General features: G+C 52.7%; 2 protein-coding genes and 1 long non-coding RNA gene across 3 annotated transcripts in view; 1 reads left to right on the top strand and 2 right to left on the bottom strand.

The window, feature by feature from the left end:
* Positions 1–2,145: 2,145 nt before the first annotated feature.
* Positions 2,146–40,405, top strand: LOC139597923 (uncharacterized). Its single transcript, XR_011681777.1, has 3 exons — positions 2,146–2,502; positions 6,542–6,721; positions 40,088–40,405. It is a non-coding gene; the product is annotated as an uncharacterized lncRNA (long non-coding RNA).
* Positions 14,026–26,315, bottom strand: HRH2 (histamine receptor H2). Its single transcript, XM_071443480.1, has 4 exons — positions 25,959–26,315; positions 19,295–20,807; positions 16,081–16,246; positions 14,026–14,345 (listed from the first exon to the last, which is right to left on the bottom strand). Exons 2-3 carry the CDS (start codon positions 20,413–20,415, stop codon positions 16,228–16,230), a joined length of 1,140 nt encoding a protein of 379 aa, XP_071299581.1. The 5' UTR covers positions 20,416–20,807; positions 25,959–26,315; the 3' UTR covers positions 14,026–14,345; positions 16,081–16,227.
* Positions 40,406–57,169: 16,764 nt separating the features above from the next.
* Positions 57,170–60,948, bottom strand: part of LOC139597537 (pancreatic secretory trypsin inhibitor-like) — a 4,880-nt gene continuing 1,101 nt past the window's right edge. The window contains exons 2-4 of the mRNA XM_071442965.1: positions 60,521–60,561; positions 59,844–59,956; positions 57,170–57,292 (exon numbers count right to left, since the gene is read on the bottom strand). Coding sequence (XP_071299066.1) covers positions 57,223–57,292; positions 59,844–59,956; positions 60,521–60,561 — 224 coding nt within the window. The 3' untranslated portion in view covers positions 57,170–57,222. The remainder of the gene's footprint in view (positions 57,293–59,843; positions 59,957–60,520; positions 60,562–60,948) is intronic.

Genomic DNA, 60,948 nt, shown 5'->3' with positions numbered 1-60,948 from the left:
GCTCCCTGCAGGGACACATTTCACCCCTCATGGCAGCCAGCAGTGCTGCACAGGTGCAGTGCAGGAGGAGATGCTCAGCTCCACAGCTCTGCCTGTGCCACTGCAGGTGCCTGGGAGGATGTTCCCACCGTGTGTGGGTGGAACAGGGAAGCCCATGGTGCCAGGGGCCAGGCTGCAGTGCCAGGGGACACGGGCCCATTCTGCCTGGTGGCAGGGCTGCTGATGGTGGCACCATGGGGGTTTTTCCTGTGCTGGCAGCAGAGGGGGGACTCATGAGAGGCATAATAATAATAATCCCCACGTGAAGTATAAGAAAAGAAGCTATTTCAGTATTGCCTCCTCCGCCTGGTGAGCCCACAGCCAGGCCTCTGTCAGCAAAGGGAATGCAGATAAATCAGCCATTCTCCTTAGGAAGATGAGCTTATACCCCTCATGTGGCACCAGACCTTGGTGGGAAAAGGTGCTGGTTTTCCTGGTGAATGCTGGGGTACAGCTCATCACAGACACAGATACAGCCTGCACACAGCCCCAGACGCTGGGCAGGGAGTGCCTGGCATCAACTGAGCTGCCTGGATCCCTGTGATGAATTTCCCAGAGAGAGCAGCAATTCCTGGAAATGTTCTTCTCTGTGTCTGTGCATGCAGTATCTGGGAGCTGAACTTCCTCAGTGGAGAAGGGGGAAAAAAAAAAAAACAAAAGGAAATTGAAGAGATTGGGGTTTTGATGCCTTTTGCTTTGAACACAGGGGCTTGCAGAGCTGGGTGGTGATGGGTGAGGGGCTGTAGGGTGGAGCATGCACATTTTACACCACGCACATTTGGGAAAGCCAAGCCAGCCTGCATGTGCCCTGTGTCCTGTTTTGGAGGGCAGGAGCTGCCCTTCATGGCAGGCTGCAGAAGATTGATGTGTTTTTGAAGGCAAACCGGAGTTTTTGCCCTGAATCGGTGTGGACGCCTGCTCCGAATGCTAAGCAGCTCCTTGGAAAGCAGTTTCAAAGAACAAAGGGGAGCAGGATGGGGGAGCAGAGCAGTCAGCCCCCTCCTGTGGCCCCTGGAGACTGCACTGTCTCTTCCCAAAAGTCACAACAGATAATCAAACTCATAAGAAAACCCCCCCCAAGAAGTCTGGCCCGTGGTTCTGGGGGTCTGGCTGGTGGAATCCCCCCTCAAGAGGTCACAGCCTGTTTTGTGGTGGCCAAGATCCACTCCTGGAGGGTCATTTTGAGGGGGCTGTGGATTTATTTTGCTGCCACTGGTGGCACAGTGCTGGTGGGGCAGGACCTGTCCCAGGGGTGTCACCAGTTGGAGTTGTCCCTCATGGCTGCTCCCCCCAGCCACCCCAAAACTCCCACAGCGTCAGGGCCATCCCAAGTGCCCTTATTGGGGTGGCACAAGAGCAAATCCTGTGCCCCCGAACTGCCACCCCATGCCCGGGGGGCTGTCAGGGCAGAGGGTTGGGATCTGCACACTCAGCCCCGAAGTGCTCTCTCCACAGATCCTCCCACCTGCCTCTGCCAACTAATGGAGGTGATTTTCACCTCCTTTCATCTGGAAAACCGCCGGTAAAACTCATCTAACAACTTCCCTGGCAGCAGGAGCGTGGAGAGGTTTCTCTCTCGCATTCACAGCAGGTGATTCTCCTCCGTGCTGCTCGGAGATCGCTCTGGCTCGGGATGCAGAGCAGCTCAGGGAACCCCTGTGACCCCGGCCCACACTCAGCGGGGCTCTGGGATGTGCAGAGGGGCAGACATCACCCACCCTGGGCACTGCTTCTCCTCCATCCTCCCCTGTGCCTGCCCTGTGAGAGGTGAGGGGTGATGCAAACATAGCCGGCATCATTGCCAGACAGCAAACATCCCAGGGATGATGTGAAGAAGGGCAAAGAGTTCAGGATAGGGGATCCCCATGGATGCCCCTGTACCGTGCCTGAGCACGACCTCTCCTGGTGGTGGAGATGCCTGTGAGCATCCACTGATGGAGACACCTCTGTCTGGGGGTGGGAGCATCATCACAGTGAGGTGGATGCTGATATGGGATCCTCAGGAGCTGCTGTAATCTCATTCCAGGAGCAAATCACATTCCCAGCAGCCAAGGACATGTTAGGTCTTAATAAAAATGGTAATTCCCAGCAGATTGAGTTGGAAACAGGGAAGGTGGCTGTTGCTTCCCCTTTCAAGCCTTCTCCAGTGCCCATGGGGAGAGTGGTGGTGCTGGAGGAGGCAGAGGGCTGTACTAAGGATGAAGGATTTGGAAAGTAGGTTTCTGCAAAACCCCAACTCCTCACATCCTCTGAGATCCGGCCTCGGGTCCTTGTCTGCCTAATCCCTGCCCTGACGCTCACCCGAGCTGCCCAGCCATGAAAGCCAGAACTGTTTGTTTGCAGTTTCCTAGGAGAGAAATCACGTTAAAAAAAATTAATTACACACCTGAAAACAAAATCTGGCTGCTCAAGTGCACATCAGGGATAAATGGTGTGCTCCAAATGAGACAATTTACAGCTTGGGTAAGTAATGAAGGAACCCAGCCAGGCGTGAAAGCAGAGTGGGAGAGTAACCCTGGGGGAATATGGGGTTCTTTTCTCCCTGCTCCCCTTGTGCCCCATCCCCTTCATCCCTCTGACCCCCTTTTCATTGCTGCTTGCTGAGAAACCCCCATTTACCCAACTCTGCTGGCTGGAGCAGGTCCTTGTGGCCCCAACCTCGGGAGTTCAGCAGGGATTTTGAGCCCTTTTAGAGCTTGGAGACGGGAACAGCCCCCGAGAATGGGGCAGAGAATGGAGCAGAAAGATGTTCTGTGCATCCCAGGGAGCCTGGGGCCGGGTGGGACATTTCCCCCGGTGCCATCCCACTGAGCAGAGGCGTCCAGCATGGGGGGGGGTCCCTGGCTGTCCCCCGACCCCCCTGGCACCCCCCAGCCCCCGCTGGCCTTTGCAGTGCTCGCTGTGCCGTGCGTGGGCGGGCTGGCAGCGCAGCCGAGGAACGGGCAGCAATCCAGCCTTGCTGGCGAGAAGAAAATCATTTCTTTGCCTTATTTTTCCCTTTACAGTGTCCCAGCCCAGCCTGTGAGTGTGGGGATTTAAAGGGGCTGTGTCCCAGGGCCATCACACCGTGTTGGGGGCAGTGGGGATGGTTGGTGTGGCTGGATCCGAGGTGGAGCTGAGCTCCGTGAGTGGGCTGGTGGCTGTGGGTGCTTCCTGGCTTGCCTGCAGCAAGGAACAACCTATGGGGACTTTTGCTGCCCCGGGGCAAAGTTGAAGCGTGGGCAGCACCCGTGATGGGTGAGGAGATGCCCACTGCCTCTCCCACTGCCCAGGGGGAAGCCTGGAGCACAGCAGCATCCCAGGAACCACAGGAATCGACCCCCTCTCCACCCACGCCCCTCTCTGTCCCCTGTGTGCTGCCCACCAGCTCCAGCAAGGGCAGGATCCTCCCAAGCTCCCCAGCCTGCCGACAGGTGCGTGGGGATGGGAGCAGCCTCCCTTCTCCCCTCTCTGCTCCACTCCCACCTCTGCTCGGAAACCAGCCAGCTAATGATGTGAGCTGCGGAGCAGATGGGGGACCTGACGCTCCCCTCCCCGGCAGGCAGCGGATTAGGCATGCAAATGGATGTACGGAGACGGAGCCTCCTGGCCTGCATCCTCTCCACCCCCACCGCACGAATGGCGTTTCCATCCGCAGCCCCCAGGCCCCCACTCACAGCACCCCCGGCCTGGCCTGGAGCCACGTGCGGAGGGCAAACATGGCCGGACAGACGGACACGGGGTTGTGTAGGGTCCGTGCAGCCCTGCGGGGTGGCCCCTGCTTGACCTGTGAATGCCGCCTGTCCCCGTGTGATAGCGGCGGTGCAAGAGCTGCATCAGCTGCATCGCTGCCTCCGCGCCTCCTTGCGCTCCTCTCGCAGCCCCAGCGGCGCTGCCGTGCCCCGTTTGGGGCGAGATGCTGGGCAGGGAGCTGGGAGCAGCGCTGGGACAGTGCCCCAGCTGTGCTGACTTCGGGGATGAAGTCCCAGCCACAGGGATGCTCTGGGATGCTCTGGGATGCCGGCAAAGCTGCTCTTGCCCCGGGCAGCACCAAGAGGCATCAGTTTAGCTCCTGCAATGCCCGTGACCACTTCTCAGCCTAAAAAATGCTGTGAAATGTGAGCTGGCAGAAGCAGGACAGTCTGGCTCCGTCCTACTTCACCTTCAAAACCTGTGCAGAGCTGGAAAGCGCAGGAAGGTTTGGGGCTTCGTGATGCCCAACACAACCACGTGCCCTGGGGGGACTGAAGCAGCTCCAGTGGAGACCAGTTCAGCCGGGAGTGGGAGCAGAAAGGACAGCCCTGTTCAGCCCAGCCCTGCAGCTGTAAAACCAGCTCCAAGAGGACACAAAAACTGCCCTTCCCAACATGGGGATGAGACTGTCTGCACCTGCAGCATCACTGCCTCAGACCCTCTGTGCTACTGCAGCAATGCTGTTATCTCTAATGCCTGGGAGCGGGAAGGAGATTAATATTCATCACAAGGGAGTGGAGCATATGGAATATGAATAATGCTAATTGTGTCTGTATAGATTTAGTGTAAGAAGCTTCCATGCATTAAGGAGGGAGGGAATTAGTTCTCTGAACCGTTTCAGACTCGTTTCTGGCAAAGGAGTGCCTGCCTGCCTGCCTGCAGGTTGGGAGACAGGGGTGAGGATAAAACTTGAGTCCTGTGCCTGAGTGTGGGAGAGGCTCGGGGTGCAGGGGAGCCTGTGCCTCCCAAACACCAGAGTGATGGGGCAAACTCAGTCACTGCAGATGCCAAGGAGGAAAATGTACCCCTGTGAGCCCCACAGCCCCATAGCCATGGGCTGCTGCAGCCAGAGGCACCTCCAGGTGCCAGTGCTGGAGGTGACTCTAAGCCTGCTGTGCCTGGGCTGCTTTTCCATGAGTGTGGCCCCACTGGGCTTGGGTCCCTGGGCCAAGAGTAGTGCAGGGCTGGCACTACTCCTGCCCCAGGTGAGTTTATCTGCCCCCAGGTGCATGGCAGGCAGGGAGCTGGCAGAAGGCAGTGCCCTGTGCACTGGGAGTTGGACTGGGAACGAGTGCTGGGGGCCAGAAAACTTCATGCCTTAAACATTCACCCCATTTGCCTTCTGGGGACGAGGGCTGGTGCCCCGATTTAATCGAATCAGCTCATGGCTTTAATGAGGTGAGGAGGAGAAGGCTCATTTGCTCAGCCAGGCAGGGAGAGCAGGCTGGGCACTGCAGGTCCAGGGCTTTGCAGAGCGCCCCCAGGCTCTGGTGGGTGTGTTCCCTCCTCATGTGGCATGGGCTGACTCGTGGCAGCGTCACCTTGGCCATGGGGGACTGGTAGGAACAGCAGCATTGGGCTCCCCTCCCTGCAGCTGAGCTTCCCCTGTGCCCCAGCACTGCAGAGGGGTTCAGGCTGGACACCCCTCCTCTGCTGTGCTCCCCAGAGATGCTCCTGTGGCAGCAGAGAGCTCAGGAAGGGTTGGGGTTGTCCCTTTCCTGCAGACTGGAGCTGGTCAGGGAGATTTGGCAGCCTCAGTAGAGGATGGAAAACACCTGGGGTCCAGCTGCTCCCTGAGATCCCTTCTGGCATCCCTGCAGCTGCCGTGGGAGGATGCTCCAGGCCTTTCCCCACACTCTGCAGGGCCAGCAGCTGCAATTGTCTCAGGCTTGACCATTGCCCTCTTCCTCCCCTCTCCTCCCATCCCCGAGAACGTGATTCCTCTTCCTGCACTTTGATCTCTCCAATTTTTAGCTCGTTCTGGCTGCTTTATAGGCACTAATCCCTCTGCAGGCACTGGGGAGAATCCACCTACACTCCATGCAGTCTTAAGTCTTATTGTGTAAACAAAATCTCAAACACGAAATCCCTAATCCTTAATGGTTGGAGCCTCGGATACCTGTTCCCCCGTGTCCTGCCCGATGGAGAATGGAAGAGGGGGAAGGTCTCTGCCATGTTTGCTCCCATCCTCACCCTCAGCACAGATTAAACATCTGTACATGCTTTTAACCTTGTTTTTTATTTCCTTTCTTCCTCCCTGTTCACACTGGTGAGCCACCCTGGCCCCCTCCCTGCTCCACTGCATTTGCTCAGCTTAGGGGATCAAACTGGGTGACATTTGGAGTTGGGATATTTAAAATGCAAATTTCCCCTGCACAGATGAGTGGAATTTGCTCCCTCTTATGAAGGGAATGTCTGGGGAGAGCCGAGCACTCTGGCCAGCCTGCTCTGAATGAGAAATGCAGCCAGGGGAATCCCTGCCTCCCCCCAGCCTGGCACTTGTGTGCAAGCACTGGTGCAATACCCACCCTCATGGCCACATAGAGAGAGAGAGAGATTTCCCCCAAACACAGTGAGAGGTAGGAGCTGCAGGGCCAGCAGAGAAACCTGTGGTGTTTCTGGATTACAGCCAGGGAGGGGGAGATCTCGGTGGCCGCTGGTGTAATCCCAGAATTGATGTTTTTTCCCTCTGCACCCGGGGTGCTGCTGATGTATTTGTCTCTCCCTCCCAGCTCGGAAATTAAAGCTTTCACCACTTTTCTTGCTGCAGAGGAACAAATGTGCGTCTGAGAGGGAGATTTACACTTTGCTTTCCTTTCTGGAAATGGAGCGTGATTTTCCAGTGACTGCAGATGCTGGGCCTGTCCTGACGCCTTGAGAGGAGCTGCTGGGTGGGGAGAAGGAGCCCCCAGCCATCCACCCTCCCTGCCTGCCTGCTGCAGCAAACCAGGTGGGTTTACACCCCAGAGGGTCTGGATGAGAGGGCTGCAGTCCTGTGTTTCCCCCTGTGCACCCACAGAACTCCCTGTGCCCCCCTCTTTCCTCCCCCTTCCCGGTGCAGCTCCAGGCTGGGCTGATTCACCTCCTGGCATGGCTGCACTCAGAACCTGCTCAACCCCCACGGAGGGAGAAGCGCAGCATCTCTAGGGAACAACACTCCATTTGCTGCCAACCCCATCCAGGATGAGACTGCAGGCACCAGACTGCACACGGGGGGCACGGGGCTGTGGAAATTACAGCAGGAGAGGAGCAACCCCGGGTTGGGAAGCCCTGGGAGGGCTGGGGGGAGCTCACCTGGAGCCATTCATGTGCATCAGCTTCATCCCTGCCTGCCCACAGTCCCCCACTCACGCAGCAACAACTTAAAGCAAAGGGAAAAACCATAAAGCAGGAGAAGTTCAGGCAGCTCTTTGGGCTGGTCCTGGGCTCCTGCAGTGACTGGGGGCTCCCTACAAACCGTGATGCACCGAGGAATATCTGGAATGTCATAAATATACCCTGGGAATGAAGGAAAAAGGATTTGAATTTCAACTTTGATGCATAATGTGCTTTCTCTAAAAAAAAACCAAACAAAAACCAGCCTTCTTGGCAGGGACCAGACAACTTCACACTAAATCTCCTGCAGGAGCATGTTGCCAGTTGCAGAGATAAAACCTCAATGAAACACAATTAGTTTCCACTTGGATTAGCCGAACCCTGGTCTCTCCTCCCACCCAGACACCCCGGCAGCGGGATGGGCTCGGTGGCAGCCCCTGTGTCCCCAGCCCTGCCGGGAGCGGGACGGCTCTGCCCCCGGGGGAGGATAACTCTCTTTTCAGGGCTAAGGGGAGCTGACAAGTCATGAATACACGAGAGCCGAGCGCTGCGGGGCAGCTCCTGTGTCTCACCGAGGACAGCGGCTCATCACGGCTGGTTTGCTGCGGTTCTCTGAGGTTTGCTGCGGAGCCCGGGGCAGGGTCTCCATTTTATCCCCTGTGGTCCGGCCAGCTTGGGGCTGGGGCATGGCACAGCTGCCTCCTTACCCAGCTCGGTCCCGAAGGAGGGAGGAGCACACAGAGGGGACATGCTGGTGGCAAAGGTTGCTGAGGGATTTTTTTTCTTTAGGCAGGAATGTCTCGAATAGTGTATTTATTTTTTTCCTTAAGGTCTATAAGCTGGGAGGTTCTCTAGTCTTGGAGCTTTAGGTTTAAGCATCACTCATGGTGGCAGTGTCTCACCCCTGTTTGCTCCTGACTCCTCGGTGTCACTCTGAGCTCAGACATGTGTCAGGCTCACTTGTGCTGCAGGCACATTTTTGGAGCAGGCTCACGCCTTCAGGCTGGGTCACAGCGCCCCAGTGCCAGGCTGGCAGGAACAGATCATGGGGGAGGAAGGAAAAACAGCCTGGAGCCATCCCTGGGATGGGAGCACTCCCCAGGCCCTGCAGGTTCTGCCCGGAGCCATTCCTGGGATGGGAGCACTCCCCAGGCCCTGCAGGTTCTGCCTGGAGCCATCCCTGGGATGGGAGCACTCCCCAGGCCCTGCAGGTTCTGTCTGGAGCCATTCCTGGGATGGGAGCACTCCCCAGGCCCTGCAGGTTTTGCCTGGAGCCATCCCTGGGATGGGAGCACTCCCCAGGCCCTGCAGGTTCTGCCCGGAGCCATTCCTGGGACGGTCCCCAGGCCCTGCAGGTTTTGCCCTGCTGGAGGCAGCTGACAGAGGCACCAAGAGTTGCTGGCAGGGCTCTGAGGGGAAATCAGCCTGTTAATTAAGAGCTTAATTACCCAATAACGAACGGTGGTGGCCTTAGCTCAGCCTCGAAGCAGGCCAAGCGAGTGAAGTGCCCTCAGGGAGGGTCAGAGGAGGTGAGGCGAGGGCAGGCTTTGCCTTCTGCAAAATTTGGGAATATTTGCAAGATCTGTGCATGGAGAGAACAGAATCCTGCAGCCCCCTCAGTATCTCTGTCCCTGCCATCTCCAAGGTGCCATGGGAGGACAGGGGTGGGGGTCACTTGTCCCTCCAGCAGTACAAAGTACCCCAGGCAAGGGGGGCACTGCGGGGTGGCCATTCCTGCTGGAGGAGGAGGAGGAGGAGGGAGGGGAGCTTGTGAGCTGCAAAGGGAGAAGAATTTCCTTGGCTTGGTGTGTTTTGCTGCAGAAAGGCGGTTTCAGCTCCAAGGGTAAGGGAAATGAAACAGAAAAATGCTTCCTATTAAGCAAAAGGGATGGAGAGCCGTGCATAGCAGAGCTGTCTGCAGGGGCTGCTCGCTCCCACAGGGGGCTGGGCTGGGCAGAGGGACACGGGGACAGCCACGTCCACCCCCGAGGGTGGCAGGCAGTGCCTGGGAGAGGGCAGCTGGGTGCTCCCCACACAGATCCCTGTGGTTCCCTGGGCAGGTCCCGTGGGAGATGGGGATGCCCCAGCCCAAGGTGTGGGCTGAGATGGGTCTAAGGAGCTGCTGGAGGGTGTCTGGCTGATGCCTGCAGCCTGTCCTGAAGGTCTCCTGACTGCTGGGACATGGGCAGTGCCAGCACATCCTCCTGCCCTGCCTGCAGCCTCGTGGATCCAGAGAACAGCCCCAGCAGAGATTCCAAACCCAGCAGTCCCCCTTGCCCAGGGCACACCTGCAGTTCTTCATCAGGGGATGTTCTTCCCCATTGCTTTTAGATTTTTTAAAAAAGCTGAACAGACCTAGCAGTTTTGTAGCAGGAAGAACAACATTCATTCTGGAGCTTTCCCAAGTAATTCATCCTCTAAGAAATTAATTATCAGCACTGGGGCTGTGTTTAATCACCATCAGTCCCTGTGTGCCCGGGGTCGGAGGGCGCTGCTGCCTCTGCCTGCAGCAGCTCCAGGCTCCTGCCGGCAGGGAGGGGATCAGTGCTGCCCGTGGGATGGGAACGGTGAGCAAGGAGAGCAGACCCATCCCTGACAGCTGTGCAAACACCCCCGGGGTGGCAGCACCTGCCAGCTACGCCCAGGCTGGGTGGAGGGACGGGGCAGCCCAGGTGCTGAGAGCGGCTCCGACACCCACACAGAAGTCCCAGGGTGCTCATGGGGTGGGGAGCAGGAATACAGCTCTGGGAACAGGGCTCTGTGACCCCCATCCTGCACTGAGGACAGCTAACCCTGGAAACAGGGCTCTGTGACCCCCATCCTGCTCTAAGGACAGCTGACCTTGGGAACAGGGCTCTGTGATCCCATCCTGCTCTAAGGACAGCTTACCTTGGGAACAGGGCTCTGTGACTCTCATCCTGCACCAAAGACAGCTAACCCTGGAAACAGGGCTCTGTGAGCTCTGGGAACAGGGCTCTGTGACCCCCATCCTGCACTAAGGACAGCTTACCTTGGGAACAGGGCTCTGTGATCCCATCCTGCTCTAAGGACAGCTAACCCTGGAAACAGGGCTCTGTGACCCCCATCCTGCACTGAGGACAGCTAACCTTGGGAACAGGGCTCTGTGAGCTCTGGAAACAGGGCTCTGTGACCCCCACCCTGCACTAAGGACAGCTAACCTTGGAAACAGGGCTCTGTGACCCCCATCCTGTACTGAGGACAGCTAACCCACACAGGCAGTGCACACACACGTGGGTGAAGCTGTGTGGCACACGGGAAGGAGGATGTGACAATGTCTGTCTGCTGGGAGACACGGGGGCACCTGATCCAGCAGAGCAGCCTCTGCAGCTGTTTCCCTGACAAAAGTGTTTGGTTTGGTGGGAGAGTCTCAGTGACAGTGGTGGTGGCTGCAGGAGTAGGGAGGGGAGCGCTTGCCTGAAGGAGGCTCTGGGGAGGAAGGAGAAGGAAAGGACAGAAGGACAGAAGGACGTTGGACACATCCCTTGGCGATGACCAGACGGCTCCTTGCAGGACCCACAGCTCGCTGCCTGGCCAGGGGCACCCAGATCTCCAGGGCCAGCTGTGCCTGGTGGGGTCCTGGGCCTCCAGGAGAAGGTTTGTTCCTGCTGGGGGAGAGCTGGGGGTGATGAGGGGTTTTGGGGACCTCTGGGACTGTTGAGCCGCAGAAGCTGGAGGTCCCCCGATGTGTTTCTGTCATACTTGTGCCCTCTAGTGGCTCTGTCCTCTCTCTCTGGTCCCTTGGCCACCATCCCAGTGACACCACCATGCTCCTGGTCTCGGGGCCACCACCCTGGGGGTGTCGGGGTCTGCCTGTGCCTCTGGCACTGCCAGCCTTGGCGTTCTTGCTGGTGGGGAAATGCTGGGCAGGAAGGGTTTAGCTGAGGCCAGGGAGGCACCTGATGCTGCCTTCCCCATGGACATCTCCTTCGTGCTGGAAGGGAGTGCTTGTCCTTGCTTTCTGGATGCTTCATCATGGAAATGTGATTTTTAGATTAGTGGGGAAGAAATGGGTTCCATAACCTTTCCAGAGGCATGATTCTCCAGCCAAAACTGTTGGGTGAGTGACCCCAAAATGTATTTTATTCCAGAAAATCCAATCTTGAGATTTCTAACACAAAGTTTCTCATTTTCCACTGCTCGGGGCTGTTCTCTACCTTTCTGTTCCCTCTGTGTTTAATCACATGACAGCCTGAAAAAAACAGCCCCAACACAGTTTTTTTCTCATTCTACTGATGTTTCTCTTTTATCTAAAAGAAATAAAATGCTCCTTTGCCTCTGGCCTGTGGCAACCACCACATCTCAGCTGTGCTCCTGGGGGACAGGATGCCTGGATGCCCTGCAGCTGCTCCTGCCTCCCCTGTGCTTCTCTCCTTCCCTGTGTCTCCTCTTTGCAGGTTTTTGGACCCTCCCCAGAGCTGTGCCAAGGACAGGAAGGGTGGTTTGGTGGAAGGAGCCCAGCCAGGCTCTGTGGGTCCCTGGGGTGGCTGCTGGAGCCGGGTGAGGATTTGGTGGCACATTTGGGGCAGTGGAGCTCCTGTGTCCCCTGCAGGGACAGGGGGATGGGGATGTCCCCGTGCACTTGGCAGCCAGCCCTGCCTCTGCTCCCTCCACTAGCAGGGGATATTTCCTATCTGTGAGAGCAGATGTTGGTTTGGAGCTTCCTAAGCAGTTTCTCTTCCCTCTCAGAATTGCTGCTTGGCGAGAGAATTAAATTCCCTTTTGTTGTCAGTTTAGAGGAGAACAAAACCAAATGTCACCTGGAGAAATTCTTGCCGCTGCACCCCCAGGGGATGGAACGGTTGCCTCAGGACCAGGATTAGCCCATCACTGGGAAAGCCGATGGTCCCTGAGGGGATTAGACAGATGATCGATGCTGGGATTAGTTCGTGTGGTGGCTGCGGTGACAGCAGCGACCCAGAGCAGCAGCTCCACCCTGCCTGGGCTTGCACCGAGCCAACCCCACCCCAGCCCATTCCCGGGGTCTCTGGGATGGTCCCTGAGCAGTGTCAGCCCTGCTGCAGCCAGCCCTGCCACAGATGTTCTGCATTTTGGCTTTCTCCCCCTTCCAGCCTCGTTAGTATTGAAATTAAAAGCAAGTGTTTGTGAATTGGTAGCTGTTCTCCAAGACCCTAATTAGCAAATCTCTTCATCCCCTGGGGCTGCAATCTAATAATCAAAAAAAGAAAACCGAAAAAAAACCCAAAAAGCCCAGCACCCAAACAAGCCCCAAACCTTGTTTGATAGATCGGGAGTGCTACTGGAACAGTAGGAAACGGCTCTTCCTGCTTAGTATGGTAATTAAACACTTCAATTGCAATTATTTTTGCAATTAGATAAGCCTCTAATTGTTATCATAGGTGGCAGGGGTTTGGGTGTGTGTTTGCCAGTTCCTCCCGGAGCTGGAGCAGAAGCGTGGATGCTCCTGGCCTGCTCCTGCCGGGTTTGTTTGGGGAGGAAAAGGGAAAAGCTCCCCCTGTGCAGGGACCCAGCTCCTGCTGCTCTCCAAAGCTGCTGATGAGGCAATTTCTCCATCTGCTCTGGGGGCTCAGCCCAGGAGTTTCATCGCTCCTCACCCCAAGGCCGCAGGAGGGGACCTTGCCAGCCAGGGCATCACCGTGCTGGGGAGGTTTCCTTGCCTGCTGATGTTTGGTGGGATCTGGCTGTGCTGGGGGCACTGGGGCTGCAATGCTCCCCCCTCTCAGCTTTCCTTGCTCTTTGGGAGCCAACTGCTCTCTGTAACCCCTAATCAGTGGTGGAAAGGGGAAACCCACGGAGGTGCTGGTGGCAGGTGGTGACACCCAGCGCTGGGGTGGCTCAGGAGGTGTTGGGGAGTTGGGGGGAGTGATTGCGTGTCACCCTGATTTTTTAAGATTTTCTAAGCCTTCTGATGTTTACATTCTTGTAGCAAACTTTCTCACACACCTTCTGTAAATAACTTATTGGTTTGCATCCTTTTATGGAGGAGGAGGAATTTGACGGGCTGTTGGTTTGCCCGGTGTCATTGGAGAGGTGGCACTTTCACCCTCTAATCCACTGTCACTTTTGGAAAACTATAAATGTAGGACTCAGAAAATAAACTTTCCCTTTTCTTCCCCTTGAGAGCAGCGGTGTGAGCTTGTGTTGTCCCATGTCCTGCAGTGACGATTGGGGTGCGCTGTGCCGGGTCGGGGAGCCCGGCCCCGCCGTGGGTGGTGGCAGTGGGTGATGCCCTGGGTGTGGCCGGAGCTCGGGGCCGCTCCGAGCCCGCCCCTGGGGGACGGCAAAGTGTCCCCTGCTCCATCAGCTCAGGGACCAGGAGGGATCACCAAGATGTGCTCCGGGGGGTGCCAGCCTTGCCCAGGGTAGCTGTGCCTCTGTTTTGGGTGTTTGTGCTGTGTGTCCAGGTTCTGTCCCAGCAGAGGGATGGGGATGGGACAGCAGGATGGAGCAGGGCAGGGAGGCTCTTCCCAGGACAAAGCACACCCACAGAAATCAAATATCTCATTTTCCTTCTGTCTTAAATAGATTTTTTTTTATATACCACTGATTGTTTCTGCCCCAAACCCGTGCAGAAATCTTCTCTTTTGGGAGCCTTCATGTTGAGCTTCTCAGGAGGGCAGAGCCTTGGGCAAGCCCTGGCTGCTCAGTGCCTCCCCAGCAGGCTCCAGGGGCTTCTCTTTGCCTGGCACTAGGGCTGGGACAGGGGATGTGGTGTAGGGACAGCCCCAGGGATGGGAAGCAGCCTTGCCCCAGTGTGGATGCTGAGGGCCTGGGATGTCCTGTGCACAGATATTCAGCACTCGTGGCTGCCAACATCCACCACGCTGAGCCCTCTTGCCATGTCACCCCATCTTCCAGGGCCCCTCTGAGGGGTGGGTACTTCCCTAGGACACCAGGGAAGGTGGTGCCTGTGTTGTCTTTCTCCACCCTAGGCTGGTCTGCCTGGCACCACGACCTCAACAGCAGCTCCTTCCCCCTGCAGCCTGAGCCACTGCCAGGGCTCTGGAGAGGGCACTCCCAGCCCTGCCCTGCCCTGCCAAGGCTTGCACTGCTTCCTGACCCAGCTCCCCAGGCCTCTCTTGTGCTGCTGTGGGGCTTGATGCTGAAAGTGCCACTCCCCACAGGATGGGGAGATGTTCTTCTGCAGCTCCTCTGAGGGCTCTTCTAACCCAGCACCTCCCTGGGAAGAAGCCTGGGCAGCAGAGGCCTCTCCAGCAGAGTTTGGGGATGGAGTGATGCCATCTGCCAGAGCAGGGATCCTGCAGGGGAACAGAGAGGGTGATCAGTGACTTTGCAAGATGCAGATGGGTCCATTTCCCCCCTCTCCTGCTCTCCAGCGTAAGGGGTGCTGCCCTCAGCACCCAGGGCAGGACTGTGATGTGATGCTGTGAGGATGCTCTTGGCATCCTCGACTAAATGCTGAGTGCTGGCAATTGGGCAGAGCTGAGCAGGCTTGCATCACCCCAAGACCTGTCACCCAACGCCCCTCTGAGCAATATCACTCTGCTTTGTGGCTTTCTCTGCCTGCTCTTCCTGTCCCTCAGGCCAGCTAGCAGCAGCAGGGCTGAGCTGTCAGAGTTGTAGCCTGGCAAAAGTTGATGTCCTGGAGCTGGCAGTGCTCTGCTCCTGGGTGCTGCCTCTCCCATGGCCCCTCTCCCTGCTGTGGGTCAGGGAATTTTTTGGTCAGGAGCTCTTTGGTTGGGTGTCCTGTATGAGGTGGTATTTCCTGTCCCCACCCCCATGGTGCAGAGAGGAAATCTGTGGTCACACCAAGACCTCAGATCTCCTGCAAACCTCTCCCCCAGACCTCTGCTTCATTCTGCTGATTAGATCAGCATCCTCTCAGGGGATGGCTGGCATTTTGCTTTTACCTCACAGAAACTACATGTGTCTTAGAACATATGCACAGGGACAGAAAGCATGAAGCAGAAGAGCTGGAATTGGTGTCCCCTCTGCCCCTGCTGCTGGGCAGTGACAGCAGCAGAGATGACTCTGCCTTGTGTCTGCACTGTGCCTGCCCTGGGGACCTTCACTTTGTGCTTTGTGGTTTCCAGACTGGAAGGTTCACTCTGTTCCTGCTGCAGGGCAGCAGTGATGCCTTCTCCCCAAAGAACAGCACCTGCAGCCTCCAGTCCTCTGCTTCTCCTTCTGCTGATGGGCAATGGCATTTCCAGGGTGATTCACAGGGGGTACCTCTGAGCAGGGCAGGTTTATGGTGCACCCCTGGGTACAGGCCCCCGCACCCCAGCTCTGTGTGTGGGCACACAGCACCAGCTCCTGTAATTGCTGTGACCTTGGCTGAGGCTGGAAGTGCTCAGGGTGCAGCAGGGACAAAGTGTGCCCAGCTTCCAGCACGTGGGTGACTCTATTTCCCCCCAGGGCTCAGTCAATATGGAGAGCCCAGGTTATCAGCAGGCAGCATTGGAGGGGAGAGCATGTGGAGGTCAGGGTGACCTTGCCTGACTTCTCCTGAGAAGGGCTGCACAAAGTGGCTCTCTGGAGCTGAGAGGCATCCCCATGCATGGCAGTCGTGGCCTCCAGCCCAGCACCACTTGGAGAGAGCAGCAATGCCTGGTGCAGCATCAGCTCTTCACCTCGGGAGCCCTGCCAGCATCTCCGCCAAAGCTGCTGGCAATTTCTGGGGATGTAGGCTTGCATGAAAATGAAGTGTGCTGGAAATTCATGGTCTGAATGCAGCTGCCTCTGCAGTGCATGAGGAGCAGGCAGGATGCAGCATCTTTCAGGCTGATTCTATAATCCCAAAACTCCAGGGCAGCCGCAGAGGGGGGCCCAGCTCTGTGCACCTCCCCTGGGCTTGGGACTTGCTTGGAAAGCAACCAGTGATGGATAAAAGGGTGAGGATTCCTCTCTGATGGTATCACCCTTTGCACCAGGCACCACCAGGAAGGGATACCTGCACCAGGAAAACTGCAGTGGATGCCACAGCAGGGAGAGCTCCCTCATTTTCACCAGGGACCCTGGCCTTGTACTCACCCTGCAGCTCTTGCCTCTGCTGTCGAGTTTTGCGCTGAGGAAAGCTGAGCGTTGTCTTTTCAACCTCACAGACAAGATTTTGGAAGAGGGCAGCCAGGAGTTGAAGGCTGGGAGATGTGGGTCCTAGGGCAGTGGGCTGGCTGAGACTCACAGGAAGGCTCCAGTGCTGGAAAGGTAAAATTGCACATGAAGAGAGAGAAAGAACAGTCCAGTCTGTCAGGGCCAGCCTGCTTGAGCCTGGCTTTGCTCTGTGGAGCACCTGGAAGTGTCTGCCTGAGGCTGGCAGCTGGGGCAGGCGTGTTGTGACCAGGACAGGGACCCTTTCCAGTGGGAACTGGCTTCTTCTCTGCCCATATATTGTGGCCATGTCCTGTCCCATGCTGCTCTAAGCACAGATGGCATGCAAGAATGGATCCACAGCCACTCATTCAGCTCCAGAGTTTTCTTCCCCAGCACATCCAGTTAGTGCTGAATGCTCCCTCTAATGGAATTTTAATCTCTCTGAACATCAGGGTCTGGTCTCAGAGCCTACAGAGCAAGCCAAGCACCAATTCTCTTCAGAGCCCTGTCCCACTGCACTGAAACAGGTTCCTGAGGTCCTCTGGTTTTCTTTACTGGTTTTGTGCGAGTTGCCTTCCTCTCTGATGTCTGATGTGGAAATGGGAGCAGCTGTCTTCCCCTTGCATCTCTGCTTGGTCCTGTACTCTCAGCCCTACCTGGTCCTCACTGATGGAAGTGCCCTCCAGCCCCCAGCTGCTGTGGAGGTCCTGTGGCTTTTGATTCCCTGCCCTGCTCATGACTGAGGCTCTGAGTGACCCTTGAGACTGGCTGCAGTGCTCCAGTATTTCCACTCTTGTTTGTTAGTCTTTTCCCTATGCCTCATAACTGAAAAGAACATTGTTATTAAGGGCAACAGTTCAAAATTCTGTTTTCCCTTGAATGATCCCACGGAGCTTTTCTGAGCAGAGCTCTTCTGAGCTCTGGGTGTTCCTGTCTGGGGGGTTATGAGTTTTTGGAATGATTTATGTTGGTCTTTTCCTGTTAACATGTTCAGGGCAGATGACTCTGAAGACTCTGCAGAGAGGAACCAGCTTGGTTTGTGCTGTGGGTGAAATTGGCTGCCACGTTTTTGGTGAACAGGTAAATCCTGTGCTCACCTGTCTTGTGTGGCATTAGTTGATCATCTGCCAACAGCAGATCTTGGTGCATCTGACTGTGGAAAAAAGGACTGGAAGGGGCCACATATGATCATTGGTGCATGATTGCTGTGAGGTGAGAGGGCTACGAAGAGAAGGAGAGAAAGTAAAAGCAGGTGCTCGAGCAACTCTTATCTGATTGTGAGTGGAAACCACAGTGGTGATACTGTGGAGGATGGGGTGGAGCTCGCTGGATTTAGAAAGGTCAGGAAACATCCCCTTACTTGAGTGTTTCCTGTGGGGAACCAGGGAAAGAATCTTTTCTACCCGGAAAAGCTGTGAGGGTAAAAGCCAGGAAATCAGTGACCCTGCCCTCTGCCTGAGGAACAGAAACCCATTTTTCTTCCCCTTTAATCTCCCTCCAAGTCATTATTGTCCCTTTGTGGTAAGTCAGCATTTTGAGAGGACACTGACATTATATTCTGTTCTCTCTTGGCTGTGCAGGGAAGTCCCAACAGCCTGTTCCCCCTGAGCTCTCCTGGTTCAGCTGCAGAGCCTCAGCACAGAGCTCCTGCTTTGCCCAGGGGCTGCACTTCTGTGTGAGTAAACAGGAGAGCTCCCTTTGTCTCTGTATGTTTGCAGAAACACCCCCACCACCTTAGACACATTTTCCATATGTTTTTATACACAACACAATTTGCCAAACGCTGTAACTTTGGGCTCCTCATTAATTCCTTGGAAATGGAAAAAGGCAGCCCCAGGAGCTGCATTCTTGTATTTGTTCCTGTTAATCCATCCCTCTGTATCTCCTTTTCTGCACCCCTCCCTTGGGTACAGTCACATTGGTGCCCTGGGGGAGGCACGATGCTGGATCAGCCTTTTGGATGGCTCTGAACTTTGGTTCACCTCCCTGAGTTCTCCTTTCGGTGGCTTAAGACTCTTTCTGGGGCAGGATCAAGGGCACGTGCCGGGAGAGCGCGCGAGCCGAGCGCGGCTCCTCTGCCGGCACGCTGGGAACAGGGAATCAAAGGACTCCTTATCTATGGATGGAAAGTTTCTGGGCTGCTTATCAGGCACTGCTTAGAGGTTAGATTATCTCAGGAGCAGCAGATTGACAGCCTGCCTCTCCGCTCTCCTTGTGCTTGGCTGGGCGAACACCTTGGAGTGAGGCAGTGAGAGGGTGGCACAGCCCTGTGAGGATGTGGGTGCCCAGGGAAGGGGCTGGGGAGGCAGCCTGGCATAGAACTTGCCCACTTTGCTCCCATCCTGCTCCCTCACCACACCCTTTGCTGGGGCTGTCCCTCGTAACACGCTTGGGGTGGCACTGAGGGATTTTTTTGCTCTAACTTTACATGGGCATTTGTATTTCTAAAAATATCTGCCAGCCTAATTTGGGCTACTCCTGCCCCTTTCCAGAGATGGGAATGGAACTTGCTGTTGGCTGAATTCACTGCTGATGGAAACTGGTGGCTGAAATGCTGAGGGTGTGTGGCTCAGACGGGGAGGGAAGTGGCTGAGCTGCTCTGCAGGGAGCTGGGAACCCAGACCTTGGCTCCTGCAGGGACTCCCAGCCTGGCTGCAGGTGCTCTGACTGTGCCCCAGGACTAATTCCCATCTTCCCTTCTGCCGCCTTTCCTGGCCCCTGAAGCTCTGCTCTGTGCCCAGAATTTGGTGTCCGTTCCTCACAGGGACACAGCTGATTTTGGGGGGCAGCCCCAGCTAAAAGCTTCACCCCATTCTGTAAGGCAAATTCTGGTGGCAACTGTCCCCATTACCCAGAAAAGCCAGGGGACATTTTGTGCTCCCTGTGAGCGGTGGCAATTCCAGGGGAGGCCCAGCCATGTGGGAAGCTGGAGTCCCTGGAGCTGTGCTGCCAGCATGGAGGGGATGCAAGCTGGGTTCTTATGGGTGGTGAGGAATTTCTGAGTGGCTGAACTTAGGAGTTGCCTGGGCAAGGATCTCCAGCTGGGGCATCAGTTTTTTGCTTAAAGTCCATGGACAATGTGGGCTCCCCACCTCTGCCTTCCTCTCTGGGGCCAGACCTACCATCAAAGTCCCGAGTGTAAGAAGGCTCTTACCTCTTGAGGGCTCCATCAGTGAGCAGAGTCCCCTTCTCGTTCCTCACCTCCAGCTTCAAGGGTTTGCCCTCCTGCCTGCCCTGGCCCTGCCTGCCCCTGGGCTGGGCCTTCTGCAGGGGAGGCAGGTGGGAGTTCCTGGGGTGTCCCGTCCTGCAGCAGTGCAGCAAGTTCTGGTAGGCCACTCGGAAATCCTTGTTGAGTGTCCCATAGAGGATGGGGTTCAGGGCTGAGTTGGCATAGCCCAGCCAGAGCACAATGGACATGGGTGTGCCTTTGACCTGGCTGTCCCCCCACACGCCCCGGTAGGTGAAGAGGGTGAAGTAGGGGAACCAGCAGATGATGAAGGCTCCCAGCACCACTGCCAGTGTCACGGTGGCTTTGTGCTCCTTCACCATGGGGGGCACGGGCGCGTTGCCCCACGTGTGGTTTATCCTCTTGGCTTGCTCCCTGGCTATCCTGAGTATCCGGTAGTAGGTGATGCACATGATGACCAGAGGGATGTAGAAGGTGAGCAAGCTGTCCACCAACCCGTACACAAGGTTCACTGCCAGCGTGCACTCCTTGCTGCAGGTGGGGCCTGTGTTTTCCACTGCTGTCCCCTTGGTGTTCCAGCCCAGGTGGATGGGTAGGAAGGAGACCATCAGTGAAACGGTCCAGATGACAGCTAAGCCCACGGCCACCCGGGAGGGAGTGACCACCTGGCCGTAGCGGAGCGGGGTGGTGATGGCAAAGTAGCGGTCCAGGCTGATCATGAGGAGGTTGAGGATGGAGGCCGTGCACAGCATGACGTCCAGGCTGGTGTAGATGTTGCACAAAACGCTGCCAAAGGGCCACTCCTTGGTGAGCTCATAGAAAGCAGAGAAGGGCAGCACCAGCAGCCCCAGCAGCAGGTCTGTGATGGCCAGGGAGACGATGATGCGGTTTGTCACGCTCCGCAGCCGCCGGTCCAGGGTGACGGCCAGGCAGACAATGATGTTACCACAGAGAGTGATCACGATGAGGATGCCCAGAAAGAACCCGACCAGCAGCTGCAGGGGGGGGTCCATGCTTTTTTGAGAGCTTGTGTGGTTGTAACATGGATCCATGGTGTCACTGCAAGGATGGAGCAGTCCTGCTCTCATCAGCTCCAAAGCTGCTTGGAGTGAGCCTGGACCAGGCAGGCCTAGAGCTCTTCCCAAAGTGATCCTTGTTCTACAGGGACCTTGGAGAACATTGCAGAGTCACTTTACACGTTCAGCCTTGTGTGCTGGGAATGACATGGTCTGGGAAAGATGTGGCACTGCAACTCATTTGTGCCTGTTGGCCCTCTCTGGGAGCTCAGTGCTGGAGCCGATGCCCTGTGGCAGCTGCTGGTGGATCTCAACTGCTTCTTTTCCTTTCTTGCCTTCTCTTTTCCTCTGAGTGACCATTGGGTCAGGTCCTGTGGGCTCTCATGCCCTCTGCATGTTTGGTTGGTGACAGTGGTCAGCAGTGCTCCAGCAGGGACAGAGCTTTGCCACCTCCCAAGGACAACCTGCAAAAGAAAGTGTCTGGTGAGGTCCTGGCACAGATTGCCCAGAGAAGCTGTGGCTGCCCCATCCCTGGAAATGTTCAACTCCAGGCTGGATAAGGCTCTGAGCAGCCTGGTGTTGCAGAAGATGTCCCTGTCCTTGGCAGAGAGGTGGAATGAAATCTGTAAGATGCCTTCCAAACCATTTTGTGATTCTATAAAAGCATCAAGTCAGAGCTGCAGTGGGCAAAGACCCTCTGAGCTTCCCCTCAAACCCTTCCAGAAGCAGGGTGTCTGATCCTCTCTGGCTGCTCCAGCCCATTTAAACCCAAACTGAAAGTCCTTTGGCAGCCAGGCACCCCTGTACCTGCCAGCTGGGCTCTCCCAGCCCTAGGGGTGCCCATGTCATGGAGGGATGTTGAGAGAAGAGCAGGGATTTTAAAATTGTCATCTTCCTATAGGCTTACAATAAACATGAGAACGAGGAGGATATGAGGAAACAATTTTCCTGAGATAGCAGTTCTTATGCAGTTCAGCAAAATTAGTCACAACTACGTAATTTCTGAATCTTGGCTGCGGCTGCCGATCTCATTAAACTTTGTCCTTGTGTCTGTGCTTTGCAGCAGCCATCCTGCCATATCACAAATCACAGCAGCTCCTGTAACCTGTATGGGAAATCCACACTCTGCTCTGGGTCCTGGGAAGGGAAGAAGAATTTCCCTTGCAGGCTGATTTTTCCTGGCTGTTTTCTGTCTGGATACAAATAACAAAACGCCACATGTTGCCAGGGAAGAAACAACAGAGCAAACCACTCTAACTTAAAATGAGCTGCTGGTTTTGGTGATCTCAAGACCCTGCCACTACTAGACTCAAAGGTTCCTTGGGTCCTTGATTGGAAGCAATATCCCTGTTGGGAAGATACCTAAAGGGGAATTGAGGCAGTGCAGGGACAAGAAAGAGGGCTGGGAACGGCTGAGGAGCTGGACTGACTTGCTGACCCTCATGGATCTGCCTGTGTCCAAGCTGTGGTCTCCCAGATGATCTGAAGGGTCTCCCCATCCTCCTCAATGTGCTGGTCCCTGTGGGTGGTGCAGGACCCAGCTCTGCAGGCTCCCTGCACCCCGTGGAGCAGCAGGGAAGCCTCCCTGGTGGTGCCCAGGATTGTGCAGGAAGGCAGAGCTGCAACAGGCTGCAGAGATGGAGCGATCAGAAGAAACTCCAGGAAAGGAAAAGATCCAGCATTGTCAGAGGACAAAGGTGAGATTTTTAAACTTCCCCTGCATCAACAAGATAACAATGTGGTGCAGGTTGAAATATTCTTCAGATGATTTATGTCTTTGATTGAAGTCTAAAGGCATGGGGGCCACATGAGGGAGTATTCCAGGGAGACTGCATGAGTAAACAATCCCTGATTGCCAGGAGCCATGCAGGGGAGAGATTGGGACTGGACCACTGAGATTAGAGGCGACTCTCACAGCCCTGCTGCTTCTAAAGGCATGGAAAGCAAACAACAAGCCACAACCCAGCCCATGGGAAGCCTTTTGCTGAGCAGAGCAAACTCCTTGGCAGACAGGAAGCCCTCTGAGTTTGGGTGCTGGGATTGAGGCTGCTGGGAGAGGGATGTGAAGCTTTCAGACACGGCAGCAGCAGCGTGTGGAGCAGTTCCTCACCTCCAGCTGCAGCACAGGCTCTTGCCATGGAAAGCTCTTTGTTCACTCACAAAAGGAGTGTGGAACAAGCTGAGCGCTGCCTGCCCACTGACGGCAGCGAGGAGAACAGGTTGTTCCCACAGAAGGGTATTTCCAAGTGAAAGGGATGTGCTTTCATTGCTCCCAACATATGGAAATGGCAGATTAAATTATAGGGGGAGTAGCACACTTAGAAAATGCTGTGGGTGGATGGCAGCCTCCTACGTGGCTGCTTCACCACACACCAACAACCTGCTCCCGCCTCTGGCTCTCCCAGCTCACATGGGCTCTGCTGGTGGGACCCAGCTCTGGGCACTTCAGCTCCTGCCAGGCTGCCAGGGCAGCTCCTGGTGCAGCCCTGCCATGAAGATGTGCCCAGAAGGAGTTTTGCTCCTTATTTCTTTTTCAGATTAGCTCAGGGCAAGGAATGGCCACTTGCAAGGGGACAGAGGTGTCCCCGTCCCTGCAGAGGAGCTCAGGTAGTGCTGGGGACTCTGCAGGGCTCAGCTGCCTGCAAACCCTTGGGATGTTCCTCCATGCAATGGGGCAGGATCTGCCTCCTGTCAGCTGGGATGTGTGATGCTGCAACCCTGACTGTGGTGGAGGTGTGGGACACCTTCCCATATCCCCCAGCCAAATCATCTCATGGAAACGCTCCCCCAGGAGAGCACAGCCTCTGGACATGGCTTTGCAGGAAGAGCAGGCTGGAGGGCTGGTACAGCTGGGGGGCTGTCAGCTCACTGCCAGCAGGACACAGACCATGCATCCAGCTCAGAGCTCTCTCCTGGAGCATCGGCTCTCTGTGACTCCACATGTGCTCCTGGCTTTGTGCCCAGGTCACTCACAGCCACCTTCACTACCTGTGTCCTCTGCTCCTGTTGTGTTTTGGCAGAGTGAGTTGATTTCCTCCTCGATGTACGAGTGGAGCAGCTGTTTCCCATGGCAGTCTTTCCAGCAACAGCCGGAATAAATGACACCTTTCCTGCCCTGTCTCACCAGGCAGCTTTTACATTTACCTGCTTATCCTCATTATCACAGCCTGGACCTGTTTGTGGTTCAAAATCACCCTCCTGACATTGAAGGAACCAGAGCAGGGCACAGCTTCTGGGTCATCTTTCTCATGCCTTTTCCATGGCACTGGTGTTCTGATTGACACTATCTCTGCTGTGAAGACTTTTCAGGTTGTATTTGTTGTTGCACTCATCCTGGGGTTTTCCAAAAGCCAGATATTTTTCCTATGGTGTTTTCAGCTGCTTAGAGCAGCAATTTTTGCTTTTTGCTAAGCCTGTGAGCTTGTGCCAGCCCGATGTGTTTCTATTTATCTACAGATCCTCTGATTCTTCTCCTCTAGTACTTAGTCCCTTGTCCAGTGCAGAACTTTTCCCAAGTTTCTCACCAGTACATTTCTCTTAAAGAAGCCCTAGTTTTCTGAGTCAAGATCACTAATGAAAACCATTAAATAAAATTTACCTCTAGGCTGATCTTTAAGAAACTCTGTTAATAGCCTTCTCTGGTGCATTAATGATCTTTCCGCTGTAATATCCTATCGTCTCCCCATTATCCTCTTTACAATTCTCATAATAATTTCTGCTTTCTCTTGCCTGAACAGATATTTTCTTCGCTGTTGCAGTCCATGTTGCATTTGATCCACCGTTTTCCTCTTTAAAATGGCATTTATCTCCTCTGGGGAGTGGGTTGTGATTTATTAATGGGAAATTTCTGTTGCGTTTTACCCTTTTATTCCCCCTCCCCATCTCTCAGCATCCTTTCCTCCAACATCATTAATTCCAGCACTTGGTGCACTTTTGCAGTAAGATTAATGGGATGCAGTGCTGGCTCTGGTAGGGAATGCATTGGCTGCTCTCCCTTCCTGTGCTTCTACTCCTGGCATAACAGGTTTGTTTTGAACCTGTTAAAAGCCCGGGTACATTGGCACCATGAGCAGACACGACTCGAGAGGAGCACTCAGGAGGTGCCTGAATGTGGCAGCCTCTCTTTGGGAAGTATTTCCCACTTCTGGAAAGGACAGAGGTGGCTGGGGGCTCAGGAGAAGCACCACATGAAGCCTTTTAGCTCTGTCCTAGGGACAGGAGGGCTGTGCCCTTGCAGACCTGAAATGTTCCCCTGCCTCTCATGATAGCTTCTTTCCGAGAAAAGAGCAGGCAGAAAAAGCTCTTTGCACTTGGGAGCAAAGTGCATTCCCTTGGTCATGCAGAGCTCGCAGCAGAGCATCATGGCTTTTTCTAGAATTATATTCAACTCCTTCCTGAGATGACACATCTGGGCATGCTGGGAGAGGTATTTCAGCCAAGAGATGGGAAGGAGTGTGGGGGATTCTTCTGGTCTGAGACAGGATGCCTGAGGTCTGATGGTGGGAATTGCAAAACTCCCAAGCTGGGAATGGGTTTCTTGATCTCCTGCCAGGCTCATAAGCCTGATTCACAATGGGACAACAGCAAATTTGTCACAGGTAGGACTTGAAGGCAATGTGGGAGAGGACAAACTCAAGGGGACACTGCTGTCTTGCCTGGCTGCATCCCCAGACACTTCTGTCCCTGTTCTTTGGGCTTCTCCAGAACTTGGTGCTCTCTCTGCCCTATCCCAGTGTGGTGTCTGGTACCAAAGCAGCAATTATTGCCTCTGGCATGAGCAGAAGGGCTGGGGGAGCCAGGACAAAATTCCCATCACTGCCACCAGCTCTCTGTCATGCTTCCCCAGGAGGAAAGGGAAGAAGCTCTGTGGGTGAGAAGCTGTTCAGGACTCCTGAAATCAGGAAATGTGAAGACCAATGTGGAAATGCACAGATCAGTCAGCATTTCGAAAGTTTGCTCGGCAGACAGTGTCCAGAAAAGGTGAAACTGAAAACAGAGGAGTTGGGCTCATGGGTGTGCTTGGAGCTGCCTGAGTTTCTGGGATTCAGGCTCCTGCTGAAGCTGATTCTGGACAGGGACAGGGAGCACGGGGCACCCCTGGCACTGCCCAGCCCTCCTGTGCTGCAGCCCAGCCCGGGGGTGTCCTGCCCACAGATCTGGCCATGCCCTGGGATGGGCAGATTCCCAGCAGATTCCCCCACTGCCAGGGCGTGCAGGGCTGGATGGAAGGGCTGGAGTGCCCAGGGAAAAGGCTCGGGCAGGTCGGTGTGAGAAGTCAGCAGCAGCCCCTGTGGGGAGGCTGCTTGGGCAGAGAGGCTGCACACCACAGACGTGCAGGGCTCTGCCTGGGCACGCTGCACCCGTGTCCTTCCTCTGATGTTCTCGGATCCAGCTGTCCCCACCAGCAACAGCCAAAAAAGTCCCCAAACCGGCCTGCACTCAGCCACCACAGGATGCTGATGGCACCAGCACCAGACAAGTGACACCCTCTCGCCCGACCCAGCTGTCCCAATGCAGGATCCCACTCAGCAGGGACCCACCAACCCTCCTGAATCTCACCTAAAAAGTATTTTAGCAGCGTAACAACTCAGCAAGAAGTAAGGCAAAAGCATTACCTGGGAAAGGTGCTGCTTTCTCAGAGCCCCTGGGCGTGTGGGAGGCTTCAGTGGCTGCAGCGACTCCAACTTTGCCCCGGTGCTGTGGCTGGGGCAGCGAGCGCTGCGAGCGGCGCTGCCTCGCTCCGCTCCTCTGCTCTGCTCTCCTCCTCCTCCTCCTCGCTCGCTCCCTCCTCTCGAACCAGCCTCTCTCCGTTCTCTCGTATCAATACCCGGGCAGCGGTGACTGCAACATGAGTCAGACCTGAAGTGGGTGGGATCAGAGGGCGAGCTCAGACACCGAGGTTATCATCCGGCAAATTTGAAATGCTCAAAGCGAGCCCGGCTCCGAGCGCACGGCGTGCCGGGCTCCGCCGAGCCGTGCCGGGCTCCGCCGAGCCGTGCCTGGCACGCAGGGGGGGTGGGATGCCTGCTGCCTCCCGCTGCTGCTTTCTTGAGTGTTACCCTCACCTTCCTCACGCACCTGAAGTTTCAGGGCCCTTGCTGCTGCTTTGCCATGTGCCAAGGTTCCTTCCCTCCCTCCCGGCTCTCTTCTGCAGGCACACACTTGCCTGTTTTAGGGAGCTCTGATGCTGTCACTCATTCCCAATTTTTGGCTTTGCAATTCATGTGAGCCCCCTGAGAGCAAGCACAGCTGAGCCTGGAGGATATCAGGGAGGCTCAGGGAGGATGGTGACTTTTGTGTTGAACTGGGGACAGATAAGGACAAAGGTTGGGTGACTGTTAAATGGGTGGAGGGAGCTGGAGCCCAGCCAGCTCTGGGGTGCAGATGTGCTCCTTGTGCAAGGGGACATGGCAGGAAAAGCCTTCACTGTTTCATCTTTCCCTCAAGCTGCTCTCTCCTCTCCTGAAGGGTGTCTCCTTTGCGTGCGATAGCAGGGAGGAACCACGAAATGACAAACAGGCAGTGACAGCCTTTCGTGTCTCTCAAATCTTTCATCTGCGGGTCTCAAAGCACTATGCAAATATCAGCTGCTGGGCCAGCTGTGCAAGGAGCTGTTTTCCCTTTTAGCTGTTCCTCCTGAGCAGGGCAGATCCCGGGCTGGCAGCAGAACTCCAGCAAAGCTTGGCCACCCCCTGGCTCTGCGGGGCTGGGGAGAGCAGCCTGGGGAGTCCTGTGAGGGAGGTGCTTCCAAGTTCCCCATGCAAACAGCCAAGAATGGGCTTATTACAGCCTGGATGTGGCCCTGGGCACACTCCCTGCTGCTCCCCCAGCCGGGCTGAGCTCCCCCAATGCCCTGTACTGGGAATGGAGAGCACATCCCAGCCTCCCTCTCTGCCAAACGGGGACGCAGTGGCACTGGCACACAGACCAAAATGCCTTTGATCTGTTTATCTCTGCAGACCAAAGCACAAATCTATCTTTAATAAGCTTATGATCTGCTGGAACCAGAGAGTTTTCCTGCTGATCAGCAGCCCTGTGATGTGTCTGGGGTAGCTGAGCCGTGGACTGGCTGCCAGATGCTTCTCTAGTGTCTGGAGTGTGCAGAGCATGGATGTGGAGGGATCCCTCCTCACAAACAAGATTTAAATCTGCTCAGGAATGTCTGCGTCAGCCGAAGTCTCTGAGGGGTTGATTTATTACAGGGCCCCTCGCTTGGCTCTGCTCTGTGAGGGATCTTTCATCAGGAAGTCTCAGGGTGGGAAGGGCCATGGATGGACAAAGTTCTCTGGTTTTTGGGGCAGGATTCCCTCTCCAGCCCCCTTGCACTAATCCCTCTCAACAAAAGGCCCCTGCTGTCCATGGGGCAGGCTCTGAGTTCAGCATGTTCCATTTTTCCAAAGCCTCTGCAGAAATTTGAGGGTGCATTTTGGGATGCAGTGGTGGAGCATCGTCAGATTTGCAGGGGCCTCTGGGTCATAGGGAAACTCACCACTTCTGCAAAGCCTTGAGCACAGGAGAGCCTCAAACCCTGACCCTGTGCAATGGCTGTGGAGCCTCTGTGGGGCTGTATGGGGTAACACCCTCCATGTGAGTTGTCTGGAAAGGGTGCAGCCTGTGTGGATTGCGCAAGGAGTGTGGGAAAGCAGCTGGACTTGAGCTGAAAGAGTGCAGGGGCATTCCTGGTGGCATGGACTGCTGTGCTCTGTGCCTCTGTGCCCTGGGAAGTGGCTGATGTGATACCTGCAGAGCCTGTGGCTGGCAAACATCATTGTTGGCACGCTCTGAAGAGGAAGGAGGCACTGGAAACTCTTCAGACCTGATGGCTGACCTGCCACAGGGCCACCTCGACCAGGCTCACAGGGCTGCACGGGTCAGGCAGCAACCAGGGACACTCAGAAACTCCAAAATTCCCTAAGTGGGCTGTGCAGAGCCAAGGAGTGAGTAATGAGTCAGGAAATGGCAAGAGGTCTCTGACATTCTGTGTGTACATGGGGGTAAGCAGCAGTTATTAAAGGCTGCAGTGCTGGGAGATGGGAAAGTGCAAGAGAAGTCAGGGAAAGTTTGGAACTCCAGGAACGTGAGATTTGGCAAAGACAAGAGCTCCTGGAAAGCCTCAGATGGTGAAGCTTTTCCTGGAAGGTAGCAGCCAGCTTGGGAAATCACAGGAGGCAGCTCAGCTCCGAGAAGGGCTCAGAGGTGCAGCTCTGTGCTGCTCTCCCCAGCAGGAGCTGAGTTGGGAAAAGCCAAAGGAGGAGGGGTAAGGGGGTAGAAAATTTGTAGAAAACAAAGCATCTGGATGCAGAGCAGCTCTTTAGGCAGTGCAGGCTGAGAGGAGCTGGTGATGTGTCCCCTTGGGTTTTAGAAACATTTGTGTGGACTCTGGTAGAAGATTGTGGATTAGGAAATAGACTTGTGCTGAGTTGTTTCCTCTGGAAAAAATCAAAAGTAAGAAGCCATGGAAAGGTACTGACCCCACCACAGGCTGCTGAACTTCCTGGCTGGCAGGCAGAGGCCAGTAACTTACTCCAATCATCTGAATATTTTGATTTACAGTAAATTATATACACAAGACAAATAAAGCACAGAGACCTCCTCGATGTGCCAATAAATTTTCCTCCTTTTTAAACAAATAATTTCCAGTTAAATCCTATCCTGGACAAAAGGACAATTAATGACAGAAATCTCTGATATTCCCTGGCAGGGACTGTGTAAGCCACTGTGGGAAATGAATATTACAGGGAAAGGACATGTCAAACATCTGGGGGTGTGCAAGGAATTTCTTCTGCCTGCAGACTGGGCAGCTCCCCAGGGTGGTGGGAGACCCTTGCTGAGGTGGCTGAGCTCCAGTGCAACATCCTGCTTGTGTTTATATTTCTGGCATTTTGTGTTTATATCCTGGCTATTCCAGGAACATCTCTGTCCAAAGGCACCTTTCCTGTATGAGATGTGTGTAATGGAAAAGAAAGAGGGTGCTGGGGCCTTTCCCACCCTTTTGTTTTCTGCAGTGCTGATCCCAAGGATGCTTAGCAGGATCCCATCTGCTGTGATATAGTGTCAGACTATAGGCACAGGCTGTGACATATATATTAAGCTTCTCTGTGTGCAGGATGAGGATGTTAGAGGTTTATTTCCAGGTTGTCAGTCTGTTTGTGTTATACAAAGCTCTCCAAGCTCTAATGAGTACTAGAGTGTGTGCTGCTGGCTCCACACTACTATAGAGTTCCTTCAGAGAGCTAAAGGCTCACGCTTTCTGGTGTGTCCAGGGTCAAAGAGGGTCCTCTTCTCACAGAGGAGAAACAGAACTGTTCCTAGATTGAACCATGCCAGGGAGGAGCAACTTGTGGACACCAGCACAGGGGTTTTCATCTCTCTGGTGCACTATAAAGAGAAAAAGATCAGCTGAGGTCCGTGGGAGGAGGTGACAGCCGTTCCCTCCAAGCCACAAGGCAGGAGGGGAGCAGGAGCCTTGGCAGGAGGTGACTCACCCTGGGTGCACGGGGCTTTCCTTGGAAGGGAGCAGCTGGCTCTGGCTCCCATGAGTGGATCTTTGTGGGCTTTATCACTAATTGTGCAGAATTCAATTGTGTACATCCTTGTCTTCCAGATAAATGTTTCATCCTCCTCCAAACACCACTGAGGCTGTGGCCTGGGGTAACTTGTGGTTAATTTTCTGGGGTAGTGCAGATCTGTTGCTCTGTGTGTGTGGAGGAGGCTGAGCTGTGGTCCAGGAGCAGGGTGGGACAATGGAATACTTTACACTTTACCCTTCTCAGACCCCTCCCAGCATTCCTGGCCCTCTGTCAGGAAGATCAGCCAGTTTCTGAGGGACTGAACTGTTTGGTTCCAGCGTGGGGAGAATTAAATCTGCTCTGTGTACATAAGGGCCTGTTCTGAGGCTGTTTAGGTGGTTTAGGAGCCATCAGGGCTGGAAGGTGGCTCCTGCCCTGACCACTTCACAGGGAAGGATTCCTTGCTGGAGCCCCAGGTGCTTCCAAAGCCTTTCCCTGCAGAGCTGGCAGGAGGCTGTGCTGCTGGGCACGGGGCAGGGATGGAAGGATTAGCAAAACGCTCTCCTGCAGCGGGAGCGCCGTGGGGCTGGCAAGGAGCACAGGGCATGGGCAGGGAGCTGGCTGCAGGCAGTGCCCAGGCAGGCTGCTGGCCACCAGCTGCCACCCTGGCAGGGACCCTGCCATGCCCCTGCTGAGCTGCCAGCACCAGCAGACAGGGCACAGGGGAGCCCTGCAGGGACCGCGGCTGCTGAGGGACTGGGAAGCCACAGCAGGGCTGAGGTGCCCCAGGTGAGATGGGGAGCTGGACACTGGTGTGGCTGAGCAGGGCTGAGGTGCCCCAGGTGAGATGAGGAGATGGACACTGGTGTGGCTGAGGTGCCCCAGGTGCGATGGGGAGCTGGACTCTGGTGTGGCTGAGCAGGGCTGAGGTGCTGCAGGTGAGATGGGGAGATGGACTTGTGTGGCTGCACGGCACCAGCAAGGTGTTTGTCTGTGCCACCTCCATCTCCTGTCCCACTGCTGGTAACTTTGTCAAAACTGGGGCTGTGCTGTGGGATGCTGCAGCTGCAAGTCAGGTAGGACAGGGTTAAAGCAGGAGAAGATCTCTCTGCCCTGAACCACTGTGGGAATATCCTCTGCTGCAGGTGGGAGCTCTCACAGCCCCAGGCTGGATTCTACCTGGCACCAGCCTTCCCTCCTGTCTCCCTGGAGCATCCACCAGGGTGAGCAAAGCCAACAATGCCCATCCTCTTGATGGAGGCTGAAAACTCTGAGGGTGAGCAGCACACGTGTGGAGGCCTGCAGAACAGGTCCTCTGAGAAAAGACCGATGGAATTTTGACAGAGCAGATGGCATAACCTGCTGATATTTCCAGTTTCACCACAGGGAAAGTGAGTAGGAGCTCTGTACCCCTGGGAGAAGCAGCAGCCAGGGGCTTAGAGTGCAAAATCTAAGATTAATTTAGACTTACTCATCATAAGGAATTTCCTAAGGAAGTGTAGGTTGGACAAAGTCCTGAAGTCATCAGGGGTTGGAGCCTGGCAAGAGGCATGGCTAGCAGCAGCCAGCCCCATGTCCTTGCACTGCTTTCACATCTCCCATCTCCACAACCCCCTGTACCATGAGCTTCAAGGAACCATCAATGTGGGAGTGGTTGTAGCTGCCCAGAGTAAAAGATCTGCTGTCTAATAATGATCACCTATCAAAAAAAAAAAAAAAAAAAAAAAAAAAAAAAAAAAAAAATTAAAGCAGGCAGTGAAATGTGCCTGGAGCTTTCCCCTGCAAACCACATAATGAGGCTTGTGACAGGCACTTGGTGACAGCCATGCTGTGCCCAGGATGGACTCACCTCTGGACTGGTCCTGCCTTGTGCAGGAAGTGTGAGAGCCAGCATTGTGAGGCAAAAAACACCAAACTCTTTTTTTTTTTTTTTCACCCCTTACACAGCCTGGAATGAGGCCAAAAGCGTAGGGCAGGAATCTCTCTCCAGATAATTAATTATTACAAAGAGACAATTTGTTAAGCAAGAGAGGCTTTTAATTTGTAAGAGCTCATCTATTCTTATTGTATCTTTTAAACTGCAAGAAGTAGCATTGATCAAAATAGTCTGGAAATAGAAGATTTTAATTTAGAGGCTGTGTTCAATGTGCTGACAAAAATAGGAAACAGCTCTCTCAGAAGAGCACACTCCCCCTAAAACCTGGCTGGAGTGTGCAGGGTGTGCTCTAGAACTGCTCAAACCATTACAAATATGCTCAGAAATGTTTTAGTGGGATTTAGCTGGACTTGCTGAGGAAAGGCAGGAATGTCTCCACCACTGATTTCTGCCCAGGGGCCAATTCCCTGCCCAGGACTCCCACGAGTGCAGTGTGGGATTTCCGAGGGCAGGCAGAGAATGGGGTTTGAGGGAACCCAAAGGGACCTTTGCAGCCTTGCAGGAGGGTGGGAAGACCCACTTAGTTTAGGTTATAGAGGGGATGGGACAAGGGACAGGGTAATTTCAAGGGCTCCTGGCCAGGTGGTCAAGCCAAGTCCTACATCCTGGAGAATCCTGCACTGCCCTTGTCCCAAGCTGTGTGTACCCAAACTGCAAGGCAGGTAGTGAAGAAAATGGAAGAGAGCCACGATGGGCCTGAGAAAGGCTGTCAGGCTGTCCTCCCACAGCCAGAGACCTCCCAGCTCTGTGCTGGGATGGGATCACCCTGGGTGGGTGAGCTGGGGCTGCTGCAGCACAGCAGCCTGCCCAGGGAACAGAGAATATTTTCCATTTAGCATCTTTCCATCAGAAAACATGAATTCTTCAAAGCTGCCAGTCTGTGCCAAGGAGGATACGTTTTGACCAGTCTCCTTATTGCACTTGTTCTTTTGAAGTATCTATGTTTAGAAATCTTTGTGAAGTCTTGCATTGACACTTCTCAAAGGAGAATGGTTCAGTTTTTGCTTTGAAACAACTTATTTAGACATAAGTGCTCATCTGCAGCATAACAAGTAGGTAGGGCTGTAAAAAAAGCAGGAAATGGGAAATGACCCTTTCTACCACTGCTCTGAACACCTTGTCTGCAAAATACATTGAGATTTCCAACTTCTTACCCCAATTCAAGCTGGAAATTACTATCTTTTAAGTTTGTACATGGATGTCGTTTCTTATCCAGTGGAAAAGCTGCATGAAACAGCCAGTAACAACTGGAAATTAAATGCTGTTTTCCTTAAAAGATGAAGGACTCTCCCCAAATGAGGCATTGCTCCCTGAAGGCTGCCGGTCCGTTGAGAAGGAACTTGCTATGAGCAGGATGGAGGAGAGGAGCCAGCCTGTGGGCAATTCAGTTGGAAGCAGAATTTACTCTGCCTCAGTTTAGAAAATAATAATCTATAATGAAGTGAAGGCAAAGCAGAAAATGGGTAGAAATTGAGTTAGAGCCGTGGTGGTTGCAGCACTCCCCTGCGGCCCTCCTGGATCCAGCCCGCTTCCATCCATCTCCAAAGCCTGCAGAGGCACCGGGAGGTGCAGGGGGGCAATTCCTGCTGGAGGATGCCAACTTCTTGGAAAGAGGGTGATAAATCCAAAGGTAAATCGCTGCAAATAAACAAAGCAGGGCTGCTGGGCTCTGCAGCAGGAGGCTGGGAGCTGCCTTGTGCAGGCTCTGCGTGGCAGCAGTAGATTAGCATAGCTGATTAGGCACGGCGCAGGCTCCGCTCTCTGCTCACAGAGCTGCATGTTTTCCTAGAAATGTCTGGAAATCAGATGGCAACTTCAGTCATGGGCAGGAAAATTAGTCCTTACATGTGTGCCACAGGCAGGCAAGAGATGAAGGGAATGAGATGCTCCTGAAGTTTTTTGGCTGGCATTGAAACTGGTCACAAGTCGTGAAGCCACAGTGATGCTCCAAGACTTCTGCTTCTGGATCTCCATTTACCTGGGACATTTTAGACCCGTGAGTGCTGGGATCCCACTCCTGGTCTGGGGCAAGATCATCCATAAGAATCTGTCCCAAGCTTGGCCCAGAGGCTGCCATGGCCCTGGCAGCCCAGGAGCTGAGCTGAGCTGCCACCAAGCCCATGGACACGTCCCCGTTCCCCTGCGCTGTCGGGACCAAGTCCCAAGGTGCTCCAGCAAACACTCTGCTGCAGGTGAGGTAGATTAGATCTCCACTCCTCTCATTTATGGAGGAATATATCTATATCTTATCACTTGTATCTTATCAGGCTGGCTGGCACCCTTGAAGCAGTGGAAAACAGTCTGGTAGCTCCAAATCCTTCTTCCCTTGGACTTTGCTCTGTGCCTGGCATGTGGCATGGGGCACCTTCACAGGCTGTAGTTGGGAGAGTGGCATTTTTCCCTCTCCGTAGCTGAGGTGCTGTGTTTTCTGTTCTCCTTTCTCCAAGCTTGGTGAATGTTTCCATGGCAGGTATCAGTGCCAGGTGTTCAGTGCTGGGGGACAGGAACCAGCTGTACCCATGATGTGAACTCGCTGCCCTGTGAGTCCATCTGGAGGGATGTGACATTTCCATGTCCATCTCCTCACTTCTGCTATTTTTGTGTCATCTGCACAATGACATGGTGTTACATAGAGGATGCATTAGTTTTGGACCACACTTGGTCTAACTTTAATCTATACTCCATCCTTTGTACATCAGCTCCATTTCCCCTCTCCTTTTTTTACTCTGATCTATACAGCTAAACCTTCTCTTATTATTTTTCTTGTCATCCTCTGCAAGAGCCAATTCAGCCTGACCTTTGCCAATTCTCACTATGTCTTGGGCATTTCAAGACACAGGGGTAGGCTGCCTTTTTCCTTTGCAGCACAATCCTTTTGCCCCATCCCTTGCCAGCTCTCTCTCTTTCCTTTTAAGTAGTTATTTCCTTGGCCAGCACAAAAGCCCTTTCTGGGCTTGAAATACACATTCTAGAGATCAAAGGTGCAAAACCACTGAAGGAGACTTCAAGCCATCTCTGTGTACCAGTCCCCAGACTCACCACCCAGCTGGTTTTGTATACTTAGACAGGGGTGCATGGCAAAGTGCATCAGGAGGGCAGCCAGCAGCACAGCCCTGGGCTGGGACCAAAGGGCTTAGCAGCAGCACAGAGGTGGAAGAGGGTCCCCAAGATTGGAAAGTCCTTGCTCCTGAGGATTAAGATGGGAAATGGTCCCAGTGGTTTGTTTTTATCCAGAGGTCTTCTATTTCTGGGGGCACCACCATGTCCTGAGTGATGTTCAGGGCTGCAGTTTGGCAGCTGTTCTACTCTGGTCCCTCACAAGCCTTGCCCTGACCTGACATTGAACCTGGGGGGAATTGGAAAGAAACCTCACTTGCCCTTTTTTGTGCTGCTTCATTTCCAAGCTGGGAAATTTAATGTGAAAATCAACTGTGTCCATCTTGCAGGGCAGAAAGAGAGCATGAGAGTTGTGTAGATTTGGGGCTTGTGGTTCCCAGAAGAATAATTAGGGAAGGATTGGTAAAGCAAGGCCAAAGGCAGCTGGTCAGAACTGTTTTTTTAATTTGGCCCCATGCCTTAAAAAAAAAAAAAAGAAAAGAAATAAAGGAAAGCGGGAAAAAAAAAAAAGAACAAAAGAGAGGGAAATAGAAAGGCCAAAGCTCTTGTCCCAACACCACCATGGTTTTGGGAAGGCCAGTCTACACAGTTTGTTACATTCCCTCCTGTCCCTGGTGCCCTGGGGAGAAGCAGGATTGCAGAGCTCCTCCAGTTCTGTCATTCCTGTTTTGGAGGCTAAATCCATCCTCAGTTCAAAGGAGAGTTCTGCATGGGATAAATGGAATTCCAGCCAGAAAACTTTGCAAGAAGAGCAAACAGTTCCTTCTTTCCTCCCATGTGCTGAGGTCCTTCTACAGCTTTGGGCATGGCCAGAGACAATTTTATTTTGGCCTGTATCGCCTGTCTTTCTGCCCTGTGTCTCTGCCTTGTCTCTCAGCTCACCATGCAGCCCTTGTCCTTCAGACTCCAGCTTAAAAACAGCCTCAGGCTGGTGCGAGGGACCACCTGCACCCTGAGAAAACTTTTACTGGGGCCACGGGTGTGATGGAGAAGCTGCTCCTCAGCTGGTCCTCCTGGACCTTCTGTTCCTCCACCTCTGCAAGGAGCAGTGACACTCCTTGACATCTCTGGCCCTGCTGCCTGGGCACGAGCTCCTGTTCCCAGGCCCCTTCGTGGGAACCGGTGCCTTTGACTCCTGCCCCATCGCCGGGGCCGCTCTGACTTGGCACAAGGATGCTGGAGCAGGAATCACCGGAATGCAGCAGGGTAAGAGGCGTGCTCCATCTGTCTGGGATCAGGAGACACATCCACAGAGGCCAAAGGCTGCTCCAGCACACAGGAGTCTTTCACTCTCCTGCCAACACAACTGTTTTTCCAAGGTGTGACTGTTGCCAGAAATCTGCGGAGTCAAGACCTGCTATTGCTTCACTTCTAAACAAAACAAGCCCCAGTTTGCTTTCTGCTCAGTGGAAAAGCTCTTGTCTCAGAGAATAAAATCAGGCAGAAGGAGAGCACATCCTTGTTTCCTCTCTCATTCAGTAATGATACATTCAGGGAGAGGGGAATCATATTTCAGGATGTGGGAGAGGGGAATCATATTTCAGGATGTGGGAGAGGGGTATGTGGCCTGGGCATGCTCTAATCTGCATGGGGAAGCCTCATCCATCCTTTCAAGGTGTTTTAAGCACCTTTCCAACCTGATCATCCCTTGGAAGCAGTTGGGCTCATCCTCCCTGGTGCTTTAGGCACTGTGAGCAGCATGCAGAGCTCGCTGCCTTTGCAGCTTAGCAGAATGATCATGCATAAAATCCCCAGGTAATTTACCCTGAGTGGGATCCTGTGATTGTCTGACATCCCTCATAAACTGAAGCCAACATAAAAGAAACGAATTCAGAGCTGCTAATTTGGAAACTCATTTGCAATAACTTCTCACCAATGTGGTGACGGTTAGCAGGGAGCCCTGGTGATAAATAATAGTTGCTGAAATCCTGAATTGGCTATAAATTGGCATGGAGGAGTGGAATCCCCTGCGTGTGGCGCAGCTCAGGGAGTTACTCTGTGCTACGCTCAGCTGTAGGTGAAGACAGGGGAAGTTTTAGCTGTGTGAGGTCACAGCAGCAAATGTCCTGACGTACATAAACTGGAGGATCATCTGCATCCTCAAATGTCAGCTCTGCTTCACATCCTTTACTGCTCCTGGGAGCTGCAGGGCTTTACACCCGTGGATTCTCCGCCTCCCCTCTCTGCCAAGCACGCGTTCATTTTAGCTGCTTGATGTAATTGTGTATAAACTGGGAAGATCCCAAAGGGGTCATTACTTTTCTGCACAAACTGCTTTCTTTACTCACATTTCACATCTTTACCTGCAGGCATCCCTGAGCCTGAGCAGTGATTCCTTGCAGGGCAGGGTGTCGACACAGGGCTGCAGAGGCAGCAGCAGAGAGCTGCTGTGCCAGAGCTGGATGGGATGATGTGGTCTGATACCCAAGGTGCTGGAGGATCAAATTTTCCTCCTGGGTACCTCACATTCCATCCTGGAGGCTCATCCTCCCCAGCATCTCAGTGATATTTGGTCCTGGAAAGGGGAATGTGGCATCTCCCCTCCAAGATGCTCAGGGGGGATCAGCAGAAGGGTCATGGATCAGGAGCAGGGTAGCAGCTTCTCCCTCCTGTGAGTTTGAGGCTGACTTGGTAGGGCTGCCAAAATCCACCTTCCAGCACCGTGGCCTGATGTGTGACACCTATGAGGCTGGAGGGTGTGCAGGGAAATGCTGACGCTGAGAGCAAAGCACGGTTGCAGAATTCCTCTGCTGAACACGACTGGTTTTTGGAAGCCACGAGTTCGAGATGTGGCAGAGATGAAATCAGAGTTTCTTTTCATCACATTTTCTCTTCCAAAAGAACCCCTGCAGCAGCTGCTTGTAGGTGGCTGTGACAGCAGCAGCACCTTTGTTGTGTGCAGTGTTTGCTCATCAAGAGGGGAGCTTGTGCTGGTGACGTTGCAGGTTTTGTGGGGCTGGCTGGCCAAGGCATGGTTTGGCAACACCCTGCAAAGCTGGGGGTCACATCAGCTGGGTCCCAGAGGCTGCTTCCATCAACACTGTCCTGAAAAGCATTGTAGGAGCAATTCTGTGTGGCCACAACCCTGGAAAGATGCATGTTTGTCTTTCAAAACCTTGTGACCACAGCAGTTGGTTGTCACACACCCTGGGGATGAGTCAGGGAAGACAGCTCAGTTTTTCAGGTACTGATCTGGCACTCAGCCCCAGGAGTTCAGATTTCTGTTTGGTTTCCTCCTTCAGCAGCACCTCTGACAGACCCATCTGCTGAGATGGTAGAAACCTGCTTATCTGCAAAGGAAATAGTTGTAAAGACTGTGAACTGTGCTAGCTACACCACAAAAACAAGGCAGCTTTTCCATCACAGGAATATGGAAGATTTTACCTGACTATACACGTGCTTGAGAAAGATATATGGGAGTTCAGTGTTCCCTTAAGTATGTTTTGAGTTTCCCAAGTGCTTTCATTTATTGTGGTGCTCTGATTATGTGTTTTTGGCCCTGCTGAAGCAATGATTGCTAGCTGTGGTAAGCCCAGAGCTAAGATACCTCCATATAAATTTCTTCAACATTGAGTGATTGCTGGTTTCTTCCTCCTGCTCCTTCCCAGGAAAAGGCTGTGATTTACAACATACATTTGTATATTTTTAAATGTCCCTTCTGTATGATAAACAGCCTTGAAATATGCTACTATAAGAGACTCCAGGGAGATTAGCCCTGCTTGAGGCATGCAGCTTTTGGCTGCATGTCCTTTGAAAGGCATGACATGTTTAAGAAACACCTCATGTCAGACAAACTGTTTGCAGGCTGAGGACGTCCAACAGCAGCCAGTGATGAATGTTTTGCACAACTGAAGATGTAAATCTTATTTTAATCCTGTCCAACTCATGGCCAGCTTGTCCTGAGCTGGGCTCAGGGCTTGTGCTTTGTCTTCTGACAGCATCTTGTCCCCATCCCCGGGGCGGTGGCTGGCAGTCCCCGGCTCTCCGAAGAGCAAAGGCAGAATGATGCTGTCAACTCAAAATGACTCAGAAGCTATAAATCAGAGCAGGAAACCTCTAGCTCAGAGAGATATCATGATAGAACCCATCTGACTGGGCCATCTCATTCCTGCCCTAAGCAGGGTGGGTTCCCCTATCTGGGACCTTGGTTTCTATGGGATCAAAACAAGCCCTGAGCTGCAGCTGTGATTGAAACCATCCTGGCCTTTCTGGACCCTTCTCTTCCTGGAGCTGGGGTTGGAGCGTGGCTCTCCAAGCCAGAAGGCTGATGTCAGGATTGCTTCATTCAGCAACGCTGGGTGAGGGCTAATAAACACCACTAAGAGCTTGCTAATAGCTCTAATTAGACTGCAGCTGATGCTTCATAAGTGGTTCTTTCCTCCTCCACCCCTTCCTTGCAGCTATTTCCTGGTGAAGCTTAGGAAGGTGAGGTGGATTAATGCTACTTTGGGAGATAGTTAAGATTCCCAGCTGCAAAATTACATTTTCCTCTTGGCGTTTTTTTCCCTTGTTTTGTTTTTTTTAGGGGGTCTGGCACAGTTTTCTCAGGGCAGCCGTCTGCTCCTGGGCTGAGCTGAGGTGTGGGTGACACATTTGTCACAGTGTGTTGCTGGGAATATGCCTAATTTGGGAGTTTGGTAGTCCAGAGGTAGAATGAAAATGCAGATTTGATGAGCTCCTTACCCTTGCTGATGGGACCTTTCCTGGCTTCTAGAGGATCAGCAAGTTGCTGTCCAAAACACATGAGGAAGAGAAGGAGGTTTTGTTTAAAAAAAAAAAAAAAAAGGAAGAAAAATGAAAACTTTACTGTAGTTTTCTTTGTACATTTTGTTTGTTTCTCTCTTTAGTTGTGTTTTTGTTTTTTACCTTGAGTACTTCCTGCAGTAATAGAGACTTGCATGTCAAGTCTTTAGTTGTCTTGTGAAAAGTGAATTTTTTAAACTGCTTTTTTTTAAAATAAGCCAAGGATCCTGAGCATGAAGTCCATGCACAGATGCTGTGCAGAGCAGGTGCTCAGGGGCCCATCAGTGTTCAGCATCAATTCCCTGCCTATTTCCCACCGTGGGGGCTGAGCACAGGAACCCTGGGGTCCCCCTGGGCCAGGTTTGGGGGTCTGTGATGCTCCAGCCCTTGCCTTGGAGCACTTTACCCTGTTTTTCTCACCCCAGTTCTCTGCTTACAGGCACGAGGTCTCCTGTGTGCAGAGCTGGCCTGAGCTGGAGAATTCCTGCAGCAGCGTCATGGAAAACACCACTTGCCACAGCACAGAACGAGGTGGGCTGGGAAGTTTTGCAGAGACTGAGGCAGCAAAGCCACGGGGATCTGCTGTTCCTTGGCTTCAGGATCCTAATTCTGGCTCTGTTCTCCTACACCTTCGATTACAGCTCCTGTAAGGCAGCTGAACAACCTGCTGTGCAGCCTTCCTCCACAGGGATTCATGGGCATATTTTGAAAACCTCTTTACTCCAAGCCCCCACAAAAAAAAAAAAAAAAAGAAAAAGGAACCAAACATACTTTGGAATAAGGTACTGGAGCAGATGACTTGGAAATGGCTCTTGCAAAGCACTGGTGTTGGATGCAGGCCTATGTCCCCTGATTCTGTGGACTTGAAAGCAAGTAAGCACAGTGATTGTGGGAGCAGGTCTTCTTTCCTTCTTACAGAGATAAAAGCAAGGAGCAGGCTGGATTTTTGTGGGAGAGAGAGCTTTTTGAGAAATGCCCTTCTTGAAACCTCTTATGGAAATAAAACAAACATCTACAGCTGGGAAAACTAAAAAAGCTGTCCCTCCCACAGCCTGGGACAGTCACTGCAAAGTTGGGATTTGTTCTGTGTGTCGGGACATGAGGGGTGCAGTGTCCCTATGGATCCTGCCTGGGGGAGGGAAATAGGGAATTGCACAGAAGAAAAAGAGCTCCTGAGGGTGGGCCACAGCATTTGCTGCAGTGTTTCTGGTGGGTGCTAAGAGTGGGGGAAGTAGAGGAGGGTAAAATGAGCATCTGGGGCTCAGTAATAAATTGAGGAAAAGTCTCAACATCTCCCTGGGGTGATTTTAAATGGTCTCAGTGTGTTTGAAGATCCAGGGGGGCTTGCAGAGAGAAGGATGTTTGTCCAGCTGGGATAACAGTGCTTTTGGGCAGGGATTCAGACACATCTAGAGCTAACATAGGATAAAATTATTTCTGCAGCAGCAGAGCTGTGACCACTGGGGCTACTTCACTTTCTAGAGGAAAGCTAATTGTTCCTTTGGGAATCAGGGCAGAAACATTCCTTGAAATATGACCAAACTCTTGGCACGTTCTCTGCTGGTGACAGCACTGCAGAATGCAGTGGAAATGAGTGCTCCTTATTCCCAATTTCCCTTCCCAACCAGGGATTCCCAAGGACTCCTGGTGGTTTTTGAGGATGTCAGAGTCACATGCAGCTCATCAAACGCTGGTGTCAGTGCCTGGAAGAGATGGGCTCTATTGGGAAATGCAGCAAGGGTTTTCCATGCTTCTGGAAGCTGCACTGGGAGGATGTGGTTCCTGGCTTCTCCAGGAGGTGCAGAGCTCCCTCCTTAACCCTCTGCACCCCAAGCCCTGCCTGTGCCAGGGAAATGAGTGTGCAGGTTCTGACTATGAAGTTCAGGCCGCCTCTTCCTGGCAGCCTCTGCCTGGATTTGGCAGGCAGGGGGACTTTGTGACATATATTTCTTGTCTCTGGGAGTGTGGAGGAGTCTCAAATGTCCTGACCTTCTGCCATGCCTGCTGTGACACTGAGAAGGTGGCTTGTGCTCTGCTAGTCTGGAGCAAAGAACACTTCCTCCTGCATTTCACACCAAACTGATGGGAGCACGACAAGAGAATTGCTCTGGTGCCTTCAGGTGGAACAAACCCACAAAGCAAATTGAGCAAGTCGAGACACAAAAAGGCTGAAGCTTTTTAAAGGGAAAAAGGAGCCCTGGGTGTGCTGTGAGCCACATGCTGGCTCCTGAGGGCCTGGGCTTGTCCTGTCAGGAAAGACAAAGCTGCCAAGACCTTGCTTGGCTGTTTTGGGGTTTTTTGAGCCAGGTTCACATATCCTGAGAAAGCAGAGTGTTGTATGCTATGGGCCAGATGCTGGTGGCACAAGCTGGGAGGTGAATGGCTCTTGAATATGATTGGTAACTAAAATCACATTTGAAAGCCTCTGTGGAGCTCTTCAGAAAAAATCAGAGCAATTTAACTTGGCCCCCAAGTGAGAATGCCACTGACAAGGCCCTGGCCAGCCCTGTGGTGAGGGTGAGTTCTTGGGGAGGACAATTCCCTGCCCCTTGACAGCACCCTCTGCTCCTCTCCAGCTGCTGTGTGCGCTCCAGGTGCAGCTCTGGGCGCTTCCCCAAGAATTCCTGCAGCTCTTCAGGGGCCCCTGGGCTCCCCCAGGGAAGAGCTGCTGGTGTGGAGGGGAGGCTCTTCCCCTGAGTGCTCACTGGTGTGCAGAGGTGGAATCCTCTCCCACTTCATCCCTGAGCAACTGAGCCCATGTTTCCCTCTCAGAGATCTCCATTCTCTTGCCTCCAGAGCTGTTTCTCTCAGCTTTTTGCCTCCCCTGCACAGAGAAAAGTGCTGGTCCCTGACTGATGCTCTGTGAGGCTCTGGATGGGCATTTTGGGCCTTTCTGCCTTGATTTTCTGGGACTCAGATTGTCTGCCTTGAGGAAACTGTCAGAGCCTTAGAAATGGTTCTTTACCTGATTTCTTGCACAGCACAGACAGCAAAGCCTGCTTGCTCCAGCCTCCCCACTCAGCCTTTCAGGGAAGGTTTGAGAGCTTTGTCAGGGCATCCTGTTGTGGAGAATTTGGGGTTTTAATTGCACCATCTGTTTTTCCTCTCAGCTAATGTTTGCTTGAAGGGTCTTGAAATGCAAACAAAGCACAAATCTGGAGCCATGCACACAGTTCAGGATTATCCCATTGTGCCACCTTCTTGGGTGGAAGCTCATGAAATGCTGGGCACAGACTGAGAGTGCTCCAAGTGCTGCCTCCTGTGCAGAGCACGTTGAGGAGCCCCCTGAAACCTTTAGAAACAGAGCAGGCATGAGAATGTGCTGTGGTGGAGCTGGAGCACCTTCTAGCACTAGCTCTGGGATGTCCAGGTGTGTTTGGTGTGAAAATGGCAGGAAATGTTCCATTTTCTAAATTCTTGGGACATCCCTGAAAAGATAAATCCTGAACACTTTTGGTTGACTCAAAAGAACCACTGTAATAAAACTGGGATGGTTGTCTTGTTTTCTAACGTTATGTATTTTAATCTAGATCTAAACTAAATATTTTATTTTATAGAATTGGTGAAATGTATGGCAAAATAACCTTGAAATAGATAACCAATGGGGGAAAAAATTTTGGCAACAAATTTCTGAAGAAGGAAATCAGAAATTTCAGGAAAAGTCATAAAAATTGAAGCATTTCTGTAGAAAAATCTGTCTCACAAAGCAGCTTTTCCTGTGGAAATCTGCAGAGCTGGGGGAGCTCCTGGGAAGGGGTGTGTGAAGCAGGAGAGGGATGCTTGAAAGGAGATGCTTTCACTGACATATGTCAACTGAACTGACACAGATCCCAGCCCTAGATTTTGTTCTTTTTGGAGATTTGGGGTACCTTTGTGTGTGCATCCAGGAGGCTGGAAAGAGGCAGAGAGCTGCAGCAGCCAAGTGCCCTGGGCTGGATGAATTTTCAACCATTGTTTAAATGTCACTTTGTCAAAATCCTTTTGGACATTTTGTTTGTAGATCAGATCCTGCCCTTGCACAGGAAGGCTGGGAGCCTCCAGAGCTGCTCTCAGCAGGGCCTGGTGTTACAGGTGATGTGTGTTTTGCCTGACACCAGCCAAGCCTGACTGATTATTTGGAGGAGAATTGGATGGCAGTGCAGAGAGACTGCTATTAAACTGGACACCTGTGGATCCTTCTCAGTGTGCCTGTGTGCTACAAGCCCACACAGGTCTCCACAGTGTCTAATGCCAGCAGGAGATGTTGGTGTCACACTTTGGACTCGCACAGCATAATTATCATCTCACCCTTCCCTCTTCCCTCAGTGTGATTTGCTGCCAGTGTTGTATTAGCAAAAGGGAGGAGGGAAAAAAAGTCATTTTTCCAGTGTACATACAGTAATAGAGATGTTTGTATGGCAGTTGTGAGTGGCGTAATCTTGGTTGTTAGACAGCTTTAAGTGGGATTTGAAACAGGCAAAGATGCCAAAATAAATAGCAACGAGATAGATGGACTATTAGGCACAGCTTGTTTGAATTGCTGTGTTCAGGAAGAATTTACCTGGTTTGTGATGCACTGGCAGTACTAAATGAGAGGAAAAAAGGAGTTTTGCCCTGGTGGGTTATGCCACCAAGGAATGAGCCAGCACCAGATTTCAAGCGTTGCACCAGACAAAACTTTTGGAGCAGCTGTATCTGCTCTGTGCTTCCTTGGCTGTTGGGCTTGGGCTTCACCTGTTCTCCATGGGGAGAGGGTTTGGCACTCTGCTCTGAGCCTGGAGTCCAGCCAGGTGCTCATCTGCCCATCCCTGGAGCAACAGAATCCCGAGGGTTGCTCATGACACTTTTATCTTCGCTTGGTTGATCTTGATGTTTTTCTAGAGCAGGACCTTTGTCCTGATTTTTTGGTCATTTTAACCCACAGCTGGTGTAGTTACCCACTCACCCTCCAGCCCCAGCCTGGGCTGCCACAGTCCCAGTCTCATGGGGACCTGCTCATTCCCAGGCTGGTGTTTGGTGCTTGGGTCCCTGGGGCTGAGGTGCCTTTCACACCTCCCAGGCCTGCAGATAAACCATGCAGGCAGCTTTTACCAACAGCATCACATTTCTCACTTGGAGTCCCAGTGTGAACCCTGCTGAGAGGACATGAGGCCATGGGAGAGGGGCCACAGCAAAGCAGGCAGTCAGAGCAGGTGATGCGTGGGAGGACACGTGTTCTGCCAGTGGAGAGCAATATTTTGTATTCCAGCCAAAAGTGGCTCATCTTTGTGCCTCTTCTGGAAACAGAAGCCTCTTTCCTATCTCCAGCAATGACCTCTGCACATGTGACATTCAACAGAGAAAACCATAATTGCATCAACTAATGATTTCCAGAACAAGAGCTTTCCCAAGGCTATGTAAAAATGGCTGGTGTTTGTCAGCACTGGCTACACAAAGAAAACAGAAGTATCAGGGCCAGCTGGTTTGCATATTTTTAAGTCAATCTGCTGCTGGTAAAGCTCTAATTGACCAACCTCTGACTTGGGAGCCCTGGCTGTGTGAGGCAGGTGCCTCTTTACAGCCATTGCTTGCCTCAACTTCCACCAGTCCACTGGAGGGGTTTCCTCTCATACCCTTTTTTATTTCTAATTTTATTTCTGCCCATGTAATTACTTGTTTGCTTAATTCCTAAAGAGAAAAGAAGCAAACTCAAGCAACTTGGCTGAAAAGACAGATGAAGAGCTGCTTCTATACAGGAGACCATTAGGAATTAATGTCTGACAGTCTTAGCTTGGTGCAGTCCAGACTTCATTAGAGCATTTGCAAAACTCCTCCTGGCAGTCAGGCACGCAGTGGAATAATTTGTATCTCCCTATAGATTTTACTGGGATCTGCCTCTGGGTTTGGCTGGTCTCATTTAGGAATGTTTGTGTTGTTTGCTGCTGCACAGAGGGGACTCTTTGTACTGCCTTTTGCATAACAGAGCTGTGTGTGCATTCAGCAGGGCACGCAGGAGCCCACTGGCTGAGGAGGTGATGTGTCCTTGCCCTGGTTTGCAGGATGGATGGAGAAGCAGAGTGAGAAGATGACAGGACACTGCTCATGGCCATGAAAAGATCTCAGCTTGGTGCTTGTGTTTCTAGGGTAAACAAAAGGGTCCTGGTCACAGAGGTGAATGGGTGGAGCTGGGCATGCACCCATCCTTCCCTAAAACAGGTTGGGCACCCTCCCCCTGGACAGGCACACCTGCTCCTGAAGGACACTCAGAATTATGTGAGGTTTTCAAACCTTGATCAGCCAAATCAGTAAAAAACCTGAACCCAGCCTGCAGTGCCTTTGGAGGGGTGGGAACTACCTGCAGGAACACTCGTTCTAGCTTTGATAAATATAACAAAAAATACCCAGAGCACAACATGTTTCTTGGGATGGAGAGGGTGGACAACTTATCTGATAAGCTGCTGGAAATGTGAATTTTGGCCTGGGTGCAAGCTGTGGTTGTTAACCCTTTCAGGCACCTGTGTGGTACTAGACATGGCATTAGTGTCACTTATGTGCACGTAATTATGTGTAGCAACTTCTTTCACATAGTTTGAGGCAATGAAATGACTATAATTAGGCTGCCATATATGACATAAAGATAAAATAAGTTCCCCAAACATGGAACACATTAAGCCAGAACCTTAGAACTAAGGAAAGTTTAAAGAATTTAAACATTTTTTTGATGTGTTTTATGAAAACCAGAGGCCTGGTAGCAGTGTCCCTTCCCAAGTGTGGTGTGACTCCCCAAGCCCCACAGATGACTTGCAGGGGTGCTGGGGCTCCAGATGTCCCCTCCTGTTGTTCCCTCCCTTTGTAGTGATGCTGCAGCAGCCACACATCCCTGTGGGAAGCTGGCCCTGCTAAAAAAGTCAGACAACTCTTGCTGAGATTTTTTTTTTTTTAAGAGAAAGAAGAAAAGAGGAGCCACCAAGGATCGGGACAGTGCCTGTGGGGTGGTGTGGGAGCCACAAAGAGAAGGAAACCAGAGGCTCCTGCAGCAGCAGAGCCCAGCTGGCCCCTCTCCCTCCCGTGGAGCTCCACAGGAGCTCTGATCCACGTGTGGCAGCCAGCCCAGGCTTTGGCAAGCCAGGACTGCTGTGCTGGGGTTATTAGCAGGTTCCCATAGCACTTCCCTCCCCAGGCATCCTCTCCTCCCTGACCTGCCTGCGAGAGGCTGCTGGGGATTTACCAGGAGCTCCATTCCTATTTCAGCTCCCAGGCTCCCAGTGCAAACACCAACGTGAATCTTTCAGTAAACAGGCAGGCACTGGAGGGGAGGGAAGGATTAAAAACTCCGAATAATGACTGAAATGTCAGACATTTATTATTAAGTCAGTCCTGATGTTGACAGCTGAACATTCAATATTAAAAGCATCCTTGATCATAAAAGCCAAAGGCAAACCTGATTCTTAAATATCCCAGTTGTTCTTTTTTGACCTAGTTTTTGATGTCTTAAGGAGGAAATAAAATTTTGGAAAATATTTACAGACATGAGAAACGCAGGATTTCATCACGGCTGGCGACTTCACGGATCTGCCTGGGGCAAGGACAGCAATTAAAGAGCAGGAGGGCAAACAAGTCTCACATTTCCCTTTGCAGAGGCATTGTCACTCTGGGAAGCTGCAGCGTGCGTGTTAGGGCTGCAAGAGCAAGAAGTCACCAAGTCTCAGCGTGAGGCTCAGAGGGGCTCCAGTGGCTTTCAGGATGTTAAAGGAGTGGTTATGAGCGAGGCTGAGGTTTGACAGGCTTTGCCAGGAGCTATAAAGGTGGAATGATCAGTGTTGTGTCGTGTGGCAGTGAAGCAGAAATGCCAAAGAGCTGCTCTGAATAATGCATGGTCTTTGTGGGTCAAAGTCTCCTATAAGAAGGCTGGTGGAAAAGGCTTGATGGAATTTACCCCAAGCATCAGATTTTGGGTTTGGATTAGGGTAAGAACAGAAGGCAGCAGCAGTAGGAACAAGGAGAAGGAGAGAACATCTGACATAGAAGGAGATGGAAGGGAGGGAGAAAATTGTTTACTGAAGATTGAGGCAAAACAGGGTAAGTGTGGAGCTCTTGCAATATGTAAAAAGCTACTGAAAAAAGGAAGAAAATGTTTTTGTTTTTTTTTCCCTCTGTGTCTTTCTTGGTTAGGAGAAGATGGTCAGGAGCCAAACCAGAAAGACACAGATGCTGGGAAATGGTTTCTTGGGGAAGTTGTAGAAATTCCATTACTGGAAACCTTCAAAAGAAAGTGGAAAAGCACCTGACACAGCTTTGAGCTCCTTAGGCCCCTTCAAGCTTTATTTTTCTAATTGGTGATATTACCCTGAAGCTAGAGAGATGGCACAGCTGTTGATGGCTTTTTGGAAGGGTTCAGCTCCAGAGCTGCAGAGTCAGGGACTGCCAGAACCAGCTCTGAGCTGAGACCACAGCCCTTGGTGGCTGAGTGCTGGGGAGAGAATGGAGGCTGTGAACAGAGAAAAGCACCTCTGGGTATTTAATTAGGATGCTTGTACCTTGTGGAAACACACCAGACACTTCGCCAGTTTTCCCATGGCACAGACAGATTTTTCTGAGGTGCAGGAGGGGTGGCAGAATGTGATGAGCTCTCCAGCCCAGCTGACATAGTCCAGGTGTGGGCACACAGAGGGGCTGTGACCCTGCCAGGGCAGGTAATTCCTGCCTGGCTCTGCCAATGGGGATGTGATGCCCCCAAATCCTTGGCCACGACCTTAAACTGTGGAGGGGGTGGCCAGGCCCTCAGATCCCCCAGCAGAACTCCCCAAACTGCCTCATTTTGTGCTGGACATGGGGGAGCTGGGAGGATCTGAGGGGATGGCATCTGTTTTGTGGCACTTCACATCTCCACATGCCTCTCATGGTCATGGTGCCCTGGGGAGCTGCACAGCTCTTCTCTTGATGAAGGACATATTGTGCTGGAATCACAGTGTGTGGCTGGATGGACCTTTGGGGCTAAACCAGCCATTCCTATGTACTCATTTAAATTTCATTGATTTTTCTAAAGAATTATTTCTCCCTCGATGGTTTAGAAATAAAACCTCTTGCCCTGACTGGCTCAACAACCCCATGATTTCTATCTATTGACAAGGTGGTTTTCACACTGTCTCAACAGAGGCAAGCTATTCTTCAACATGCTCGATCAGAGGAAGAGAAAATTACATTTTATGTGCCTCCTGCCGCTTCCTGTTACATCTCCCTCCCCTCCTGGATTTCCAGTGGCAGGTGTTTGTGCAGGATCCCATCTACAGGAGTGAGTTACTCAGCACCAGGTTTTCACAGGAATATCTCCTCTCAATGTGGGCAATGCCCAATTAGGCACATTGCCAGGCTACAAGTTTGCAGTGATATTTTTAATATTCCTCTGAGGTTCCTTTTTGGTCTCTGGCCTTATCTTTGCTGGAGAAAAACAGCTTGTGTGGCTACTCCTTGTGGCCCTGTCTGATTTGTGACTTATTTCTCATGGTGCAGCCAAATGTGTGCGAGGCCAGCGGGGACACAGAGAGGCACTGACCCTTCTGTGCAGAGCACACCTGGCAGGCTGGTGACCTGGAGTCCAGGGCTTGCTTGAAGGCTTCTCCAAACTCAAACCCTTCCAAAGCAGCAGCAGAGAGGGAGTGTGGAAGGTGGTGCAGTGACCCTGCAGGTTTGCTGGGTTACCTGGGGAAAATGTGACAGAGGTGCTGTTTTCCAGTTTCCACTTTGGTGAGGACTTTTCTGGTCATTATATACACAGTTAGGGGTTGGATGAGGAAGCCTTCATGGCTTTCAGAATTGCACCCACACTGTTTCCAGCTGCAACCCTTGGGGACCCAGATCTAGAGCTCGTTTCCTTTGCTTCGATTTCAGTGGGGGTCATCCCACCAGTGTTTTGCACAATCAAGCAAGAATCATGGGCTTGAAATAGGCACAAAATCCCGAAAGTGATGAACTGTGGCTTGTGAAGTCTCTGCACACCACGCCCCAATGAACAGGAACGTGTTTTTATGGGAAAGTGCTCCTTTCCCATGTGGGGAATGGTTACTGAGGGTGACTTTGCTCTCATGGGCCTTATTTCCGAGAGTGGCAGTTTAACTACACAACTTTAAATATCTGTTTCCTTGTCCAGATGTCCTATTTAGGCCAAACCCTTCACTTTGCCTGTAAGAAAGCTGGAAAAGCCTGGACCTGCCTTTGAAGTCGATTAGCTGCCTCTAGGGCAGGATTTGTCTTTAAAAGGAGTTGGATCAGGATAGGCACATGTCAGTGCTACAACCAGAAGAAGTTTGCCTGCCCCAGTGCCTAAAGAGGTGAATAGAACTTTTCTTAATAGCTTTTTGGGAAGTCATTTGTAACCGGATAGTCTCTTTCCTTTGCCAAGAGATTGGGGTTATTTGTGGCTCTGAACTCAAAAGCAGAAACAATGATGCACTTGTTATGACCAAATCAATGTATGCTTATTATTTCAGTTTTTTTCTCAGAAATACCTTGGCCTTGAACTCTATCTTGGTTTATATGCTCTACTTGTCTCATACTGCCAGGCAAACTGGAGAGCTCAGGCATGTCAGTGATTGTTTCTGAGCACCAGAATTAGGAGATCCTGTTGAATGGGAGAAGCTGAGCTCAGGGCACTGGAGATGTCAGTGGCTGGAGGGCAGAACTCTGGGGTTCTGTCCCGTGCTGGTTCGATTTGGTTTGATTTAAGAGGCTGAAGCTGAGTCTGCATGGTTCCTGGAACTTCCCAGCAGGAAGGATGTGTGTGCTGTTCCCTAGAACAGCCCCTCCATGCTGGCAGGGCAAGACCTCTCCTCCCCTCTTGCAGTGCATGGGCTCTGCTGTCAGGTGGAGCAGAGCAGCTCCTGGTGCAGATGTTTTCCTGTGTTGCCCTGGCTGGTGTTGCTGTGGGTGCAGTGTCCTGAACCAGCCAGGAACACCAGCAGAGGCCACCACCAGAGAGTCCCCACCTACAGTCTGTCCCCTTGGAAATGTGCACTGAACAATCCCTTTGGTTACCCAGTTCCTGTGTGCTTGTGACCAGGAGTGAGGTGAGCAAAGAGAGAACTCCTGCCCAAGCCCTGGGGCAGCCAGAAACATTTCCAGCCCAGCAGCAGCTGCAGCAGGGCTGGTGCAGCTCCCTGTGGTGCCCTGCTGGGGCTGGATCCAGAGCTCTGCCAAATCCACAGGTCCTGGCACACTGAGTCAGGCACCTGGGCCATCTCCCTGCCATGTGCAATAACTCATTCCCTGCCTTTGGACACTCCCAGCACATGGCCATCAGTGCAAGGGCTGTGGGACACCTTTCTCTGTCCCAGCCATGCCTTGCTTCAGTCCTGCCTTGGCTCTTTCACCACCGTGTTTCAGCCTCTGCTGTGCCCAGCTTGAGGCATCCTGGCCTCTGTTTTCAGGTCCTGGAATCCTGCCTCTGTAGTTAAACACCATCTGAGGGCATTAGTGGGGGGACAGAGCCCCAGGGCATGGGAGAGGGCATGTAGAGAGGCTGCTGCTTTCCCTCTCTGTATGGATAATGGCTTCAGAAAAGAGGGCTGATGGGGGGTCACTGATTAATGCATCAGATCTCAGTCCATGAGAGTGATGCCACCTGCAAGCTGGACACTTACACTGACCTAATGCCTTTGTGGCTTCAAGCCACATTGTACCATCTGCCAGCAAAGGAGAGCTTCCCAGCACCCCACCACGCAGGTGTGGGGGTGGATCACCACCTAAACCCATGCCAAGGTGTGCCAGGAAGGATCCAGCCTTCTCTCAGAGGCCAGTGGCCCGTTTGGGTTAAACCTCACATGTGATTTTCTATTTGTGGCACCCTTTTGCAGCAAGAAAAGCGCTGAAGTTATTGGAAAAAGTCTGCAATCCAGCCCTGCTGAGCCGTGCCACAACAACAGGTTATTGTTCTGGCACAGGTGAAGGGCAGGACCTTTTCCTGGGAGTTTTCCAGGAGCTGTGCTGCTTGGCTGGAAGGAAGCAGAGCTGCTCAGCTCTGAGTGCACCTGCCGTGCTAATGCCAACCGCAGCACCAGGAGGTCTCCAACAGCCTGCAGAGCCCAAGGAATCCAGCTCCACGTGCCAGCACCATGCAGAGCTGCCACTTCCAGCCCCTCCTGTCCTTGCTCTAAGTGGAGTGTGCCTGATGAAAGAAAAAGGCCAGAAAAAGTAGTGTTGGAACATTGGCAGGGCTGCTTTGCTGTCTGCGGAACACTTTGGATGCTCCTGACTCCTGGAAGCTCCTGTCTTTTGGTAGGGAGAAATGCAAACTATTGCTGTCATCTGACTTCTCTGTAACAGCTCAGAGACATTAGAAAGCAAAAGCTGAGATCTCACTTCAAATGGGCAGCAGCAGTTGTGGCTATTTGTGCCATGTCTGTGGTTATCAGGGTGGTTTCAGCCCCCCTCTGAGAAGTGTCCACTCCCTTATTTAGTCATGATCCCACTCCAGCCCCACCAAGCCCTGGGGACAGCCCCTCTGTGTCAGTGCAGAGCCATTTCCAGCTCATTCCCATACATTTGCCAAGGACAGCTTTTCCCTACGTAGCCCGAGCTGTGGTTCAGATGAAAGGAAATGTGCAGTTTAAAAGCCTCCTTCCATTTCAGTCAGACTTTCCCTTTGCAGAGTATTAACAGTGTCATTTCCCACTCGGGTGGAACCAATTGGTATTTCCCTCCCTGGCCTCCAGCTTGGCAGCGTGACCCTCTGCCACAGCAGTGCTGCTGTGCTGGGCTGGCAGCTGCCTCTCCACCATGACAAAACTGTTTGCATTTGCTGCCACTCCTGACATCTCTCGTCGAGGCTGTCACAACAGCAGCAGCTGAAGTGGCTCTGTACCCATCAAGGAGAGCAGGCTCTGGATCTGTGCCCTGCTCTGGGCACTGGGACACCTCTGTCTGCATCCTTTGCCAAAGGCCAGATCTGGGAGGTGGCACACAGCACACAGGAGCCTTTCCAGCAGCAGATGGGTTCCCACGGGCTGTCTGCAAAGGGGAGCTCTCCTTGCCAGCCCCAACAAAATGAGTTTAATTCAGCTCCCCCAAAACAAGTCTCCTAGAACTGATCATGCCTCGTGGAAAGTGCCCTCCAGCAGCTGCAGCAAGTCTGAGGAAGGCTCTGCTTATTTCCAGACTGGAAAAACAAATCTGATGTGGAAAATGTGGCTAAAATAGAAACCTTTTTATCAGGGGAATGTTGGGGAAGGCTGCAGTGGGCAAAGGTGGTACCAAAGCTGACTCTTCCAAGCAGGCCTGGACACAAGAATGTTTTGCAACTCCCAGAAATTCAGGGCTGCTTCTCAGCTTGGGTCTTGCACTTCACTGGAGTCCCTCAGTCCAGTTCTAAGCCTGAATTCACAGTATGCTGCCATGACATCATGAAGTCAAATGCCACTGGCAGTGGAAATAGATACTGCCTCCCAGGTGGGAGCTTCAGGAAAGTGTTCCAGAAGGTGGAGGGGGAAGGGCTTCCCAGGCTGAATTTTACAAGAATTTTTACTGGCAGAAAAGTCTCAATTTAAAGAAACATGTTTTCCTGATTTGAAAATGCTCCCCTGGGCCTTCTGTCCTTAGCTGTCTGGTTTCTGTCACTCTTGTGACGCTCCTGAGGCTTGGCAGTACCCAGGGCTGCTTTGGAGGCACAGAGATACGACCCTGCTTTGAGAAGCTTCCACCCAAACAGCAAATCCTGGTGAAGGATGGCAGCAGAGATGCCCCTGGATGGCAGGAGGAGGGAGATGAAGGGAAGCATTGCCAGCTTCCAAACCACCTGCTCCTCCCGAGGATGTGCTGGTGCTCCCAGGGCAGGCAGGCTGGGGCTGGGCCCTGGGGGTGTCCTGCCTCCTGCAGAGCCCTGGCTGCCTCAAGCACTGAGGTTATTTTGGGAATTTACCCCTTTGTCACTAAATTACTTGTTATTGCAAGCAGTGTGGCACTGGGGCAGGAATTGAGGCAATGAAGCAGGAATTGCAGCACTGGGGCAGGAATTGTGGCACTGGGGCAGGAATTGGGGGGCTGGGGCAGGAATTGGGGGGCTGGGGCAGGAATTGCAGCACTGGGGCAGGAATTGTGGCACTGGGACAGGAATTGTGTTGCTCTCTGCCTGAGCTTCCTCAGGGCAGTAAATGCTGAGCCCTTTGTACCATCCTTAGGGATTCTCCTCACCCACCCTGTGCTCTTGCCCTTTCCATTTTTTGCCCTGGCTGCGCCCTCTGGGAGCAGCCGGAAAGGAAGGAGGAGGGAGGTGGATGGCTGAGCCCTTCCCCTGATTTGGCAAATCCTGTTTTTCCCTCGCTGCACCATTCAAAACGTGTTCAGGGCTCCAAGCACATGGCCAGAAGCACTGCCCTGGGAAGGAGCCCGAAGAGCTGCAGCGATTTAGACAAAGAAACCAAGAACTGAAGCCATTGCTCCTGTCACTGTCCATTTTGTTTGTCCCTGCCAGCTCACCAGCACTGGAAGCAGCATCATGGAGACACAGGGAAGCAAGCTGGTGTCTCAGAAAAGTCAGACTTGCTGCTGGCAGGACAGCTCCAGGCTCTGCTGGGGATCAGATGGCAGAGGAGCAGCTTGGATGAAGCATTCCCTTCCTCTGCTTCAGGGAAAAACTCTTATGGGGGCAGAAGACTGGCTTTTGAGGATGAGTCTAAACTTTGCACCCGCACTCAGATTTGCCCTTGTTCAAGCCAAAATTGAAATATGAACAGGAACCATTCCCTCCTGGAAAGTTGCCACTGGTTCTGCCTGATGTGCCCCTGCTGTGCAGAACAACAGAGTGGCCCCTGGCCTGCTGCCTCCCATAATCTGCAGGCTGATATGGACCTTGCTGTGAAACGGATGTGGCTGACATTTAGCAGGAATGCCAGTTCTCATCAGAACAGTGCCTGGGGAGATGCAGGCTGTGCTCAGCCGTGCAAGCTGACGAGACCTGCTGCTCTGCAGGCTCGGTCAGCACCTCACTTCATCAAAAAAACGCTCCTGGCTAACACTGGGTGATGTTTCCCAGAAATGGCATGGGCAGGAAAGATGTTTTGCTTGGCATAAACTGGCCTCAGTGCACATTTCAGTGTTCTGCTGGGTAGAAAGAATCAACTGGGATGAGTTTGGGGCTAAGGTGGGTTGAGCCATGCCAAAGAATCCCAGAGCAGTGAAAGAAGTGTAGGGAGGATCAGTCTCCCCTCCTGCCAGCCTCGCTGGCAGAGATCTCCCTGGATAAAAGCTATTCTCCATTTCTTATGATGCAGCAGAATCAGCAATATCCCAGCTGTGGGAAGCATCCTTCCAGGATCCCCTGTGTGCAAAGATGTCAAGGCAATTCACAGTCCCGAGCCTATTTGGGACTACCACCTTTAGTGCATTAATTTTACATGTGGGCAAAGTGAGTCGTTTTTCATCTCTCCCTTGACTGCAGACACTCTTTGGCAGATCTGAGAAGAGGAGCCTGTGCTTCCCCCCCACCAGCTGCATCTGGCTGCATTTGAAATCTGAAATGAGCACTGGAGCTCTCTCAGATGGATCATGCTTTTTAAAAATACTTTTTGGTGTTTGTTTCAGCCACTTCATAAAGAAAACTCATCTTTCTACCCACGATGAAGTCCAAGATTTCCTAAGAACGAAGCGCTGGGTTTGCCCCAAATACCAACATTTACAGCAGGGCTGTGAATCATCAGGAACCCCATGAGAGTTTGATCCCCAACTCCAAATGTTCCATCCCAGGCTGTTTTGGGCTGACTCACGAGAGCCCTTTGGCACAAGCAGGGAGTGCCCAGCTCTCCGGGGAGCAGCTGGCAGTGCTGTGACACTGACCAGGGGCACACAGGGCACACCCGCCGGGGCCGCTCTTGTCCGAGCATCCCCCAAAACTGCAGCGGGTCCCGGGAGGGTGACAGGGACGTGGCGAGGCCTCGGCCACCGCAGCTCAGCGGCTCCCAGGCTCCGGGCAGGGCTGGCAGGGCCAGCACCGCCCGCCCGCCCCCTGCGCGCCCGCGGGGCCGGCGCCGCTCCCGCCCGGCCGGCCGCGCATCCCCCGCGCCTCCGCCAGCTGCGGGATCCAGCTGCGGAATCCAGCTGCGGGATCCAGCTGCGGGATCCAGCTGCGGGATCCAGCTGCGGGCTCGGCTCCGGCTGCGGCCCCGGCTGCGGCGGAGCAACAGCGGCCTCCAGTGCCGAAAGCGCCTCCCGCGCTCCATCCCGGACCCGCACTCCGCGTCCCGGCCCCGCGCTGATCCCGGATCCGTGCCCTATCCCGGCCCCGCTCCCCATCCCGGCCCCGCGCTCCGTGTCCCACTCGCGCCGCGGAGCCACGGAATGGCCGGGCTGGGAGCATTGGAGAGCATCTGGTCCAAGCCCCTGCCGTGGGGAGGGACATCTTCAACGAGACCAGGCTGCTCAGAACTCCCTCCAGCCTGATCCTGAGGGTTTCCGGGGATGGGGTATCCACAACTTCTCTGGGCAGCCTATTCCACTTTCTCACCACCTTCATGGTAAAAATCTTCTTCCTGATATTTAACCTAACCCTGCCCTCTGTCAGTTTGAAGCCATACACCCTTGTCCCATCACTCCAAGCCCCTGTAAAAAGTCTCTCTTTAGGCACTGGAATGGGCTCTAAAGTCTCCCAGGAGCTTTCTCTTCTCCAGGCTGAACATTCCCAGCTCTCTCAGCCTGTCTCTGTAGCAGAGGTGATCCGACCCTTGGAGTGTCTTTGTGGCCTCCTCTGGACTTGCTCCAACAGGCCCAAGTTTTTCTCATGTTGGGGACCCCAGAGCTGTGCAGCACTGCAGGAGGGTCTCATCAGAGCACAGGGGCTGAGTCCCCTCCCTTGCTCTGCTGCCCACACTGCTCTGGATGCAGCCCAGGACAATGCTGGTGTCCAGGTTGTGAGTGCACACTGCTGGCTCGTGTCCAGCTTCTCATCCACCAGCACTTTCATTCAAGTCCTTCTTGGAAAGGCATCTCCCATCCTGCCAGCCCACAGCCCCCAGCAGCAAAGCTCACCAAGGCCAGTAGAGGGGAAAAAAAATTCCGAATTTTGCCTGGGAAAATGGAATCTTTTTGGTTTTCTGAGGCACTGAGTAGCTGTGACCTGCAGGACAAGCATGAGGCTGGTGACTCTTGGTGCACAGGGACCATGTCATGGGCCACTGGCATATGGACAAGGCTGGAGATGGGTCAGCATGGAGATGACTTGTTGGGTTCTTTCTTGTGCTAAAGGCTCTGGAGCAAGGGCTTTAGTGCCCTGTATTTAGCAAATGCAATTGCAGGTCATGGGAATGCTAAAAATCTATGGCTCGAACACTGGAAATCTAGGAAAGGAAAACAAAATTCTTGATGCAAAAAAAGAGCCTCCCTGTTCTGCCAGATCCTGGCTCTCTCTTTGGGCACATCCCAGCCTCCTCCCCGGGGCTCTGTCAGTAATTTGCTCACAGCTCCTTACAGGCATCACCAGAACAAACCACATTTTCCAGGAAGGTGCTCTAAGTGTTGGGGTAAGGGGTCTGCTGTGTGTGTAAGAAATCCCAGCACAAGACGTGGCGATGCTTCCATTTTATTGGGGTTTGATGGGTAAGGGGACAGCTTTGTGCTCTGATCTCTCATCTCAGTTTAAGCCACGTTGTTGCGGGGAATTTGGCACATTCCTCTGTTCCTGATGCGCACGTGGTCGTTCCTTTGCCTGCAAGAGAGGTCAAAAATGTTGGGGGGCTGCCCTCGGGTCCCTGAGACACAGCAGAGCCTGGCTCAGAGGACAAAAGGCAGAAAGAAAGGAAAATACTGCTTAAATCATCATCTAAGTGTTATTCACAGCAAGCAAGGCCACATATTCTTGACAGGGAGTTCAGGGTTACCATGGACATGTGTTAATTAATTCCAATAAGCTCAAGAGTGCTTTCTGACACCTCCTGGCAGGATAATTCACCTCAGTGCTGCAGGACAGCACTGAGACACCTCCAATGCCTGTCTGACTGCAGACAATAAAGGTTATGATTTTGTTTTGTAGGGTTTTAGAAACAAAAGACTGCCACTGTGTCTCACTTGGGTCTTTCCTGCTCCCAGCCTCCCCTCCTGATTGCTTCTGCAGCAAAAGTGAGGAAAATATTAAAAAGGTACCTTTAAAAAGCTATTTTCTTCTTTTTGCCCTATAGTGAACATAATTCCTATGAATTGTTCCACTCTCACATGGAATCGTGATGTTCTCCTCTTTGGAAAGACAGATCCATTTCTCAGGTGTGTTAGAGAAATGCTGGTAAAATGATTTTCCTTCTGCAAAAAGCATTTTGCATGCTGGTCACAGTGAAGTGACCAATGGCGACAAGTGAGACGCGGCTGCCACAGGCACCCGCCAGATGCTCAGATATTCCCAGACTCCTTGCAGGCTTCCAGCTCTTGTCAGGCCAGTTGCACACACAGAACTGCAAGTGACACTCCATCCTGGCCGAATTGTCCCCGTGGACCAAGGCTTTAGAGAGGAGGACACTCCGTTTATCTCTGCCCCAGGAGATTTGGCACCAGGCAGCTCCAGAGTCCTGAATAAAGCTCCAGAGCCCAGATGGCCCTGGCCAAAGGGCTGTTCCTAACCTCAGAATTCCATCACTTGGGAACAGAACAGGGGGGCTGCAAGGCTCGGGGCTGTGACCCACAGGAGCAGCACATTTCCAGCTGCAGCTGCTCAGAGCTTGCACAAGAAGGAGTTTTGGGAGCTCTGGGAACCCAGTGCCTGTCAACACAAGGCAGATGCAGCACCAGCTTCTCATCCATCCCATCCCTCCTCTGACTCCTGCCTGGCTCTGAATCCGCCACCAGCTCAGTCTTTCCCTTTCTTGTACCCCAATTTCCCATCTTGTGAGCTCCCATCCCCTGTGAAGCTGCTCTCTGCTCTGTGAGATGGAGCATCCTGGATGCCCCTTTGCACAGCTGACTGTGGAGCCTTCCTCTCTCACTTTACCCTGCTCTTGGTCCATGGCCAAAGCCCTAATGATGTTGTGTCTGATGAACCTCCCACCCCCATCTGTTGCACAATGCAGGGACAGCTGGTGCTGGGCTGCTGGCTTCCAGCAGGGTCATTACCACCCTGCCAGGCCGTGCTGGGTCATTAACTGTGGTGCCTTTGCTGAGGAGATCCCACTCAGCCTCTCTCTGCCTGACTGCATCATGCTCAGCCTTGAAAGGTGAACCAGCAAATGCTGCAGAATATGTGGCAGCAGCCTGGGTTAATGAAGCAAAGAGGGGACAACCCAATTGACAATATTTATCCAGGCTCTTTTTTTTTTTTTCCTGGTGATCTGGATTCTGTTCCTTGTTCCTGCAGAGTTAGCAGGGAGGCAATGCTCCTGAAAGCAGAATTTGGCTCCACAAACCCACGCATCCAGAGACAGAAAAGCTGGACTTTGAGCTTCTGCTACATGATGGCAGATGGGCCTGTGAGCCTGATCACCAAAAATCCCTGCCTACACCAGGTGAAGTCAAGGGTGAAGCTCCCTTAGCCCTGCAGACTGGGGCATCTGGCTCCAGATAAGACTCAATCATCCCAAAAGAGATGTTTGAACCACTTAATAGCATTGAGTTGGAAGTAATTCCTTCACTTGTCTGACACAGAGTGTTTCCAATGTATAAATATATTTTAAATTACCTAGGGCCCAAGCCAGATGAAATGTATCAAGTCTTGCCAGAGACACCCTTAGCATTTGGACCTGGCCTTCTGCTAGAACACTGCAATCTGGCACCAGCACAGATTAAATATAAAACTCATTCTTAAAAATACCCAGAGCAAATTGTGTCCTTTCATATGCAGAGAAGACAGAAAGCAGAGCTCAGCCATAAATTTCTGGGGTGAAAAAACCCAGTTTTTTCCCTCAGTCACCACACATCTGAGGTCATCTGGAAAAATATTCTTCAGCCCGTGTGCTAGATCTGGGCAGACTTGGAGGACTTTGCCATTTGTCTGAGGTCCTGGATGCCTGCCAGCTCTTGCTGCTGCTTGGCAGCTGCAGGTGTGGGGAGATTTTTGCTTGTGGGCAGCACACACAAATCCTCAGCTGGAGCCCACATGCTCAGGGCAGCGGGAGCAGCAGCTGTGCAGGAGGCCAGACCCGTGCCAGATGTGCTGGGCTCACTGCCCAAGCTCCACCCAGCTGCATGCAGACAGCTTTCTTTCCAGGAAATCCCAGATATGTGTGGTAGCCCTCATCTGTGTGGCATTTAGACTCGCAGCAGTTCCAGATACTCACAGGTTGTGAAGGCACAGCAGGCACTCGTTGCTGTACAGGAGGTTATCCGTGCCACAGATGGGGTCAAACTCCCTTGTACACCCTCTTCCCAGGTTGAAATTCTCACAAGAAGGCTGGAGGCACAGAAGGTTAATTTTGAAAATGTTAAGCCTGCTCTCAATTTACCAAAGGAGCTTTGCTTTCCCACAGAGGTTCACATTTTGTCTACCTTCACAACCCATCCTCAGAGCTCTGCTGTGAGCTCTCAGAAACACTGGGGCCATCTGCCACTGCCTCCCTTGGCCAGCTGAACTCCACCTGGCTCTGCTGCACACCCTCAGGAGTAACAGCCTCGAGTAAATACTGCTCCACTGCCTGAGCATCTTCCTCCCAGTTTTTATGTTCATGCCACAGCAATACCTGTCCTCACACTTGCAAGCCAGAGACTAAGGGGACTCCTGACTTTCTTGGCAGGTAACAGCAGTATTAGCTTTTTAGGAACTTTTCTTTCAGTGTTTGGGAGAAATGCAGTGGAAAACCAGTATCATCACTGGGATTTTGCTGTGGCACTGCAGGTGGAAGGGCACTGGTATTTTTGGGCTGTCAACCCATTGCTTCACTGTATTTAGCAGTGGTGGCTCCCCAGTGTTTGGGTTAGTGCTGTCTCACTTGTGCCATGTAAAAGAGGAAAAATTTACCTCTGTTCCTCTGAAAGCAGCTGCATCCATCTCAGCATTTCCTAGAGAAAGAGGAGACAGAGACAGAGAGAGAGGGAGAGAAGCCACCTTAGCACCCATCACTCAGGCTGGTTTCAAGGGGGACAGAATAAAGACAGTTTAGGCTGAGGACTGCATGTCTTCACTCAAACACCTTTGTCCTAGAAAATAATTTCTTCCCTTGGATCGCCCACGTTTCTCAGCTGAATCCTTCCCTGCTGTGTCACCCTCCTTCCCTGGCAGAAACATGTAATGGGGCAAGGCCCTGCCAAGGCAAAGTGCCCTTCTGAGATGTCACCTGCCAGCTGTCAGGGAGCTAAGGTGGCTTTTGTCCTGTCTTGCCACATGTTCATGAGTACCTGAGAAACTCCTGCTGACACTGGACAGGTGCTGCAGTAAATCCAGGGTGA

This window comes from Agelaius tricolor, unplaced genomic scaffold, assembly GCF_023055355.1.
Source record: "Agelaius tricolor isolate 1412-34295 unplaced genomic scaffold, bAgeTri1.0.p SCAF_18, whole genome shotgun sequence".
Lineage (NCBI taxonomy): Eukaryota > Metazoa > Chordata > Aves > Passeriformes > Icteridae > Agelaius > Agelaius tricolor.
This window is presented reverse-complemented; position numbering and strand designations above follow the sequence as displayed.

Bases quoted from the DNA above. Each gene is read 5' to 3' on its own strand.
- HRH2 (XM_071443480.1), bottom strand. From the start codon at position 20,415: ATGAGAGCAGGACTGCTCCATCCTTGCAGTGACACCATGGATCCATGT.